The sequence below is a fragment of the Oncorhynchus mykiss genome, chromosome 4, assembly GCF_057628025.1.
Source record: "Oncorhynchus mykiss isolate SJ-2025 chromosome 4, ASM5762802v1, whole genome shotgun sequence".
Classification (NCBI taxonomy): Eukaryota; Metazoa; Chordata; class Actinopteri; order Salmoniformes; family Salmonidae; genus Oncorhynchus; species Oncorhynchus mykiss.
Window position 1 is genome coordinate 89,777,630 of NC_143025.1, and position 72,089 is coordinate 89,849,718.

A 72,089-nucleotide genomic window follows, 5' to 3' on the forward strand; every position below is an offset into this window, starting at 1 on the left:
CACCACAATATAATACCTATCAACACCACAATATAATATAATACCTATCAACAACACAATATAATATAATACCTATCAATACCACAATATAATATAATACCTATCAACACCACAATATAATATAATACCTATCAACACCACAATATAATACCTATCAACACCACAATATAATATAATACCTATCAACACCACAATATAATATAATACCTATCAACACCACAATATAATACCTATTAACACCACAATATAATATAATACCTATCAACACCACAATATAATATAATACCTATCAACACCACATATAATACCTATCAACACCACAATATAATATAATACCTATCAACACCACAATATAATATAATACCTATCAACACCACAATATAATATAATACCTATCAACACCACAATATAATATAATACCTATTAACACCACAATATAATACCTATCAACACCACAATATAATATAATACCTATCAACACCACAATATAATATAATACCTATTAACACCACAATATAATACCTATTAACACCACAATATAATATAATACCTATCAACACCACAATATAATATAATACCTATCAACACCACAATATAATATAATACCTATTAACACCACAATATAATACCTATCAACACCACAATATAATATAATACCTATCAACACCACAATATAATATAATACCTATTAACACCACAATATAATACCTATCAACACCACAATATAATATAATACCTATCAACACCACAATATAATATAATAACTATCAACACGACAATATAATATAATACCTATCAACACCACAATATAATACCTATCAACACCACAATATAATACAATACCTATCAACACCACAATATAATATAATACCTATTAACACCACAATATAATATAATACCTATCAACAACACAATATAATATAATACCTATCAACACCACAATATAATATAATACCTATCAACACCACAATATAATATAATACCTATCAACACCACAATATAATACCTATTAACACCATAATATAATACCTATCAACACCACAATATAATATAATACCTATCAACACCACAATATAATATAATACCTATCAACACCACAATATAATACCTATCAACACCACAATATAATACATATCAACACCACAATATAATACCTATCAACACCACAATCTCTCTCTCTCTCACACACACACTCTCTCTGTCACACACACACTCTCTCTCTGTCACACACACACTCTCTCACACACACTCTCTCTCTCTCTCTGTCACACACACACACACTCTCTCTCTCTCACACACACACACTCTCTCTCACACACACTCTCTCTCTCTCTGTCACACACACACACACTCGCTCTCTCTCTCACACACACTCTCTCTCTCCCTCACATACACTCTCTCTCCCTCACATACACTATCTCTCCCGCAAACACTCTCTCTCCCTCACACACACTCTCTCTCTCACACACACTCTCTCTCTCACACACACACTCTCTCTCCCTCACATACACTCTCTCCCTCAAACACTCTCTCTCCCTCACACACACTCTCTCTCTCACACACACACTCTCTCTCTCACACACACACTCTCTCTCCCTCACATACACTCTCTCTCCCTCACATACATTCTCTCTCCCTCAAACACTCTCTCTCACTCACACACACTCTCTCTCTCTGTCACACACTCTCTCTCACACACACAGTCTCTCTCTCTCTCACACACACACACACACACTCTCTCTCTCCCTCACATACTCTCTCTCACACACACACTCTCTCTCCCTCACACACACACTCTCTCTCCCTCACACACACACCTCCCTACTGTATAATTCTGGATGATGCCCCCTGCAGTATACAACCCAAAGGGTTAACAGCCCTTCCCTTCCCTGCTCTCTCACCTGATAGGCTGCTAGGGCTGGATGCTGCCATTCCTCTTAGCCAATAGTAGGGCTCGGTGGTGATGTCATGGGGAAGGAGAGGGGCTGTGGCTGATGCTGCTGCTAGCCTGTATCCAAGGGGCCAGACAGACAGAGAAGGAGACAGACAGCCTGAAAATTGGGACCACACAGGCACCACCATCATCATCTCAACACTGATCTGGAGGAGGGTAAGGCTAAACAACGCTAGATATAGAGAGGGGAGGTTGATATTACAGAGTTATTAAACTAGTTATGGGATGTTACAATGCAATGTTTTGTAGATGTAGTGCAGACATCATCTCAGCATACTGCTCTGGAGGGGGGGGGGGGGGGGGTGGTGGGGGGGTGGGGGGGGTCAGAATGCATCTCTGCTAAACACAACCTAGAAAGAGATGAAGGAGGTGATATTGGCTGTTATTAGTGTCGATGTAGTAGCTGGATCATGTTGTCTACAGTACTCCATTTACCCTCGACTCCACGCTGTGTCCCCCTGTCTGTCTCCATTGCAGCTCTCTCTCTCTCTGTCTGTCTGTGTGTGTGTGTGTGTGTGTGTCTGTGTGTGTGTGTGTGTGTGTCTGTGTGTCTGTGTGTGTGTGTGTGTAAACTTGCAGGGTATGTGTATTTTTTGTTTGTTATCGTGTTTAAGATGTGTATGTAAGTAGTGTACCTATCGGTATATGTGTTATGGACACGTCTGTCTGGGTGGGAGAACAGATATTTGCCAACATCTTCATAACCATGTGTTCGAAAAACAGCATTTGCAGCTGAACAATATCGCTCACAAATTACATGTAGATTAATTTAATTTGGATATCATCTGTGAATGGATGTCATCTGTGAATGGATATCATCTGTGAATAGATATCATCTTTGGTGCACTGGCTTCACTCTGGGTGTATTTGGAGGACATCGGGTAATAGGATAATGAAAGGAGAGAGAGATAGGCAGGCAGGGTAGCCTAGTGGTTAGAGTGTTGGAAAGGTTGCAAGATCGAATCCCTGAGCTGACAAGGTAAAAATCTGTCGTTCTGCCCCTGAACAAGGCAGTTGAACTACTGTTCCTAGGCCGTCATTGAAAATAAGAATTTGTCTAGATAAATAAAGGTTAAAAGAGAGAGGGGTATGTCACATTGTAGTTTTTTTCTGTGTAGAAAGGTATTGGGCAGACTGCCTAAGTAAAAAAAATAGAAATACATACCAGTCATTTTCGGGATGGTAAACCCATTTTAGTGTAAACATAAACAACTACAACCAGATATAAGTAAGAGTCGGCTGTTTTCGACCTGCTCTACCGCACCTGCTGTCTCAACCTCTGAATGCTCAGCTATGAAAAGCCAACTGCCAGTTACTCCTGAGGTTTCATCTGTTTCACCCTCTACAACCACTGTGATTATTATTTGACCCTGTTGGTCATCTATGGATGTTTGAACATCTCGAAGAACAATCTGGCCTTAAATGGCCATGCATTCTTATAATCTCCCCCTGGCACAGACAGAAGAGGACTGGCCACCCCTCAGAACCTGGTTCCTCTCTAGGTTCCTTCCTAGGTTCCTGCCTTTCTAGGGAGTTTTTGCCACCGTGCTTCTACATCTGCATTGTTTGCTGTTTGGGGGTTTTAGGCTGGGTTTCTGTAAAGCACTTTGTGACATCATCTGCATTGTTTGCTGTTTGGGGTTTTAGGCTGGGTTTCTGTAAAGCACTCTGTGACATCATCTGCATTGTTTGTTGTTTGGGGGTTTTAGGCTGGGTTTCTGTAAAGCACTTTGTGACATCATCTGCATTGTTTGCTGTTTGGGGGTTTTAGGCTGGGTTTCTGTAAAGCACTTTGTGACATCATCTGCATTGTTTGCTGTTTGGGGGTTTTAGGCTGGGTTTCTGTAAAGCACTTTGTGACATCATCTGCATTGTTTGCTGTTTGGAGTTTTAGGCTGGGTTTCTGTAAAGCACTTTGTGACATCATCTGCATTGTTTGCTGTTTGGGGGTTTTAGGCTGGGTTTCTGTAAAGCACTTTGTGACATCATCTGCATTGTTTGCTGTTTGGAGTTTTAGGCTGGGTTTCTGTAAAGCACTTTGTGACATCATCTGCATTGTTTGCTGTTTGGGGGTTTTAGGCTGGGTTTCTGTAAAGCACTTTGTGACATCATCTGCTGATGCAAAAAAAGGCTTTATAAAAACATTTGTGTTACGATGCGTGAATGAGGACCCAAAAGCGAATCAACTTAAACAGAGCTTCTTTAATTACCAAACATAGGTAGGCTCAGATGGACCGGCAGATTCTGACAGGACAGGACAAGGTTACAGCAAACATGATGACAGTCTGGTTCAGGCATGAATGACACAAACAAACAAGAATCCGACAAGGACAGGAGCAGAAACAGAGAGAGATATAGGGACCTAATCAGAGGGAAAAAGGGAACAGGTGGGGAACGGGGTGAATGGGTAGTTAGAGGAGACAAGGGACAGCTGGGGGAAAGCGGGGGAGAAAAGGTAACCTAACACGACCAGCAGAGGGAGACAGGGTGAAGGGAAAGGACAGAGACAAGACAACATGACAGTACCCCCCCACTCACCGAGCGCCTCCTGGCGCACTCGAGGAGGAAACCTGGCGGCAACGGAGGAAATCATCAATCAGCGCACGGTCCAGCACGTCCCGAGAGGGAACCCAACTCCTCTCCTCAGGACCGTACCCCTCCCAGTCAACTAGGTACTGATGACCACGGCCCCGAGGACGCATGTCCAAGATCTTACGGACCCTGTAGATAGGTGCGCCCTCGACAAGGATGGGGGGGGGGGGGGGAAGACGAGCGGGGGCGCGAAGAACGGGCTTAACACAGGAGACATGGAAGACCGGGTGGACGCGACGAAGATATCGCGGAAGAAGAAGTCGCACTGCGACAGGATTAATGACCTGAGAGATACGGAATGGACCAATGAACCGCGGGGTCAACTTGCGAGAAGCCGTCTTAAGGGGAAGGTTCTGAGTGGAGAGCCAAACTCTCTGACCGCGACAATATCTAGGGCTCTTCGTTCTACGCTTATTAGCAGCTCTCACAGTCTGCGCCCTATAACGGCAAAGTGCAGACCTGACCCTCTTCCAGGTGCGCTCGCAACGTTGGACAAAAGCCTGAGCGGAGGGGACGCTGGACTCGGCGAACTGAGATGAGAACAACGGAGGCTGGTACCCGAGGCTACTCTGAAAAGGAGATAGCCCGGTCGCAGACGAAGGAAGCGAGTTGTGGGCGTATTCTGCCCAGGGGAGCTGTTCTGACCAAGACGCAGGGTTGCGAAAAGAAAGACTGCGTAAGATGCGACCAATAGTCTGATTGGCCCGTTCTGCTTGACCGTTAGACTGGGGGTGAAAGCCGGAAGAGAGACTGACGGAAGCCCCAATCAAACGGCAAAACTCCCTCCAAAATTGAGACGTGAATTGCGGACCTCTGTCCGAAACGACGTCTGACGGAAGGCCATGAATTCTGAAAACATTCTCGATGATGATTTGTGCCGTCTCTTTAGCAGAAGGAAGCTTAGCAAGGGGAATGAAATGAGCCGCCTTAGAGAACCTATCGACAACCGTAAGAATAACAGTCTTCCCCGCTGACGAAGGCAGTCCGGTGACAAAATCTAAGGCGATGTGAGACCACGGTCGAGAGGGAATAGGAAGCGGCCTGAGACGGCCGGCAGGAGGAGAGTTACCGGACTTAGTCTGCGCGCAGACCGAACAAGCAGCCACGAAACGACGCGTGTCATGCTCCCGGGTGGGCCACCAGAAACGCTGGCGAATGGAAGCAAGCGTACCCCGAACGCCAGGGTGGCCGGCTAACTTGGCAGAGTGAGCCCACTGAAGAACGGCCAGACGAGTAGGAACGGGAACGAAAAGAAGGTTCCTAGGACAAGCGCGCGGCGACGGAGTTTGAGAGAGTGCTTGCTTTACCTGCCTCTCAATTCCCCAGACAGTCAACCCGACAACACGCCCCTCAGGGAGAATCCCCTCGGGGTCAGTGGAGGCTACTGAAGAACTGAAGAGACGAGACAAAGCATCAGGCTTGGTGTTCTTAGAGCCCGGACGATAAGAAATCACGAACTCGAAACGAGCGAAAAACAGCGCCCAACGCGCCTGACGCGCATTAAGTCGTTTGGCAGAACGGATGTACTCAAGGTTCCTATGGTCAGTCCAAACGACAAAAGGAACGGTCGCCCCCTCCAACCACTGTCGCCATTCGCCTAGGGCTAACCGGATGGCGAGCAGTTCGCGGTTACCCACATCATAGTTACGTTCCGACGGCGACAGGCGATGAGAAAAATATGCGCATGGGTGGACCTTGTCGTCAGAGAGGGAGCGCTGAGAAAGGATGGCTCCCACTCCCACCTCTGACGCGTCAACCTCGACAACGAACTGTCTAGAGACGTCAGGTGTAACAAGGATAGGAGCGGATGTAAAACGATTCTTGAGGAGATCAAAAGCTCCCTGGGCGGAAACGGACCACTTAAAGCACGTCTTGACAGAAGTAAGGGCTGTGAGAGGAGCTGCCACCTGACCGAAATTACGGATGAAACGACGATAGAAGTTCGCGAAGCCGAGAAAGCGCTGCAGCTCGACGCGTGACTTAGGGACGGGCCAATCAATGACAGCTTGGACCTTAGCGGGATCCATTTTAATGCCTTCAGCGGAAATAACAGAACCGAGAAATGTGACGGAGGAGGCATGAAACGTGCACTTCTCAGCCTTCACAAAAAGACAATTCTCTAAAAGGCGCTGGAGGACACGTCGAACGTGCTGAACATGAATCTGGAGTGACGGTGAAAAAATCAGGATATCGTCAAGGTAAACGAAAACAAAGATGTTCAGCATGTCTCTCAGGACATCATTGACTAATGCCTGAAAGACAGCTGGAGCGTTAGCGAGGCCGAAAGGAAGAACCCGGTATTCAAAGTGCCCTAACGGAGTGTTAAACGCCGTCTTCCACTCGTCCCCCTCCCTGATGCGCACGAGATGGTAAGCGTTACGAAGGTCCAACTTAGTGAAAAACCTGGCTCCCTGCAGGATCTCGAAGGCTGAAGACATAAGAGGAAGCGGATAACGATTCTTCACTGTTATGTCATTCAGCCCTCGATAATCTATGCAGGGGCGCAGAGACCCGTCCTTCTTCTTGACAAAAAAAAACCCCGCTCCGGCGGGAGAGGAGGAGGGGACTATGGTACCGGCGTCAAGAGCTACAGACAAATAATCTTCGAGAGCCTTACGTTCGGGAGCCGACAGAGAGTATAGTCTACCCCGGGGGGGGGTGGTTCCCGGAAGGAGATCAATACTACAATCATACGACCGGTGTGGAGGAAGAGAGGTGGCCCTGGACCGACTGAACACCGTGCGCAGATCGTGATATTCCTCCGGCACCCCTGTCAAATCACCAGGCTCCTCCTGTGAAGAAGAGACAGAGGAAACAGGAGGGATAGCAGACATTAAACATTTCACATGACAAGAGACGTTCCAGGAGAGGATAGAATTACTAGACCAATTAATGGAAGGATTATGACAAACTAGCCAGGGATGGCCCAAAACAACAGGTGTAAAAGGTGAACGAAAAATTAAAAAAGAAATGGTTTCACTATGATTACCAGAAACAGTGAGGGTTAAAGGTAGCGTCTCACGCTGAATCCTGGGGAGAGGACTACCATCCAGGGCGAACAAGGCCGTGGGCTCCTTTAACTGTCTGAGAGGAATGTCATGTTCCCGAGCCCAGGTCTCGTCCATAAAACAGCCCTCCGCCCCAGAGTCTATTAAGGCACTGCAGGAAGCTGACGAACCGGTCCAGCGTAGATGGACCGACAAGGTAGTGCAGGATCTTGAAGGAGAGACAGGAGTAGTAGCGCTCACCAGTAGCCCTCCGCTTACTGACGAGCTCTGGCCTTTTACTGGACATGAAGTGACAAAATGACCAGCGGAACCGCAATAGAGACAGAGGCGGTTGGTGATTCTCCGTTCCCTCTCCTTAGTCGAGATGCGGATACCTCCCAGCTGCATGGGCTCAGCACCCGAGCCGGCAGAGGAAGATGGTAGTGATGCGGAGAGGGAGGCGACGGAGAGCGCGAGCTCCTTTCCACGAGCTCGGTGACGAAGATCAACCCGTCGCTCAATGCGAATAGCGAGTTCAATCAAGGAATCCACGCTGGAAGGAACCTCCCGGGAGAGAATCTCATCCTTTACCTCTGCGCGGAAACCCTCCAGAAGACGAGCGAGCAAGGCCGGCTCGTTCCAGCCACTGGAGACAGCAAGAGTGCGAAACTCAATAGAGTAGTCTGTTATGGATCGATTGCCTTGACATAGGGAAGACAGGGCCCTGGAAGCCTCCTCCCCAAAAACAGATCGATCAAAAACCCGTATCATCTCCTCCTTAAAGTCTTGATACTGGTTAATACACTCAGCCCTTGCCTCCCAGATTGCCGTGCCCCACTCACGAGCCCGTCCAATAAGGAGAGATATGACGTAGGCGACACGAGCAGTGCTCCTGGAGTAAGTGTTGGGCTGGAGAGAAAACACAATATCACACTGGGTGAGGAACGAGCGGCATTCAGTGGGCTCCCCAGAGTAACACGGCGGGTTATTGATTCTGGGCTCCGGAGATTCGAAAGCCCTGGAAGTGGCCGGTGGATCGAGGCGGAGATGGTGAACCTGTTCTGTGAGGTTGGAGACTTGGGTGGCCAGGGTCTCAACGGCATGTCGAGCAGCAGACAATTCCTGCTTGTGTCTGCCTAGCATCGCTCCCTGGATCTCGACGGCTGAGTGGAGAGGATCCGAAGTCGCTGGGTCCATTCTTGGTCGGATTCTTCTGTTACGATGCGTGAATGAGGACCCAAAAGCGAATCAACTTAAACAGAGCTTCTTTAATTACCAAACATAGGTAGGCTCAGATGGACCGGCAGATTCTGACAGGACAGGACAAGGTTACAGCAAACATGATGACAGTCTGGTTCAGGCATGAATGACACAAACAAACAAGAATCCGACAAGGACAGGAGCAGAAACAGAGAGAGATATAGGGACCTAATCAGAGGGAAAAAGGGAACAGGTGGGGAACGGGGTGAATGGGTAGTTAGAGGAGACAAGGGACAGCTGGGGGAAAGCGGGGGAGAAAAGGTAACCTAACACGACCAGCAGAGGGAGACAGGGTGAAGGGAAAGGACAGAGACAAGACAACATGACAATTTGATTGACATAGAAAAGGTAATGGACCTATATATTTTTAAAAAATTAGGTCATCTTTCAGAACTTAACAATTACCAACAACAAAAAAAATAGACAGTCAAATCAGGAATATTTTTGTCATGGTATATGGCCCCCCTTGATTTTGTTATATTGTTTGAGTTAGTCAGATAACATTAGAATATGGCATAAGCTGTGACAAAATGTGTAGAATTGCAGAAAATTTGCTTCAAAACTGTAAAATGTTCTCTCAAAGTGCATAGAATTGCAATTGTGTGATTAACCACGCCCACTGCCACGCCCAGCCACGCCCACTGCCACGCCCCCAGCCACGCCCACCACCTAAGCCTCATTTTGATCCAGAAAAAAAATCCTGTTTCTTGACAGGCAGAGACAGAACAGCTATGAACCTAAAGGAGACACGTTGTAGTGCAGTGTTTTCTATCACTGTACTAGGGATGATACTGTTCAGGATGGAGGCCCTACTTCAGCTGTAGCAGTATGACAGGGTTTGATTGTGTTTATTTGGCTAGATCTTTGAACCCGGCATTGATCCAAATGAGGAAAAAGGTATTCATTATATTTTCAATCTATAGCCATTTTTAAAAATATATGTGAGGCTTTTGTCGTGGAATATCAATTCAGTGTTGAGATCTGAAGATCTGGGGGTGGAGTCAGACACCTGCTATTCCCTCTGCATGTCTCACAATTTTGATTTATCACTATGCAGGGGTGACAGCCCCCCCTCAATCTGTATATACATTTCACCACCCTGATTATAAACACATTCATGATGATTACCACCATAAACACCCTGATTATAAACACATTCATGATGATTACCACCATAAACACCCTGATTATAAACACATTCATGATGATTACCACCATAAACACCCTGATTATAAACACATTCATGATGATTACCACCATAAACAACCTGATTATAAACACATTCATGATAATTAACACCATAAACACCCTGATTATAAACACATTCATGATGATTACCATCATAAACACCCTGATTATAAACACATTCATGATGATTACCACCATAAACACCCTGATTATAAACACATTCATGATGATTACCACCATGAACACCCTGATTATAAACACATTCATGATGATTACCACCATAAACAACCTGATTATAAACACATTCATGATGATTACCACCATAAACACCCTGATTATAAACACATTCATGATGATTACCACCATAAACAACCTGATTATAAACACATTCATGATGATTACCACCATAAACAACCTGATTATAAACACATTCATGATGATTACCACCATAAACACCCTGATTATAAACACATTCATGATAATTAACACCATAAACACCCTGATTATAAACACATTCATGATGATTACCACCATGAACACCCTGATTATAAACACATTCATGATGATTACCACCATAAACACCCTGATTATAAACACATTCATGATGATTACCACAATAAACACCCTGATTATAAACACATTCATGATGATTACCACCATAAACACCCTGATTATAAACACATTCATGATGATTACCACCATGAACACCCTGATTATAAACACATTCATGATGATTACCACCATAAACACCCTGATTATAAACACATTCATGATAATTAACACCATAAACACCCTGATTATAAACACATTCATGATGATTACCACCATAAACACCCTGATTATAAACACATTCATGATAATTAACACCATAAACACCCTGATTATAAACACATTCATGATGATGATCCAAACCCCACTTTCCAAACAACTCTATGCAGTTTGAGTTTCTCTAACTTTTAATCTCTGTTTTTATTCCTTGAATTTATTTTTCTATTTGAAGCCATTTTTTGTCACTACGACTTCAAGCATCGGTCTCTTGAACATAGTATGGTTAAACCCCAGAATATTTTAATATTCATTCTTAGAAAGTAAATCCTCATTGAAGCCCTTTTTATCTACAGGAGCAGCATTGTGAGGATCTGAGCTAATCTCTGGTGAGGAACACAGACACATTGGAAACATGACCCTAGCAGGTAAGATATAACTTGAAATATACTGTATATTTATTGTTTACTAAGTATCTATTATAATTTCAGACAGTATATACAGAGACACACAATACAGAGATACACAATACCTTATACCTACCATGACCAAAATTATGTGGACACCTGCTCGTCATTTCAAAATCATGGGCATTAATATGGAGTTGGTCCCCCCTTTGCTGCAATAACAGCCTCCACTATTCTGGGAAGGCTTTCCACTAGATGTTGGAACATTGCTTCCATTCAGCCACAATAGCATTAGTGAGGTCGGCCCTGATGTTGGGCGATTAGGCCTGGTTTGCAGACGGCGTTCCAGTTCATCCCAAAGATGTTCAATGGGGTTGAGGTCAGGGCTCTGTGCAGGCCAGTCAAGTTCTTCCACACCAATTACAACAAACTATTTCTGTATGGACCAAGCTTTGTGCACGGGGCATTGTCATGCTGAAACATGAAAGGGCCTTCCACAAACTTTTGCCACAAAGTTGGAAGCACATAACTGTCTAGAATGTCATTGTATTCTGTAGCATTAAGATTTCCCTTCACTGGAACTAATGGGCCTACCTAGAACCATGAAAAACAGCCCCAGATCATTTTTCTTCCTCCACCAAACTTTACAGTTGGCACTATGCATTCGGGCAGGTAGCATTCTCCTGGCATTCGCCAAACCCAGATTGGTCCGTCGGACTGCCAGATGGTGAAGTGTCTGGTGATCTTAGGCTTGTGTGCGGCTGCTCGGCCATGGAAACCCAGTTCATGAAGCTCCTGACCAACAGTTCTTGTGCTGACGTTGATTTCAGAGGCAGTTTGAGCAGTTGTTGCTCATAGATGTTTCCACTTCACAATTACGGCACTTAGAGTTGACCGGGGCACCTCTAGCAGGGCAGAAATTTGATTAACTGACTTGTTGGAAAGGTGTTGAACGATGATCCTGCTTATACAGTAGCTACTGTGTTAAGCCATGTTTGGGAGGTGTTGATTTAAACTGTAAACTAAAAGGGGTGGGGATAATGCTTATCTCTCTCCTCCTAGGAGCAGTAGACGGCTGGTCTTATCTCTCTCTCTCCTCCTAGGAGCAGTAGACGGCTGGTCTTATCTCTCTCTCTCCTCCTAGGAGCAGTAGACGGCTGGTCTTATCTCTCTATCTCCTCCTAGGAGCAGTAGACAGCTGGTCTTATCTCTCTATCTCCTTCTAGGAGCAGTAGACGGCTGGTCTTATCTCTCTCCACATAGGAGCAGTAGACGGCTGGTCTTCTCTCTCTCTCCTCCTAGGAGCAGTAGATGGCTGGTCTTATCTCTCTCCACATAGGAGCAGTAGATGGCTGGTCTTATCTCTCTCTCTCCTAGGAGCAGTAGATGGCTGGTCTTATCTCTCTCCACATAGGAGCAGTAGATGGCTGGTCTTATCTCTCTCTCTCTCCTCCTAGGAGCAGTAGACGACTGGTCTTCTCTCTCTCTCTTCAACAAGCTATTTTCACCCACGGCACTGCCAATAACAGGATGTTTTTTTGTTTGTCCCACAATTCTCAGTAAACCCTAGACATGAGTGAACAGCTGGTCTTATCTCTCTATCTCCTTCTAGGAGCAGTAGACGGCTGGTCTTATCTCTCTCCACATAGGAGCAGTAGACGGCTGGTCTTCTCTCTCTCTCCTCCTAGGAGCAGTAGATGGCTGGTCTTATCTCTCTCCACATAGGAGCAGTAGATGGCTGGTCTTATCTCTCTCTCTCCTAGGAGCAGTAGATGGCTGGTCTTATCTCTCTCCACATAGGAGCAGTAGACGGCTGGTCTTCTCTCTCTCTCCTCCTAGGAGCAGTAGACAGATGATCTTATCTCGCTCCTCCTAGGAGCAGTAGACGGCTGGTCTTCTCTCTCTCTCCTCCTAGGAGCAGTAGACAGATGATCTTATCTCGCTCCTCCTAGGAGCAGTAGACGGCTGGTCTTATCTCTCCCCTCCTAGGAGCAGTAGACGGCTGGTCTTATCTCTCTCCTCCTAGGAGCAGAAGATCAGATGATCTTATATCTCTCTCTCCTCCTAGGAGCAGTAGATGGCTGGTCTTATCTCTCGCTCTCCTCCTAGGAGCAGTAGATGGCTGGTCTTATCTCTCTCTCCTCCCAGGAGCTCTTTTTATTTAAATCCAGGCTTTATCTAAAAATTCTGTAAACAGAAATATCCAAAGGACAAAAACACATTTCAGTTTCTCCTCATAGCTCAGCCACATAATTCCAGGGTATATACAGTGCATTCAGGAAGTGTTCAGACCCCTTCACTTTTCCCACATTTTGTAATGTTACAAAAATGGATTGAAGAAAACACTTCTCATCAATCTACACACAATACTCCATAAGGACAAAGCGAAAACAGGATTTTAGACATTTTTGCAAATTTATTCAAAATAAAATACTGAAATACCTTATTTACATAAGTATTCAGACACTTTGCTATGAGACTCGAAATTGAGCTCAGATACATCCTGTTACCATTGATCATCCTCAAGATGTTTCTAAAACTTGATTGGAGTCCACCTGTAGTAAATTAAATTGATTGGACATGATTTGGAAAGGCACACACCTGTCTATAAAAGGTCCCACAGTTGAAAGTGCATGTCAGAGCAAAAACCAAGCCACGAGGTCGAAGGAATTGTCTGTAGAGCTCTGAGACAGGATTGTGTCAAAGCACAGATCTGGGGAAGGGTACCAAAACATTTCTGCAGCATTGAAGGTCCCCAAGAACACAGTGGCCTCCATCATTCTTAAATGGAAAAAGTTTGGAACCAGCAAAGCTCTTTCTAGATCTGGCCGTCAGACCAAAACTGAGCAATCGGGGAAGAAGGGCCTTGGTCAGGGAGGTGACCTAAAACCTGATGGTCACTCTGACAGAGCTCCAGAGTTCCTCTGTGCAGATGGAAGAACCTTCCAGAAGGACAACCATCTCTGCAGCACTCCACCAATAAGGCCTTAATGGTAGAGTGGCCAGACGGAAGCCACACCTCAGTAAAAGGCCCATGACAGCCCCCTTGGAGTTTGCCAAAGGGCACCTAAAGGACTCTCAGACCATGAGAAACAAGATTCTCTGGTCTGATGAAACCAAGATTGAACTCTTTGGCCTGAATGCCAAGCGTCACGTCTGGAGGAAACCTGTCACCATTACTATGGTGAAGCATGGTGGTGGCAGCATCATGCTGTAGGGATGTTTTTCAGCGGCAGGGACTGGGAGACTAGTCAGGATCGAGGGAAAGATGAACGGAGAAAAGCACAGACTGCTCAGGACCTCAGACTGAGGTGACTGGGGTGAAGGTTCACCTTCCAACAGGACAACAACCCTAAGCACTTAGCCAAGTGGCTTCGGGGGCAAGCCTCTGAATGTCTTTCAGTGGCCCAGCCAGAGCCCGGACTTGAACCCGATCAAACATCTCTGGAGAAACCTGAAAATAGCTGTTCAGCCTTGCTGGTTCCAAACGTTTTCCATTTCTCCATTGCAACCCGACAGAGCTTGAGAGGATCTGCAGAGAAGAATGGGAGAAACTGCCCAAGTACAGGTGTGCCGAGCATGTAGCGTCATACCAAAGAACACTCGAGGCTGTAATCACTGCCAAAGGAGCATCAACAAAAGTACTGATTAAAGGGTCTGAATACTTAAGTAAATGTTATATTTCCGTGGGTTATTTTTATAAATGTGCAAAAAAAAAATGGGGTATTGTGATGTCATTATGGGGTATTGTGATGTCATTATGGGGTATTGTGATGTCATTATGGGGTATTGTATGTAGATTGATGAGGATGTTTTATTTTATTTAATCCATGTTAGAATAAGGCTGTAACTTAACAAAAATGTGGAAAAAGTCAAGAGGTCTGAATCCTTTCCGAATGCACTGTATATTATTGGGAGGTTGGGTTAACATTAGTCTGGCTTATTCTTGTGTTGGCTTGGAATGTGTGGCTAGGTTTACACTGTCAGAGTTAAACTGTACCCTACAGTTGACCTAGGCTAAGCTGAATACCAACGGCAGAGATTGGCTAGATGTGGATTTTGGTCTTGTCCTCTACTGACCTAACGTTTAATCTATCTCCCTGTGTAGCGAAACAGAGCTGGGTCACACGAGGCAAAAAAAAAATCACTGTTGTTTTTTATTAAAGTACATGAATTTAAATATATAAATCTATATCCTGACTGATCTTTTGATAATGATAGTAATTAGTGACGATGGGCTCTTGTCACCCAGAACCAAATATCTGTTCAACTATTCAATTTGCCATTGAGTTTAACATTTAAATGTGAACCGTCTCAAGAGATGATAACGATGATGATGATGATGATGATGATGATGATGATGATGACAAACTACTATTTGTCTGTGTGTGTGTGTGTGTTTGCATGCGTGCGTGTCTGTGCGTGTGTGCGTGCGTGTGTCCTGCAGCGTACAAAGAGAAGTTGAAAGAGCTCCCCCTGGTGTCTCTGTTCTGCTCCTGCATCAACCCTCAGACCATCGACTGTAAGCCCATATACAAAGCAGAAGGTAAGACGGCACGTTTAGACTCTCTGTACACCTATCTTGCGCCGTGGATTCTCCAAAGTGTGGCGTTCAAACATTGCTCAACTGCTATCAAGGTTCTAACTTGTGCCAGGAAAACATTCCCCACACCATTACAACACCAGCCCGTACCGTTGACACCAGGCAGGATGGGTCCATGGACTGATGCTGCTTACGCCAAATCCTGACTCTGCCATCAGCATTATGCAACAAGAACCAAGATTCGTCGGACCAGGCAATGCTTTTCCACTCCTCAATTGTCCAGTGTTGGTGATGGCACTGCCCACTGGAGCCGCTTCGTCTTGTTTTTAGCTGATAGGAGTGGAACCCAGTGTGGTCGTCTGCTGCAAAAGCCCATCCCTGACAAGGACAGACGAGTTCTGCGTTCCGAGATGCCGTTCTGCACACCACTGTTTTACTTTGCCGTTATTTTGAGGCCTGCCTGTTAGCTTCCATGATTTTTCTATTCACCTTAGACCTCTCTCATCAACAAGCTATTTTCACCCACGGGACTGCCAATAACAGGATGTTTTTTTGTTTGTCCCACAATTCTCAGTAAACCCTAGACATGAGTGAAAAGCCCAGGAGGCTGTCCGGTTATGAGGTATAGGAACCGGTGTGCCTGGCACGAACGGTCATACCACGCTCAGTCACGTAGGTCACTCGTTTGGTCCATTCTAACATTCAGTCGAACAGTAACTGAATGCCTTGATGCCTGTTTTCCTGCTTTATATATCAAGCCACGGCCATGTGACTGTCTGTAGGAGCGATCCATTTTCATGTACGGTGTACCTAATAAACTGTCCACTGACATTTAATTTATATACACTAAATAAATGGGTCCAACATATAAAGTGTTGGTCCCATGTTTCATAAGCTGAAATAAAAGGTCCCAGAAATGTTTCATACACATTAAAAACATATTTTTCTTAAACTGTTTGCAAAAATGTGTTTACATATCTGTTAGTGAGCATTTCTCCTTTGCCAAGATAATCCATCCACCTGACAGGTTTGGCATATCAAGAAGCTGATTCAATAGCACACACATTACACAGGTGCACCTTGTGCCGGGGACAACAAAAGCCACTCTAAAATGTGCAGTTTTGTCACACAGCACAATGCCACAGTTGTCTCAAGTTTAGAGGGGCTTGCAATTGGCATGCTGACTGCAGGAATGTCCACCAGAGCTTTTACCAGAAAAGTGAATGTTAATTTATCTACCATAAGCCTCCTCCAACATCGTTTTAGAGAATTTGGCAGTACGTCCAACCGGCCTCACAACCGCAGACCACGTGTATGGCGTCGTGTGGGCGAGCAGTTTGCTGTTCACAACGTTATATCAGAGTGTCCCATGGTGGCGATCGGGTTATGGTATGGGTAGCCGTAAGCTATGGACAACAAACACAATTGCATTTTATCGATGGCAATTTGAATGCACAGAGATACCGTGACGAGATCCTGAGGCCCATTGTCGTGCCAGTCACCCGCCCCCATCACCTCATGTTTCAGGATGATAATGCACAGCCCCATGTCGAAATGATCTGTTTACATTTCCTTGAAGCTGAAAATGTCCCAGTTCTTCCATGACCTGCATACTCCCCAGACATATCACCCATTGAGCATGTTTGGGATGCTCTGGATCTACGTGTACGAGAGCGTGTTCCAGTTCCCGCCAATATCCAGCAACTTTGCACAGCTATTGAAGAGGAGTAGGACAACGTTCCACATGCCACAATCAACAGCCTGATCAACTCTATGCGAAGGAGATGTGTCGCGCTACATGAGTCAAATGGTCACACCAGATACTGACTGGTTTTCTGATCCACGCCCCCTACCTTTTTTAAAGGTATCAGTGACCAACAGATGCATATCTGTATTCCCAGTCATGTGAAAGATTAGGGCCTAATTCATTTATTTCAATTGACTGATTATCTTATATGAACTGTACGTCTATAAAATCTTTTAAATGTTTGCATGTTGTGTTTATATTTTGGTTGTTGTATTTATATAAAATATATGTGACTGGGGTGAATATATATACACATATATAACTAGTATAACTAGTTATATAACTAGTTATATAACTAGTTATCTAAAGGATTGTGTTTTTAAAGTGCTTACCTCCAGTCTCTCCTGTACCATCCCCAGATGCGGTGGATCTGGGCTGGTGTGTGATAAAGGACGTAGAGGTGATAGAGTTGAACAAACGTGCGTCGGGCCAGGCCTTCGAGGTCATCCTGAAGCCCCCGTCGTTCGATGGCGTCCCAGAGCTCAACGTTACCATGCCCCAACGCAGGGAACTCTCCATGGAGGAGATCCAGAATAAACTAGAGGCTGCAGAGGAGAGGAGGAAGGTGAGGAGACGTGAATTGAGGAAATATTCGTGTACACACACACACACACACACACACCATAGAGATAGATAAAGGCCTAGTACCCAAAGGCCTGTTTTAGGAAATCACCATTGAGGACTTTCACAATTTTTAAGTAGTCAAATGGGTGGGACTTATCGGTTAAGGAAGGATCGGTTAAGGAAGGATCGGTTAAGGAAGGATTGGTTAAGGAAGGATCGGTTAAGGAAGGATCACAGAATTCCATCCAGGTCAACAGGAGAGATCAGCCAGTGAATTAAACTTGTGAACAAATATTCCATTACTCCAGGTGGCAGTAAATCGCCAACTTTGACTTTCTACCTTTTCAAACAAAACACTAGGTGGCAGTATGCACCCTTTCAGTTTACCAACTCATAGAAGTACTAGATGAAAATTGACTTCAAAATGGAGATGGCCTCAACGGCGCTACCCATGCTCTCAAAGATGCTACAATGGGACAGATATAATGTCCTCTAACTATCTCTATGGCACAAACACACCTGTCTGTATCCTGCTCCTGATACTCTCACACCGCCCTTTAGTGCCAGGAGGCTGAGCTGCTGAAGCACCTGGCAGAGAAGAGAGAGCACGAGAGAGAGGTGATCCAGAAGGCCTTTGAGGAGAACAACAACTTCATCAAGAACTCCAAGGAGAAGCTGGAGCAGAAGATGGAGGCCAACAAGGAGAACAGAGAGGCTCTGCTGGCGGCCATGTTGGAACGGCTGCAGGAGAAGGTAATGTTTAACTGTCTTCTCTTTCTTTCTCTTGAGTTTCTCTCTCTTTCTCTCTAGTCAGTCTTTCTGTTTCTGTCTATGTCTGTCTGTATCTCTCTCTCTCTTTGTCTCTTTCTTTAGTTTCTCTCTTTAGCGTCTCACTTCAGTTTGTCTAATGAAACTCACTCTTTCGTCTCCCTCTCTCTTCCTCTCACCAGTCTCTCACAATTATTCTATAAAGGAAGGTAGATAATATGAGACGATGGTGCTGACAGACATGGTCTCCCTGTTTTTAGCTCTTTTGCCGACTTTGCAGTATTTTTGCTTTTATTAGTGTCATACCTTACATTATTTGCCCTGAACAGTTCTAGTATTATTTCCTACAGTCCCCCCCCCCCCCCCCAAAAAAAAAAATGTTTTGGACATTACATCAGCTGTCAATCACCAGACATTTTACCAGAACATTGGACTTCCTTGACCTGGATCCTTTGTTTGGACTTCCCGAGGCAGACCCTTTCATCCCGGGTGCTACAACAAAACGTTGATGCCGGAGGATAGGGAGAAGAGATGGGGTTTCTAGTCAGGCGGCGAGCAAACCGTCCACCGCTTCTGAGTATATTACTCGCTAACTGTCAGTCCTTGGACAATAATGTAGACAAGATCAGGCCGAGGATCTCCCCCTGTTTTACGGAATCGCGGCTCTCCCCCCGATATATTGTCCCCATCTATACAACCAGCGGGGTTCTCCGTACATCACATGAACAGGAAGAAAGAACTCTCTGGGAAAAACAAAGGTGGAGGGGTATGTCTCATGGTTAACAACTCATGGTGTGATCGTGCTAACGTACAGAAACTCAAGTCCTTTTGGTCTCCCAATCTGGAAATCCTCAGCATCAAATATTGACCGCATTACCTCCCAAGATAATTTTCTTTGGTTATTGTCACTGCGGTGTATATCCCCCCCAAACCGACACGGCTCTCAAGAAACGACACTGCACTTTGTGCAAACTGCATATCCTGAGGCCACATTTATTGTAGCTGGAGACTTTAATAAAGTAAATCTGAGGAGAATGCTCCCAAAATTCTACCAACACATCTCCTGTGCTACACGCGGATAGAACACGCTTGACCATTGCTACTCTCCCTTCCGGGATGGCTACAAGGCCATCCCCAACCCCCACTTAGGCAAATCAGATCATGCCTCCATCCTGCTCCTCCACGCCTTTAGGCAGAAACTTAAACAGGAAGCACCCGTGGTAAGGACTGTTCAACGTTTGTCTGACCAATCGGAATCCATGCTTCAGGATTGCTTTGATCAAGCGGACTGGAAAATGATCCGGGTCACCTCTAGGTATAGTATCGACGTATACACTGACTGGGTGACTGGGTTCATCAGGTGACTGGGTTCATCAGGAAGTGCATAGAGGAAGTTGTTCCCATGGTGACTGGGTTCATCAGGAAGTGCATAGAGGATGTTGTTCCCATGGTGACTGGGTTTATCAGGAAGTGCATAGAGGATGTTGTTTCTACTGTGACGATTAGAACTTATCCAAACACTGGATAGATGGCAGCATATGTGCAAACAACAAGCAATTAACCACGGCAAGGTGACTGGGAACATGGACAAACAGGCCAGCTATGACCTCTGTAAGGCAATCAAAGAGGCAAAATGACACTACAAGATGCAATTCAATGGCAGGGACTCCAGAAAATCATGGATTATAAAAAGAAAGCCACGTCACGGACACCGACGCCTCACTCCCGGACAAGATCAACACCTTATTCGCCCGCACCGAGGAAAACAACAGAGCCACTTACGTGGGTCCCGCCACTCACGAGGACTGTGTGCTCCCGATCTCCTTGTCCAGTGTAAGACATTCAAGCTTGTTAACCCCTTGCTAACCCCTTACACAAGGCTACTGGTCCAGACAGCATCCCAAGCCGCACCCTCAGAGCAGTGCAGAACAGCTGGCTGGAGTGTCTACAGACATTTTTTTGTTGAAAACTCTGTTTATTCAGTTTTACACACATAAGACAACACAAAACAATATACTCAATTAGAATAAAAAAATAATAGCTATAAAGATACCGTACTTTAGACAAGTTAAACACACCGGGCAGAAGGCTACTGTCTCGGTGGTCATAAAGAGGAGAGCAAGGCGCAGCGTGGTAAGCGAACATAACTCTTTAATTAAAGAGAGAACAATAGAGAGAACAATGAACAAAACAACACAAACCGTGAAGCAATGTGACTAGTGCAGAACAGGCAACTAAACATAGAATAACAACCCACAAAATAACCAAGGAATATGGCTACCTAAATATGGTTCCCAATCAGAGACAACGATAAACAGCTGCCTCTGATTGGGAACCAATCTAGGCAACCATATACATATAAAACACCTAGACTAGAAAAACCCCTAGACATACAAAAACCCTCACCATTGTTCCTGTAAACAGACAAGGGATAGGGGTGGAAAAATGCAACCTCTGTAAGGGATTTCTTCTTCTTCCGAAGAGGAGAGGCGAGAAGGATCGGAGGACCAATATGCGGCGTGGTAAGTGTCCATGGTTCTTTTAATACGTAAATGTGCACATGAACAACTGACTACAAAAACAAGAAACGTGGAATGAACGAAACCCAAAACAGTACCGTGTGGTGAAAAAACACAGACATGGAAACAAACACCCACAAACAAACAGTGAAACCCAGGCTACCTAAGTATGATTCTCAATCAGAGACAACTAATGACACCTGCCTCTGATTGAGAACCATACTAGGCCGAAACATAGAAATACCCAAATCATAGAAAAACAAACATAGACTGCCCACCCCAACTCACGCCCTGACCATACTAAATAAATACAAAACAAAGGAAATAAAGGTCAGAACGTGACAATGCTGACAGACAGTCATGGCCACAGACCGACCATCCACTGGAATAAAAATTAAGTTTACAATACTTTTTTATTTTTTTTTATTTTATGTAAACAAAATAAAACCTGGGCAAAACAAGCTCACATTTTAATCTCTGATAGAAGAAAAAGGCATCCGCAGGTCACAATCAATAAGCACATCATCAACCTTAATGCCCCCCCTCCAAAACAAAAAAAACACAAATAAATGCTCATCCAACCCTTATGTCACAGTGGAGTCAAACACAGACTTATTTTTAGTTTTACTAGGAATGCCATCAGAGGATGGACTGTTTAAAGTAAGACCGGAATGGAGCCTAAGCCTCATAAAACAGTTTGAGGTTCCAACGCGTATTGAATAAAATATTTTCTAGTTTCAGAGAGCACAACACATCTCTCACTTAATATTTATAAGATGGGGGAGCTGCCATCTAGCCGTCTAGCTAAAAGAGTTGTATAAGCTACAGTGTCCGACTGAATTCTTGACAGGGGGGTACCTATGGGCAGTACTCCAAAAGGGTCTGTCAGAGGAGACAGATCTATAACAGTGTCATAAATATCAGAGAAACATTTAGATATTCATTCCCAGAAACCTGACAGTTTGTGCCAGCCCCAAAACATATGATACAGTGTGGCTGGTTCTGTTTTACATCAGACACAGGTAGGATCAAAATCAGAGAATATTCTTTCGAGTTTGGCCCCAGACCAGTGGATAGTGCTAAAAGAGGACGAATGCACCCTGTGCAGCACAGATTCCCCGCTGCAAGTTCCTCCCACAAATCCTTTTCCCAGCGAGTCTTTAAAGGAAACAAAGAAGAGTTCTGTACGTGATTAATGATTGCATATACATCTGAAATTGCACCCATCGGAAGCTTGTTTAACTCAAAGATGCTCTCAAAGATGCTGTATTCGAAGGCCTATGGGGAAATGCAGGTGTGTTAGCTCTGACAAAGTTCATAGTCTGGAGATAGCGGAAAAAGTGGAATTTTGGGGAGGTTGAACTTTTCATGTAGTTGAGCAAAAGATGCAAATGTATCGTCAAAGAATAATAGGGCTAATGAGGTGAGTGCCACTTGACAAAAGCCAAATCATTTAAAGATGGAGGAAATAAAACGGAACTGATTCCAAATTTTAAGAGACTGCTTTACGATTGGGTTGACACACCTTTTACCTAGGGACACTGTGAGAGACAAGCACAACACAGAAGAAAGAGCAGCAGGTGATTCATCATGATTCAGACTCCATCTGGACCCAGAGTGGTTTAAGGGCCAGTAGGTTCAGTCTGCAACCAGTACAAAAGGGCTCTGAAATTTGCAGCCCAATGGTATGTATGAACATTTGGAAGAGCTAAACCCCCCAATGCCTTAGGCTCCTGTAAATGTTTTATACGAATCTGTGGTACCTTGCCATCCCAAATAAAATACATGAATGTTTGATCCAGTTAATTAAAAAAAAGATTTTGGAATAAAAATGGGTAAACATTGAAATAAATATAAACATTTGGGCAACACATTCATTTGAATGACATTAATGCTTCCAATAAGACAAGCCCCTGTAATAGGGTTAGAGGCAGAGAATCCCAGTGGAAAGAGGGGAACCGGCCAGGCAGAGACAGCAAGGGCGGTTCGTTGCTCCAGAGCCTTTCCGTTCACCTTCCCACTCCTGGGCCAGACTACACTCAATCATATGACCCACTGAAGAGATGAGTCTTCAGTAAAGACTTAAAGGTTGAGACCGAGTTTGTGTCTCTCACATGGATAGGTTGACCGTTCCATAAAAATGGAGCTCTATAGGAGAAAGCCCTGCCTCCAGCTGTTTGCTTAGAAATTCTAAGGACAATTAGGAGGCCTGCGTCTTGTGACTGTAGCGCACGTGTAGGTATGCACGGCAGGACCAAATCAGAGAGATAGGTAGGAGCAAGCCCATGTAATGCTTTGTAGGTTAGTAAAACCTTGAAATCAGCCCTTGCTTTGACAGGAAGCCAGTGTAGGGAGGCTAGCACTGGAGTAATATGACATAGCTCATCCTATATAACTACTGCTGGGCATACTGTATTCTGGACATAGCTCATCCTATATAACTACTGCTGGGCATACTGTACTCTGGACATAGCTCATCCTTTATAACTACTGCTGGGCATACTGTATTCTGGACATAGCTCATCCTATATAACTACTGCTGGGCATACTGTATTCTGGACATAGCTCATCCTATATAACTACTTCTGGGCATACTGTATTCTGGACATAGCTCATCCTATATAACTACTGCTGGGCATACTGTATTCTGGACATAGCTCATCCTATATAACTACTGCTGGGAATACTGTATTCTGGACATAGCTCATCCCATCTAACTACTGCTGGGCATACTGTATTCTGGACATAGCTCATCCTATATAACTACTGCTGGGCATACTGTATTCTGGACATAGCTCATCCCATCTAACTACTGCTGGGCATACTGTATTCTGGGCATAGCTCATCCTATATAACTACTGCTGGGCATACTGCATTCTGGACATAGCTCATCTTATATAACTATTGCTGGGCATACTGCATTCTGGACATAGCTCATCGTATATAACTACTGCTGGGCATACTGTATTCTGGACATAGCTCATCTTATATAACTATTGCTGGGCACACTGTATTCTGGACATAGCTCATCTTATATAACTATTGCTGGGCATACTGTATTCTGGACATAGCTCATCTTATATAACTATTGCTGGGCACACTGTATTCTGGACATAGCTCATCTTATATAACTATTGCTGGGCATACTGCATTCTGGACATAGCTCATCCTATATAACTACTGCTGGGCATACTGTATTCTGGACATAGCTCATCTTATATAACTACTGCTGGGCATACTGCATTCTGGACATAGCTCATCTTATATAACTATTGCTGGGCATACTGCATTCTGGACATAGCTCATCCTATATAACTACTGCTGGGCATACTGTATTCTGGACATAGCTCATCTTATATAACTATTGCTGGGCACACTGTATTCTGGACATAGCTCATCCTATATAACATACCTTTTCCTACGTATCTACTGTCCGTTCTGCCTTTACACATCAGGTATTTACATCCTGGACCCTTATATTTCTTAATCTCTTGTTTATTCTCATTTTATTTTTCTTATTCTACTGTGCTCTCAGTGTATTTCACTGCTGGAAACAAAAGCTGCACTTGCTTTATCATCTGCTCATCTGTGTACGTGACAAATACACATATTTTTTTTGTGTATTATATTATTCTAGAATGTCTCATTTTTACATTTTTAATTTTATTTTCATCATAACATATCATATCATAACAACATCGAATCTATAATCCTCTCCACTAAGATCTCAAATCTAATTTTTTTACAAATGTTTTATAGACACTGAATGACTTATATAACACTACATGACCAAAAGTATGTGGACACCTGCTTGTCGAACATCTCATTCCAAAATCATGGGCATTAATATGGAGTTGCTCCCCCCTTTGCTGCTATAACAGCCTCCATTCTTCTGGGAAAGGCTTTCCACTAGATGGTGGAACATTCCTCTGGGGACTTGTTTCCATTCAGTCCCAGGAGCATTAGTGCGGTTGGGCTCTCAGTCGGTGTTCCAATTCATCCCAAAGGTGTTCGATGGGGTTGAGGTCAGGGCTTTAATCAGGCCAATCAAGCTCTTTCACACCAATCTTGACAAACCATTTCTGGTTAGACCTCGCTTTGTGCACGGGGGCATTGTCATGCTGAAACAGAAAAGGGCCTCCCCCAAACGGTTGCCACAACCCGGGGTGGCAGGTAGCCTAGTGGTTAGAGTGGAGGGGTGGCAGGTAGCCTAGTGGTTAGAGTGGAGGGGTGGCAGGTAGCCTAGTGGTTAGAGTGGAGGGGTGGCAGGTAGCTTAGTGGTTAGAGTGGAGGGGTGGCAGGTAGCCTAGTGATTAGAGTGGAGGGGTGGCAGGTAGCCTAGTGGTTAGAGTGTAGAGGAGGCAGGTAGCCTAGTGGTTAGAGTGGAGGGGCGGCAGGTAGCCTAGTGGTTAGAGTGGAGGGGTGGCAGGTAGCCTAGTGGTTAGAGTGGAGGGGTGGCAGGTAGCCTAGTGATTAGAGAGTTGGACTAGTAACCGAAAGGTTGCAAGATTGAATCCTCAAGCTGACAAGGTAAAAAAAAATATGTCATTCTGCCCCTGAACAAGGCTGTTAACTGTTAACTGGCCATCATTGAAAATAAGAATTTGTTCTTAACTGACTTGCCTAGTTAAATAAAGGCATAAAAATGTTGGAAGCACAGAACTGTCTAGAATATCATTGTATGCTGTAGTGTTAAGATTTCCCTTCACTGGAACTAAGGGGCTTAGCCTGAACCATGAAAAACAGCCCCAGACCATTATTCCTCCTCCACCAAACTTTACAGTTGGCACTATGCATACGGGCAGGTAGTGTTCTCCTGGCATCCGCCAAACCCAGATTTGTCAGTTGGACTGCCAGATGATGAAGCGTGATTCATCACTCCAGCTAACGCGTGTCATTGCGCATGGTGATCTTAGGCTTCGCCATGGGGAAACCCATTTCATGAAGCTCCCGACGAACAGTTATTGTGCTGACGTTGCTTCCAGAGGCAGTTTGGAACTCGGTCGTAAGTGTTGCAACGGAGGACAGATGATTTTTACTCGCAGCGTCCCGTTCTGTGAGCTTGTGTGGTCTACCACATCGCGGCTGAGCCGTTGTTGCTCCTAGACGTTTCCAATTCCCAATAACAGCACTACAGTCGACCGGGGGCAGCTCTATTAGGGCAAAAACTTGATTAACTGACTTGTTGGAAAGGTGGCATGTGACTATGACGGTGCCACGTTGAAAGTCACTGAGCTCTTCAAGGCCATTTTACTGCCAATGTTTGTCTATGGAGATTGCACGGCTGGGTGCTCGATTTTAAGCACCTGTTACCAACTGTTACCACCTGTTACCCGAATCCACTCATTTGAAGGGGTGTCTAGATACTTTTGTTTATATTGGGGCTCTTTTTTGGTTTCATGCAGTTTTTACGTCTGGATATTATTCATGCCAGTAGATTCCTGAATGTAAATATTGCTGTTGTTGTTTCTCCTGTGTGGCAGGACAAACATGCAGAAGAGGTGAGGAAAAAGGTACTAGCTTTGGCAGATGTGGTGGATCTGGGCTGGTGTGTGATAAAGGATGTAGAGGTGATAGAGTTGAACAAGCGTGCGTCGGGCCAGGCCTTCGAGGTCATCCTGAAGCCTCCGTCGTTCGATGGCGTCCCAGAGCTCAACGTTACCATGCCCCAACGCAGGGAACTCTCCATGGAGGAGATCCAGAAGAAACTAGAGGGTGCAGAGGAGAGGAGGAAGGTGAGGAGGACAGGGAGGAGAGGAGAAACAAACACACACATATAAACGCATACACACACACACACATTCACAAGCATACCAGTATACACACACACGCTCACTTTCACAAAAATATGGAATGCACACACATACACCAACACACACACACACACACACACACACACACACACACACACACACACACACACAAGCATGCATATACAGTACGTGTGCACAAACATACTCGCCATAATCCATGTCTGTCTGTATCCTGCTCCTGATACCCTCACACCGCCCTTTAGTGCCAGGAGGCTGAGCTGCTGAAGCACCTGGCAGAGAAGAGAGAGCACGAGAGAGAGGTGATCCAGAAGGCCTTTGAGGACAACAACAACTTCATCAACAACGTCAAGGAGAAGCTGGAGCACAAAATGGAGGCCAACAAGAAGAACAGAGAGGCTCTGCTGGCGGCCATGTTGGAACGACTGCAGGAGAAGGTAATGTTTAGCTGTGATCTCTCTCTATTCTCTCTATTCTATCTTCAGTCTGTGAGTCTGTCTCTCTCTCTCTCTCAGGAGAAGGTAATGTTTAGCTGTGATCTCTCTCTTTCTCTCTATTCTCTCTTCAGTCTGTGAGTCTGTCTCTCTCTCTCTCTCTCTCTCTCTCTCTCTCTCTCTCTCTCTCTCTCTCTCTCTCTCTCTCTCTCTCTCTCTCTCTCTCTCTCAGGAGAAGGTAATGTTTAGCGGTGATCTCTCTCTATTCTCTCTATTCTCTCTTCAGTCTGTGAGTCTGTCTCTCTCTCTCAGGAGAAGGTAATGTTTAGCTGTGATCTCTCTCTTTCTCTCTATTCTCTCTTCAGTCTGTGGGTCTGTCTCTCTCTCTCTCTCTCTCTCTCTCTCTCTCTCTCTCTCTCTCTCAGGAGAGGTAATGTTTAGTTGTGATCTCTCTCTTTTTCTCTATTCTCTCTTCAGTCTGTGAGTCTGTCTCTCTCTCTCTCTCTCTCTCTCTCTCTCTCTCTCTCTCTCTCAGGAGAAGGTAATGTTTACCTGTGATCTCTCTCTTTCTCTATATTCTCTCTTCAGTCTGTGAGTCTCTCTCAGGAGAAGCAATGTTTTGCTACTATCTGGCTCTCCTTTCGTTCTCTTGATTGTCTCTCTGTCTTTCTCGAGTCCCTCATTGTCTCTGTGTCGGTCTGTCTGGCTTTCTCGCTCTCTCACACACTCTCTCGCTCTCTCCCCTTTCTCTCTCTCTCTCTCTCTCTCTCTCTCTCTCTCTCTCTCTCTCTCTCTCTCTCTCTCTCTCTCTCTCTCTCTCTCTCTCTCTCTCTCTCACACACTGTCCCACTCTTTCTAGTCTTTCACTCTAGTCCCCCATTCTCTCTGTGTCTGTCTGTCTCTCTTTCTCGCTCTCTCACACACTCTCTCGCTCTCTCCCCTTTCTCTCTCTCTCTCTCTCACACACACACACTGTCCCGCTCTCTCTAGTCTTTTTCTCTAGTCACTCATTCTCTCTGTGTCTGTCTGTCTGTCTGTCTGTCTGTCTCTCTCTCTCTCTCTCTCTCTCTCTCACACACTCTGTCCCTCTCTCTCCCTCTCTCTCACACACACTCTCTCTCTCACACACTGTCCCTCTCTTTCCCTCTCTCTCACACACTCTGTCCCTCTCTCTCCCTCTCTCTCACACACACACTGTCCCTCTCTCTCCCACACACACTGTCCCACTCTCTCTCTCCCTCTCTCTCCCTCTCTCTCACACACACTGTCCATCTCTCTCCCTCTCTCTCACACACACTCTGTCCCTCTCTCTCCCTCTCTCTCTCAACTACAAACTTCTACAGTCTTGATGAATAATACATGAAGTATTATATATTTGTATTTCTCCCTTGTCTTAGGTTTTTTGTCTTATAATTCCCTTGTTGAGTACCTCCCTTGAGCAATATGAATGTTTTCAAGTTGAATCTGTTTACATCTGGATCATTAATGCTAATAGATTCCTGAATGTAAATATTGTTGTTGTTTTTGTTGTTTTTCAGGAAGAACACGCATTAGAGGTGAGGAAGAAAAAAGAACTGAAGGAGGAGGCCTGCCATTAGACGAGCGGAAAGATAGAGGGAGAGAGAACGGAGGAGTGGTTTTGTGTCATTAAAAAAAACCAAGAGATCAAGACAATGAGGGGAAAAAAAAGAAAACCAAAAACTGCCCCATCAGAGCGATGAAGACAGGAGTTGATGTACAGTACCAGTCAAAAGTTTGGACACAACTACTCATTCAAGTTTTTTCAAAGTTTAAATAAACAACTATTTTCTACACTGTAGAATAATAGTGAAGACATCAACACTATAAAATAACACATATGGAATCATGTAGTAACCAAAAAAGTGTTAAACAAATCAAAACATATTTTATATTTGAGATTCTTCAAAGTATCCACCCTTTGCCTTGATTACAGCTTTGCACACTCTTGGCATTCTCTCAACCAGCTTCACTTGGAATGCTTTTCCAACAGTCTTAAAGGAGTTCCCACATATATGCTGAGCACTTGTTGGCTGCTTTTCTTTCACTCTGCGTTCCAACTCATTCCAAACCATCTCAATTGGGTTGAAATCGGGTGACTGTGGAGGCCAGGTCATCTGATGGAGCATTCCATTACTCTTTGGTCAAATAGCCCTGACATAGTCTGGAGGTGTGTTGGGTCATTGTCCTGTTGAAAAACAAATGATTGTCCCTGTAAGCGCAAACCAGATGGGATGGCGTATTTCTGCAGAATGCTGTGGTAGCCATGCTGGTTAAGTGTGCCTTGAATTAAAAATTATTCACAGTGTCATCAGCAAAGCACCCCCACACCATCACACCTCCATGCTTCATGGTGGGAACCACACATGCGGAGATCATCCGTTCATCTACTCTGCATCTCACAAAGACACAGCAGTTGGAACCAAAAATCTCACATTTGGACTCATCAGACCAAAGGACAGATTTCCACTGGTCTAATGTCCATTGCTTGTGTTTCTTGGCCCAACCAAGTCTCTTCTTATTATTGGTGTCCTTTAGTAGTGGTTCTTTAGTAGTGGCAATCTGAGGTGCAGTTAACTCTAAAGAACTTATCCTCTCCAGCAAAAGTAACTCTGGGTCTTCCTTTCCTGTCGCGGTCCTCATGAGAGACAGTTTCATCATAGCGCTTGATGGTTTTTGCGACTGCACTGGAAATGCATTCCAGGTGATTACGTCATGAAGCTGGTTGAGAGAATGCCAAGAGTGTGCAAAGCTGTCATCAAGGCAAAGGGTGGATACTTTGAAGAATCTCAAATAGATTTTGATTTGTTTAACACTTTTTTTGGTTACTACATGATTCCATATGTGTTATTTCATAGTGTTGATGTCTTCACTATTATTCTACAATGTAGAAAATAGTAAAAATAAAGAAAAACACTTGAATGAGTAGGTGTTTCCAAACTTTCGACGGGTACTGTATGTGTCAACGATTTGGAACAAGCACACAAACTAAACAGTTTCTACTGGGGGGATTTGACTACATACAACAAAAACATTGCGATGAAACGATGAAATACAAGAGAAAATAAGAAGCGAATGCAGTGCTGGCTGGCAGATCAAGGTGCGCACGAATGAGGAAGTGGTCTGGTAGTGTGAGGGGGGGTGATGTAAATGATTATGTTAGAATGGGTATGGTGCCTTAGTCAACTGCAGAACCGTTACTGTAAATCAAGTTTTCGCAGGCTACAACGCAACACCCTTAGAGAGCCCACTTTCCCATAGTTTACACGCCTCACATCTACGCTCATACACAATCTCTCTGTATCTCACATGCAAGCTCTTACACATAAGAGTTATTTATACCGTGAAACATTTTCCCTGTAGCTTTAACAGAATGCTGTAAACAGTTTATGCACGTGTTCCATTCTACGTGTTCTATTTTGAATTTACCAGGAAACACTATAAATGATGAATGATTTGTGAATGACAGATAAAAGATTGAGTTGTGTCATTGGAAAAAGCTCTCCAGTAAACTTTACCAACTTGAGTTAGTGATAGTAAATTGACTTCATCCACATAGCTACAGACTTAGAGTACAAAATGGACTCTGTTTTAATGGACATATGATCATCACTTTCTTTTTTTAACCACGACTCAATAAAAAATCACTCCAATACAAAAGAACATGGAGCAGAACACACCTTGGACGTTAGGGAGGGTGAGGACCTGGTTCCGATTGGTTCATTGATTGATTTACAGGATGGTAAACTGCGCTGTCAGACCAGACCATCCAATGGGTACGCTTTGCTTTGGCATGTCACTGTACTTACTTGTTAACTGTGATTGTCTGTTGTGTTTTTTGATGATAGAAGAAGAGAGAGAACGAAAGAATGAGAGAAGAGATTGATGTTAGCTGGAGCCACTCTGGGTACATCCTAAATGAGAGGAAAAGATTGGGGTTGATGTTAGCTGGAGCCACTCTGGGTACATCCTAAATGAGAGGAAAAGATTGGGGTTGATAGCTGGACCACTCTGGGTATGTCCTAAATGAGAGGAAAAGATTGGGGTTGATGTTAGCTGGACCACTCTGGGTACATCCTAAATGATTGGGGTTGATGTTAGCTGGACCACTCTGGGTATATCCTAAATGATTGGGGTTGATGTTAGCTGGACCACTCTGGGTACATCCTAAATTATTGGGGTTGATGTTAGCTGGACCACTCTGGGTATATCCTAAATGATTGGGGTTGATGTTAGCTGAAGCCACTCTGGGTACATCCTAAATGATTGGGGTTGATGTTAGCTGAAGCCATTCTGGGGACATCCTAAATGATTGGGGTTGATGTTAGCTGAAGCCACTCTGGGTACATCCTAAATGATTGGGGTTGATGTTAGCTGAAGCCACTCTGGGTACATCCTAAATGATTGGGGTTGATGTTAGCTGAAGCCATTCTGGGTACATTCTAAATGAGAGGAAAAGATTGGGGTTGATGTTAGCTGAAGCCACTCTGGGTACATCCTAAATGATTGGGGTTGATGTTAGCTGAAGCCACTCTGGGGACATCCTAAATATCTCCGTATTCCCTAAATAGGCTTCATTTACACAGGCAGCCCAATTCTAATATTTTTTTTCTCTCACTTATTTGTCTTTTGACTAATCACATCAGATCTTTTCACATCAGATCTATTTCAGATCGGATTGGTCAAACGCAGCCAGGAATAGGGTATAGGGAATAGGGTATAGAGTGCTATTTAGGACATAAGTCTCTGTCTTCATTGTGGCGTTGTGTGAAATGTTTGTTGGGGGAATGTGGGGTTTTGCGATGTGTGTATTTGTTATGTTCTAATCTACTCTTTGGCATGGTCAGTAAACGCTTCTCTTGACTGAACTCGTTTTCGTCTTTTTTAAATCTTTTTAATAGAAATATTGAAATCTTTCATTTTGGTCTTTTAGCAGATGCTCTTATCCAGAGCGACTGAGTCAGAAAAAAAATATATATAATGACAATCGTCTAACAAAATAATAACAGACGTGAAAATCTGTCATTATTTTTTATTTTTTTACAGAATAAGTGGTAAGATGTTTTACAATTATTTAAAAGGTACACATTCTACTGTAAACTAGGGTTGACACAATCTACTGTAAACTAAGGTGAAGACATACTACTGTAAACTAGGGTAGACACATTCTACTGTAAACTATGGTAAACACATTCTACTGCAAAACTAGGGTGGGCACATTCTACTGTAAACTAGGGTGGACACATACTACTGTAAATTAGGGTAGACACATTCTACTGTAAACTAGGGTTGACACATTCTACTGTAAACTATGGTAAACACATTCTACTGCAAACTAGGGTGGGCACATTCTACTGTAAACTAGGGTGGACACATACTACTGTAAATTAGGGTAGACACATTCTACTGTAAACTAGGGTTGACACATTCTACTGTAAACTAAGGTGAAGACATTCTACTGTAAACTAGGGTTGACACAATCTAATGTAAACTAGGGTAGACACATTCTACTGTAAACTAGGGTAAACACATTCTACTGTAAACTAGGGTAAACACATTCTACTGTAAACTAGGGTAGACACATTCTACTGTAAACTATGGTAAACACATTCTACTGCAAACTAGGGTGGGCACATTCTACTGTAAACTAGGGTGGACACATACTGCTGTAAATTAGGGTAGACACATTCTACTGTAAACTAGGGTTGACACATTCTACTGTAAACTAGAGTGGACACATTCTACTGTAAACTAGGGTAGACACATTCTACTGTAAACTAGGGTGGGAACATTCTACTGTAAACTAGGGTGGACACATTCTACTGTAAACTAGGGTGGACACATTCTACTGTAAACTAGGGTGGGAACATTCTACTGTAAACTAGGGTGGACACATTCTACTGTAAACTAGGGTGGGAACATTCTACTGTAAACTAGGGTGGACACATTCTACTGTAAACTAGGGTGGACACATTCTACTGTAAACTAGGGTGGGAACATTCTACTGTAAACTAGGGTGGACACATTCTACTGTAAACTAGGGTGGGAACATTCTAGTCATTTCAATTAAAAAAGCAGTAGGAAAACTCTCTCTTTTCTATGCTTGTCTGTTTCTTCAGAATGGAACGTTGCTGTGATAGAATGTTTTATGTTGCCTTTGTTCTAGAAGCAGTTATGTCGTCAGTGTTCCAATGCATTTCCACCAGATTGTCATTGATCAAGAGCACTTAAAGCACAGCTCTAAAAGATACACACTGAGTGTGAAACATTAAGAACACCTGCTCTTTCCATGACATAGACTGACCAGGATAATCCAGGTGAAAGCTATGATCCCTTATCGATGTCACTTGTTAAATCCACTTCAATCAGTGGATTTTATGAAGGGGAGGAGACAAAAAAGTTAAAAAGGTTAAAGAAGGATTTTAAGGCTTTGAGGCAATTGAGACATGGATTGTGTATGCGTGCCATTCAAAGGGTGAACGGGCCAGACAAAAGATTTAAGTGCCTTTGAACAGGGTATGGTAGTTTTGTGTTTGAGTGTGTCAAGAACTGCAATGCTGCTGAATTTTTCACACTTTCCTGTGTGTATGAAAAATGGTCCACTACGCAAAGGATACCCAGTCAACTGGACACAACTGTGGAAAGCATTGGAGTCAACATGAGCCAGCATCCCTGTGGAACACAGGGACTAGGCAAGTCAATTTTAACAAATGCTTATTTACAATGAAGGCCTACCACGGCCAAACCCTAACCTGGACAACGCTGGGCCAATTGTGCGCCGTCCTTGTAGAGTCCATGCCCCGAAGAATTGAGGCTGTTCTGAGGGCAAAAGAGACACCTGCACCATTGTGGCCGGACTACTTATGATCTATACCATTAGCCTTTGCAAATATACGAGGCAGGCGAAATCAACGCGCTCTCTGATTTTAAGACAATGGGGACTATTTAAGACTACTCCGCTCCTCAAACTAGGCTCTGTATGTTTGTTCCACTAAATTATGCAAATTAACCTTTAGACAATAAGCATGGCTGACTGGTCAAATGTTTTTTCAGCAGCTAACCAGGTGAGTACTGGAAGGTATTCACAGGACTTGTTTTTTCAGCAGCTAACCAGGTGAGTACTGGAAGGTATTCACATGACTTATTTTTCAGCAGCTAACCAGGTGAGTACTGGAAGGTATTCACAGGACTTGTTTTTCAGCAGCTAACCAGGTGAATACTGGAAGGTATTCACAGGACTTGTTTTTCAGCAGCTAACCAGGTGAGTACTTTAAGGTATTCACATGACTTGTTTTTCAGCAGCTAACCAGGTGAGTACTGGAAGGTATTCACAGGACTTGTTTTTCAGCAGCTAACCAGGTGAGTACTGGAAGGTATTCACAGGACTTGTTTTTCAGCAGCTAACCAGGTGAGTACTGGAAGGTATTCACAGGACTTGTTTTTTCAGCAGCTAACCAGGTGAGTACTGGAAGGTATTCACAGGACTTGTTTTTTCAGCAGCTAACCAGGTGAGTACTGGAAGGTATTCACAGGACTTGTTTTTTCAGCAGCTAACCAGGTGAGTACTGTGAATACTGGAAGGTATTCACAGAACTTATTTCTCAATGGACATTGCGAAAACTCACTTCTTAATCGCCACTATGCGTATCAAGCACAGGAGGTTGGTGGCACCTTAATTGGGGAGGACGGGCTCTTGGTAATGGCAGGAGCGTGATTTGTGGAATGCTATCAAACACATTAAACACAAGGTTTCCATTCCATTTCCCCCCCCCGTTCCAGCCATTATTACGAGGCGTCCTCCCCTCAGCAGCCTCCACTGGTATCAAAGTAGTGTAGTGGAGGTATATGCTGTATCAATTCACAAGGCTGATGGAGCCAATCAGAATGTTTCACTTAAAATGTTGTTATATACACTTATCCGGAACATGTATTCCTTTGTCCCCCTTTTCCCAGCTCTGTGCCCCAACAACAATTACACACCCTCATGTGGGCCAACTTCTCCATTACCTTCCCAATGCTTCCAGTCGGTGGTGTGAATTCAATATTCGTTTTTGTAATGAGTTCTGCTATTTTCTCCCATGACCCCATGCCTGTGGGTCACTTCTTTACCCTTTAGCACCCTCGTAACCATTTTCCTCCCAAATCCCCAGATCCTCCTTGTGTCCTTGGACAGTAATCACTATCAATTATCAAGTAACTGCTTTATCTATCCGCTTTTCAGTCTCCAGCAGGCCCTCCAGTATCGCTCCTACCTCTGGCCTGTTTGGGTTGAACCAATGGTGGTACCTCTGGCCTGTTTGGGTTGATCCAACGGTGGTACCTCTGGCCTGTTTGGGTTGAGCCAACGGTGGTACCTCTCGCCTGTTTGGGTTGATCCAACGGTGGTACCTCTGGCCTGTTTGGGTTGAGCCAACGGTGGTACCTCTGGCCTGTTTGGGTTGAGCCAACGGTGGTACCTCTCGCCTGTTTGGGTTGAGCCAACGGTGGTACCTGGCCTGTTTGGGTTGAGCCAACGGTGGTAACTCTGGCCTGTTTGGGTTGAGCCAACAGTGGTACTTCTGGCCTGTTTGGGTTGAGACAACGGTGGTACCTTTGGCCTGTTTGTGTTGAGCCAACGGTGGTACCTCTGGCCTGTTTGGATTGAGCCAACGGGGGTACCTGGCCTGTTTGGGTTGAGCCAACAGTGGTACCTGGCCTGTTTGGGTTGAACCAACGGTGGTACCTCTCGCCTGTTTGGGTTGAGCCAACGGTGGTACCTGGCCTGTTTGGTTTGAACCAACGGTGGTACCTCTCGCCTGTTTGGGTTGAGCCAACGGTGGTACCTCTGGCCTGTTTGGGTTGATCCAACGGTGGTACCTGGCCTGTTTGGGTTTATCCAACGGTGGTACCTCTGGCCTGTTTGGGTTGAGTCAACGGTGGTACCTCTGGCCTGTTTGGGTTGAGCCAACGGTGGTACCTCTCCTTTGCGTCACCGTTTTCCCCTGCTGTTTTAATACGTAACAGTCCCCTTACGGGAGACATCGGTATACAGTTCCTACTACTATCTCAGGCTCATTCACCTCCTTAGCTTCTCCGGTTCATCACCATACACAAACTATAACTGTGGGTCCAACAGGATATTCTCCCATGCACCCTGCTCCGAGTGTGTTCTATGATCGGCATACCAGCTTCATTATCCTCTTCCAGTAATGAGCTAGTACTGCCTATTCCTGCTTTGGTTGAACATATTTCTGCTCCACCGACCGTAGACTCCCAAGACCAAGGTGCTATTAGCCCTTCTCCTTTATTTACCAAACTAGTTTCTGAACCCATTCCTTCCACACGGATCCTTACTTCTAGATCTTTGTCTTGGTCCCTATGTTCTAGTTCCGTGTATCTACGTACACTACCGTTCAAAAGTTTGGGGCCACTTAGACATTTCCATGTTTTTGAAAGAAAACCCTTTTTTTTTTGTCCATTAAAATAACATTAAATTGATCAGAAATACAGTGTAGACATGGTTAATGTTGTAATTGACTATAGTAGCTGGAAACGGCTGATTTTTAATGGAATATCTCCATAGGTGTACAGAGGCCCATTATCAGCAACCATCACTCCTGTGTTCCAATGGCATGTTGTGTTAGCTAATCCAAGTTTATCTTTTTTTTTTAAATGGATCATTAGAAAACCCTTTTTGCAATTCATGTTAGCACAGCTGAAAACTGTTGTTCTGATTAAAGAAGCAATTTGTGGGTTAAATTGAGAGGCAGAGGTCAAAGGGTTACTGACCATGAATCCGTTTGATAGGTCAATACAGCTGCCGTGCAAAGGGTTACTGACCATGAATCCGTTTGATAGGTCAATACAGCTGCTTCCTTATTGCCAGTGCCCTCAAACGTGGCCTGTGGGTTGATATCAGGTTAGCCTGGTGCGCCTTTCGCCCATCGATTCATGGCCTTGTAATTAAATCACAGCCCTCCATTCTTCCAGCTTGTCCACAATGAGATTCATCTCTTCCCGGGCCATTATCCCTATCGTCTCTCTGTGGTGGACGGGCGCCTCCATGAATTTCATGCTCATCTTCTATCCCCAATCAACCTTCCGCAGTCGTTTTTGAACTTAGCCACCCTTTGGCTTTGCGAAGAATGACTTCCAATTGCCTTTTCCCCCTCTGTGCTGAGAGGTCACCCTTTTCCCCTCTGTGCTGAGAGTTCACCCTTTCCCCCTCTGTGTTGAGAGTTCACCCTTTTCCCCTCTGTGTTGAGAGTTCACCCTTTCCCCCTCTGTGTTGAGAGTTCACCCTTTTCCACCTCTGTGTTGAGAGTTCACCCTTTCCCCCTCTGTGCTGAGAGGTCACCCTTTTCCCCCTCTGTGTTGAGAGTTCACCCTTTTCCCCCTCTGTGTTGAGAGTTCACCCTTTTCCCCCTCTGTGCTGAGAGTTCCCCCTTTTCCCCTCTGTGCTGAGAGTTCACCCTTTTCCCCTCTGTGCTGAGAGTTCACCCTTTTCCCCTCTGTGTTGAGAGTTCACCCTTTTCCCCTCTGTGTTGAGAGTTCACCCTTTCCCCCTCTGTGCTGAGAGTTCACCCTTTTCCACCTTCTTTAGATTTTTTTGTCTTCTAGATCCGGTTCCTTGTAATCACCTCACTTCGGTGCCTGTTCACTTGAATTAAAGGGTAACTACACCAACAAAAAAATCTCAATTTGTTAAGATTTTTCTCAGACCTCAAAAGTGTTTTCCTGATGTGGTTTAGGCCTTTTTATGGATTTACAACATCCAATGTTGTTGTTTTTCTAATAATAAAGATTGGCTTTGAGAAAGAAAAAAAAATTGAACTCATTTGGGGAAATCAGAAACCGGTGAATTTCTGCCTCAGTTGACAGGCTAATTTATCGATTTCAATAGTAGACCTACTATTAGCCGACCTGCACAGTACAGCTTGGGTTGGTCTGACTGTTTATAGACCAATATGGGATTGATCATTAGCCGACCTGCACAGTACAGCTTGGGTTGGTCTGACTGTTTATAGACCAATATGGGATTGATCATTAGCTGACCTGCACAGTACAGCTTGGGTTGGTCTGACTGTTTATAGACCAATATGGGATTGATCATTAGCCGACCTGCACAGTACAGCTTGGGTTGGTCTGACTGTTTATAGACCAATATGGGATTGATCATTAGCCGACCTGCACAGTACAGCTTGGGTTGGCCTGACTGTTTATAGACCAATATGGGATTGATCATTAGCCGACCTGCACAGTACAGCTTGGGTTGGTCTGACTGTTTATAGACCAATATGGGATTGATCATTTTAGGTCCTTCAGAGTACAGCTTGGGTTGGCCTGACTGTTTATAGACCAATATGGGATTGATCATTTTAGGTCCTTCAGAGTGTCACTGTTTCTCGTAGAATTATTCACACAGGGCACCTTTCCTTCAGCGGGAGGGCTGTTTGGGATTGTTTTGTTTTTTTTGCAAGATTTGAGGATACTCACTTCTCCTCGCACCACTGCAGCTAACCGGTTAACATCTCAAGAAGAGGCACAATCTTCACAGACACACTTTCATTGTCCCAAATGGCACCCTATTCCCTACATAGTGCACTACATTTGACCAGAGCCTTATGGGCCCTGGCCAAAAGTAGTGTACTATAAAGGGAATAGGGTGCCATTTGGGATGTATAGGCTGTCCACCCACTTCTCTCTAGCCCGACCTATTCAGGTCACAGATATGCTGTTCAGTTTCTCAGGTCAAATCAGCATTACTCAGGTCAAGAGACTGAAAACGGAACAGAGATTACATTTTGAGATTTGGGCCAATTGTTTTTTTTTTTTTACATTCTCATTCTATACATTCAGTTCCACAGCATAAACAACAACAACAACAAGATTCCCCGTGTATTGTTAACGGGGCGCTAACATGACTGCCTTATAATGCCCCAGTGTCATGTAAATCACAATACAGATTCCTCAATGTCCCAACACTAATACAAGGTACAAATCTGCCGTTCTGCCCCTGAGCAAGGCAGTTAACCCACTGTTCCCCCGGGCGCCGAAGACGTGGATGTCGATTAAGGCAGACCCCCCCCCCCCCCCCCTTCCCCGCACCTCTCTGATTCAGAGGGGTTGGGTTAAATGAGGAAGACACACCTCTCTGATTCAGAGGGGTTGGGTTAAATGAGGAAGACACACCTCTCTGATTCAGAAGGGTTGGGTTAAATGAGGAAGACACACCTCTCTGATTCAGAAGGGTTGGGTTAAATGAGGAAGACACACCTCTCTGATTCAGAAGGGTTGGGTTAAATGAGGGAAGACACACCTCTCTGATTCAGAGGGGTGGGGTTAAATGGGGAAGACACACCTCTCTGATTCAGAAGGGTTGGGTTAAATGAGGAAGACACACCTCTCTGATTCAGAGGGGTTGGGTTAAATGGGGAAGACACACCTCTCTGATTCAGAGGGGTTGGGTTAAATGGGGAAGACACACCTCTCTGATTCAGAGGGGTTGGGTTAAATGAGGAAGACACACCTCTCTGATTCAGAGGGGTTGGGTTAAATGAGGAAGACACACCTCTCTGATTCAGAAGGGTTGGGTTAAATGAGGAAGACACACCTCTCTGATTCAGAGGGGTTGGGTTAAATGAGGAAGACACACCTCTCTGATTCAGAGGGGTTGGGTTAAATGAGGAAGACACACCTCTCTGATTCAGAGGGGTTGGGTTAAATGAGGAAGACACACCTCTCTGATTCAGAGGGGTTGGGTTAAATGAGGAAGACACACCTCTCTGATTCAGAAGGGTTGGGTTAAATGTGGGAAGACACATTTCAGTTGAAGGCATTCAGTTGTACAACTGACTAGGTATCCCCCTTTCCTTACTATATTGCTCTGGGTCTAACTAACCGCTAGACATTGAAAATAATCACCGCTCACTTTGATTATGGTTTGGGGCCCCGAGTTGAGTATTGTGTTAAATAGAAACTGCCAGGGATGGGGAGTAACTGATTACAAGTAATCTATTACAGTACATGTAATCTGATTAGAAGTGATCTGTTACAGTACATGTAATCTGATTAGAAGTAATCTATTACAGTACATGTAATCTGATTAGAAGTGATCTGTTACAGTACATGTAATCTGATTAGAAGTAATCTATTACAGTACATGTAATCTGATTAGAAGTAATATGTTACAGTACATGTAATCTGATTACAAACTGCAGTCAGGTGTCGGGGGGGCCTGATTACTTATAAAAAAAACGAACTAATTAGTTATGTTACCAGCAATAATATTGTAATCAGATTAGATACTTTGGAAAAACTAGATGATTACTTCTTGGATTACTTTTAAATTCAGAAAGGATGTTGGTTAAAAAATACATGATGAAATCTGTCTGTTTTCTCAATGACATTCAATTCAGCATTGAAAGAAAAAAAGGCGCAAGTTGAAGTTTGTTTTATCTGAGTGAGTCTGACCACCAATCAGAGACCACTATGATGACACACCAATCAGAGACCACTATGATGACCACCAATCAGAGACCACCATGATGACCACCAATCAGAGACCACCATGATGACCACCAATCAGAGACCACCATGATGACCACCAATCAGAGACCACCATGATGACACACCAGATGATGACCACCAATCAGAGACCACTATGATGACACACCAGATGATGACCACCAATCAGAGACCACTATGATGACACACCAAATGATGACCACCAATCAGAGACCACTATGATGACACACTAAATGACGACCACCAATCAGAGACCACTATGATGACACACCAGATGATGACCACCAATCAGAGACCACTATGATGATCACCAATCAGAGACTATAAGGATAGAGGAGGAGAGGCAGGGTGTGGGTTGGGGCTGTAAGGATAGAGGAGAGGCAGGGTGTGGGTTGGGGCTATAAGGATAGATGAGGAGAGGCAGGGTGTGGGTTGGGGCTGTAAGGATAGATGAGGAGAGGCAGGGTGTGGGTTGAGGCTATAAGGATAGAGGAGGAGAGGCAGGGTAGATGAGGAGAGGCAGGGTGTGGGTTGGGGCTATAAGGATAGAGGAGAGGCAGGGTGTGGGTTGGGACTATAAGGATAGAGGAGAGGCAGGGTGTGGGTTGGGGCTATAAGGGTAGATGAGGAGAGGCAGGGTGTGGGTTGGGGCTATAAGGGTAGATGAGGAGAGGCAGGGTGTGGGTTGGGGCTATAAGGATAGATGGGGAGAGGCAGGGTGTGGGTTGGGGCCCCGTACCCCCAGTAGATGATTCAGACGTGGGTGTAGAGAGCAGAGAGACTAGCCTGGGTGGAGGTTGGGCTAGGGAGGCCCAATCAAAACCACAGTTTATGATTTCCCCATTGTACAACACAGTGAACCCCCATTTCACAGGCAGCTGCACCTCACTGCATTCTTCATCAGTTGTTTAAAAGGGATGCGTTATACCCCGATGTGTGTGTGTGTGTGTGTATGCAAATGAGGGCACAGCTGTTAGTGTACCTTCAATGAGCCACATAATGTCTGACATCAAACAATTTAATGTTCAATCTCGATGCACTATTACAGTTGACAAAACTTTACAATGAAGACCTTTATTTTTTTTTAACAAAACAATATATACAAGAAAGGTCATTCTAAAAAATAAATGTTTTTTTTTTTAAACAGAATAAAAAAGAAGGCAAAGAAAGCTTTTCTCTAGAGACAACAGTCCTTTTAACCCACAGCTCATGATTGTAACCAGACCGTGTACATACCGTAACATGTAGCTAAAACATGAGTAAAGCAAATAAACTAAATGTTGAAACTGATCCAAGAATAAACCTAAGACATTAAACAACATAAAACCAAAATCTTTCAACTCCTATCGAGTCCATATGTGGTTGCTGCCCAAAAAAAGGCTAACTGGAGGAAGCAAGAGGCCCAAAAACCAGAAGAACCAGTCAAAATCTACTTAAATTCTTCTTCTGAATTCCTTCTCATCCTTTTTGGTCTCAAACGGGAAACAACATCTTTCCATTCAGACTTGATTCTCCTTCTGTCCTTCTCCCTCTCCTCCCTCCATCTCCTCCCACCTCTTCCCTCTCCTCCCTCCACCTCTGCCAGATGAGGATGATAATGTCGTTGTCCCAGGTCTTCAGATGAGGAAGATGATGTCGTCAGCCAACGTGATCTGGTTGTCGTCCTGCATGCGAGCGAGGCCCACCTGTCTACAGACACCTCAGTCTGTCCGTCAGTCTGTCCATCCTTGCTAGGTGGGACAGGGGCATCCATAGGCTCCTCTTCTGCCTCAGCCGGTTTGGGCGTGCCAGCCTGGACTGTGGGAGGGAGGGTCAAACAAAGTATGGTAACAATTCCCGAAACTGAGAATCAATTAGAATCATAAACGGCTCTATTCCGACTTGAGATGAGTTGACGTAACATGGACATCAGTCAAGAAAAATGTTGACTGAAGCCCATGTTAAGTGAACTCATCTTAAGTCAGAATCGAGCCCACAGTGCTTTGCACATATTGTATAGAGTGAAAGAAGCATTCTGGTTCCTACTCTCAGGGATGTCCTTCTCTCCAGCGAAGTCATACAGTGCTTTGGGAACTACGGCGAGGGGGGGGGGGGGGGGTCAAGTGTGAGTGTTAGTTCACCAACGTTTTTGTTACAAAGTGGACGCCCCGTCTCTGTTTTGGTAAAAAGCTGAGGGATGGGGCCTGGATAAATGTAACCACTCTCAAACTCATAGGCAGAGCTATGGATACAAGGACCAACCATCCATAGTGATAGTTGTAACCATGTTTTGAGGCTATACAGTGTTTGTTTACATCTATAGTCTAACGCCGTACCTCTTCTTGTCTGAGCGAGGGGTACGTTGTGTTGTCTCCTCCTCTTCCTCCTCAGAGTCAGACTCCTTCGTCCCTCGTTTCTTCTCCGTACCTCTTCTTGTCTGAGCGAGGGGTACGTTGTGTTGTCTCCTCCTCTGAGTCAGACTCCTTCATCCCTCGTTTCTTCTCCGTACCTCTTCTTGTCTGAGCGAGGGGTACGTTGTGTTGTCTCCTCCTCTGAGTCAGACTCCTTCCTCCCTCGTTTCTTCTCCAGAACCTACAGGACCATGGATACACTCTGTATTAACTGCAGACATCAAACAGGCTTTACTAAAACTTCAGCAGAGTTTATTTAAATGAAGATGTATATTTGCTTAAAGGCAGTATTGTGTTATAACCCTATATGGGCTGGCCACCATGTGGAAGACAAAAAAAAACAGTCAATCAATCAATCAATCAACCAATCATAGACCTTTTTGAAGTAAGCGAACTGGACCAGCTCCACAGCGACCTCAGAGTCCTCCAGCTCCACAGCGACCTCAGAGTCCTCCAGCTCCACAGTGACCTCAGAGTCCTCCAGCTCCACAGTGACCTCAGAGTCCTCCAGCTCCACAGTGACCTCAGAGTCCTCAGTCCTCCAGCTCCACAGTGACCTCAGAGTCCTCCAGCTCCACAGCGACCTCAGAGTCCTCCAGCTCCACAGCGACCTCAGAGTCCTCCAGCTCCACAGTGACCTCAGAGTCCTCAGAGTCCTCCAGCTCCACAGCCTTACTCATGCGGGCTTTAGCGTGGGCCGTAGACAGACGGATGAGGGTCTCCAGAGTACGAGCAGTTACTGGGGACGTCTGGAGGGAGCGAGGGGGGGCAGGGGGTTAGGCGGGGGTGAAGGTTATATGGGGGGGGGGGGGGGGGGGATTTGGTATTTTATTAGGATCCTCATTAGCTGTTGCAAAAGCAGCAGCTACTCTTCCTGGGGTCCACACAGAACATGAACCATAACGCAGTATGACATAATACAGAACATCATTAGACAAGAACAGCTCAAGGACAGAAACAACATACATTTTTTATAAAGGCACACGTAACCTACATGTCAACGCATACACACAAACTATCTAGGTCAAATAGGGGAGAGCGAGGTGTTGCTTTATCTGTTTTTTTAAAAACCAGTGACAAACAAACAAACATCCAGTCAGGCGAAGTCCTGTGGGTGAAAACAGCTTGTTGATGAGAGAGGTCCAAGGAGAATGGCAAGAATCGTGGAAGCTAACAGGCGGGACACAAACAGACAAATAACAGCGCGGTACAACAGTGGTGTACAGAACGGCATCTCGGAACGCACACAACTCGTCTGTCCTTGTCAGGGATGGGTTATTACAGCAGACGACCACACCGGGTTCCACTCCTATCAGCTAAAAACAAGAAGCAGCTCCAGTGGGCAACGCCATCACCAACACTGGACAACTGATGAAAGGAAAAACACTGCCTGGTCCAACGTATCCTGGTTCCTGTTGCGTCATGCTGATGGCAGAGTCAGGATTTGGCGTAAACAGCATGAGTCCATGGCCCCATCCTGCCCGGTGTCAACGGTACGGGCTGGTGACGGTGGTGTAGCGTCAGAGAAGAACCTATTGGTCTTCAGTGTGTGACAGGTTAGTATAGTGGAGAACCTATTGGCTTTCGGTGAGTGACAGGTTAGTATAGTGGAGAACCTATTGGTTTTCGGTGAGTGACAGGTTAGTATAGTGGAGAACCTATTGGTTTTCGGTGAGTGACAGGTTAGTATAGTGGAGAACCTATTGGTTTTCGGTGAGTGACAGGTTAGTATAGTGGAGAACCTATTGGTCTTCAGTGTGTGACAGGTTAGTATAGTGGAGAACCTATTGGTCTTCAGTGTGTGACAGGTTAGTATAGTGGAGAACCTATTGGCTTTCGGTGAGTGACAGGTTAGTATAGTGGAGAACCTATTGGTTTTCGGTGAGTGACAGGTTAGTATAGTGGAGAACCTATTGGTTTTCGGTGAGTGACAGGTTAGTATAGTGGAGAACCTATTGGTTTTCGGTGAGTGACAGGTTAGTATAGTGGAGAACCTATTGGTTTTCGGTGAGTGACAGGTTAGTATAGTGGAGAACCTATTGGTTTTCGGTGAATGACAGGTTAGTATAGTGGAGAACCTATTGGTTTTCGGTGAGTGACAGGTTAGTTCAGTGGAGAACATATTGGTTTTCGGTGAGTGACAGGTTAGTATAGTGGAGAACCTATTGGTTTTCGGTGAGTGACAGGTTAGTTCAGTGGAGAACATGTTGGTTTTCAGTGTGTGACAGGTTAGTATAGTGGAGAACCTATTGGCTTTCGGTGAGTGACAGGTTAGTATAGTGGAGAACCTATTGGTTTTCGGTGAGTGACAGGTTAGTATAGTGGAGAACCTATTGGTTTTCGGTGAGTGACAGGTTAGTATAGTGGAGAACCTATTGGTTTTCGGTGAGTGACAGGTTAGTATAGTGGAGAACCTATTGGTTTTCGGTGAGTGACAGGTTAGTATAGTGGAGAACCTATTGGTTTTCGGTGAGTGACAGGTTAGTATAGTGGAGAACCTATTGGTTTTCGGTGAGTGACAGGTTAGTTCAGTGGAGAACATATTGGTTTTCGGTGAGTGACAGGTTAGTATAGTGGAGAACCTATTGGTTTTCGGTGAGTGACAGGTTAGTATAGTGGAGAGCCTATTGGTTTTCGGTGAGTGACAGGTTAGTATAGTGGAGAACCTATTGGTTTTCGGTGAGTGACAGGTTAGTATAGTGGAGAGCCTATTGGTTTTCAGTGAGTGACAGGTTAGTATAGTGGAGAACCTATTGGTTTTCGATGAGTGACAGGTTAGTATAGTGGAGAACCTATTGGTCTTCATTGTGTGACAGGTTAGTATAGTGGAGAACCTATTGGTTTTCGGTGAGTGACAGGTTAGTATAGTGGAGAGCCTATTGGTTTTCGGTGAGTGACAGGTGTGTGATGATGAAAGAACAGAAACCATAATACCAGCCATGTAGCAGAGTGTACTTTTATAAAACACAAAGGGTCAGTGGTGTAGTGGAGGCTATACGCAGGTATAAACTGTACACTTAGCCTAGTTTCAGCTGAATATTATCTGTAGGCAGCAAGAGTGTACTGCTCTCAAAATCACAGAAGAATGACATCGGTAGCCGGTAGGGTAGGGAGGAACCGGTAGGGTAGCCAGTAGGGTAGCCAGTAGGGTAGCCAGTAGGGTAGTGAGGAACCTGTAGAGTAGCCAGTAGGGTAGCCAGTAGGATAGGGAGGAACCGGTAGGGTAGCCAGTAGGGTATCCAGTAGGGTAGCCAGTAATAGGGAGGAACCGGTAGGGTAGCCAGTAGGGTAGGGAGGAACCGGTAGGGTAGCCAGCATGGGTAGGGAGGAACCGGTAGGGTGGAACCGGTAGGGTAGCCAGTAGGGTAGCCAGTAGGATAGGGAGGAACCGGTAGGGTAGACAGTAGGGCAGCCAGTAGGGTAGGGAGGAACCGGTAGAGTAGCCAGTAGGGTAGCCTGTAGTATAGGGAGGAACCGGTAGGGTAGCCAGTAGGGTAGGGAGGAACCGGTAGGGTAGCCAGTGGGGTAGGGAGGAACCGGTAGGGTAGCCAGTGGGGTAGCCAGTAGGGTAGGGAGGAACCGGTAGGGTAGCCAGTAGGGTAGTCAGTAGGATAGGGAGGAACCGGTAGGGTAGTCAGTAGGATAGGGAAGAACCGGTAGGGTAGCCAGTAGGGCAGCCAGTAGGGTAGGGAGGAACCGGTAGGGAGGAACCGGTAGGGTAGCCAGTAGGGTAGACAGTAGGGTAGGGAGGAACCGGTAGGGTAGCCAGTACGGCAGCCAGTAGGGTAGGGAGGAACCGGTAGGGTAGCCAGTAGGATAGCCAGTAGGGTAGGGAGGAACCGGTAGGGTAGCCAGTAGTGTAGCCAGTAGGGCAGCCAGTAGGGTAGGGAGGAACCGGTAGGGTAGCCAGTAGGATAGCCAGTAGGGTAGGGAGGAACCGGTAGGGTAGCCAGTAGGGTAGGGAGGAACCGGTAGGGTAGCCAGTAGGGTAGGGAGGAACCGGTAGGGTAGCCAGTAGTGTAGCCAGTAGGGCAGCCAGTAGGGTAGGGAGGAACCGGTAGGGTAGCCAGTAGGATAGCCAGTAGGGTAGAGAGGAACCGGTAGGGTAGCCAGTAGGGTAGGGAGGAACCGGTAGGGTAGCCAGTGGGGTAGCCAGTAGGGCAGCCAGTAGGGTAGGGAGGAACCGGTAGGGTAGCCAGTAGGGTAGGGAGGAACCGGTAGGGTTTCACTGATAGAATAAACATTTTGTTTTCGAAATGATAATTTCCGGATTTGACCATATTAATGACCTAAGGCTAATATTTCTGTGTGTTTATTATAATTAAGTCTATGATTTGATAGAGCAGTCTGACTGAGCGGTGGTAGGCAGCAGCAGGCTCGTAAGCATTCATTCAAACAGCACTTTTCTGCTCGCAATGCTTGAAGCACAGCGCTGTTTATGACTTCAAGCCTATAAACTCCAGAGATTAGGCTGGCAATAGTTTAGTACCTATAAGAACTTCAAATAGTCAAAAAATATATAGTAAAAAAGTATAGAGAGAAATAGTCCCATAATTCCTATAATAACTACAACCTAAAACTTCTTACCTTGGAATATTGAAGACTCGTGTTAAAAGGAACTACCAGCTTTCATATGTTCTCATGTCCTGAGCAAGGAACTGAAACGTTAGCTTCCTTACATGGCACATATTGCACTTTTACTTTCTTCTCCAACACTGTGTTTTGGCACTATTTAAACCAAATTGAACATGTTTCATTATTTATTTTGAGACTAAATAGATTTGTATTTATTTATTATATTAAGTTAAAATAAAAGTGTTAATTCAGTATTGTTTTAATTGTCATTATTACAAATATATATATATTTTTTTAAATCAGCCGATTAATCTGTATCGTTTTTGTTTGGTCCTCATAATCGGTTGACCTCTCTTACATGGGTATTCCTCTTGTCCAGATGGGATAGGGCAGTGTGCAGTGTGATGGCGATTGCGTCATCTGTGGACCTGTTGGGGCGGTAAGCTAATTGTAGTGGGTCTAGGGTGTGAGGTAAGGTGGAGGTGATATGATCCTTAACTAGCCTCTCAAAGGACTTAAAAGAAGATAATGCAACGGTCATTTATACAGAACAAAATAGAAACCCAACATGTTAAAGTGTTGGTCCAATGTAATGAACTGAAATAAGATCCCAGAAATGTTCCATACGCACAAAAAAGCTTATTTCTCTTAAATGTTGTGCCCAAATTTGTTTACATCCGTTAGTGAGCATTTCTCTTTTGCCAAGATAATCCATCCACCTGACAGATATGGCATATCAACAAACTGATTAAACAACATGATCATTACACAGGTGCACCTTGTGCTGGGGATTTTTAAAAAGGACACTTTTTGTCACACAACACAATGCCGCAGACGTCTCAAGTTTTGAGAGAGCGAGCAATTGACATGCACACTGTAGGAATGAATGTCCACCAGACATGTTGCCAGAGAATGTAATGTTATTTTCTCTACCATAAGTAGTTGTTTTAGAGAATTTGGCAGTACTTTCAACCGGCCTCACAACTGCAGACCAGGCCTCACAACTGCAGACCACGTGTATGGCGTCGTGTGGGTGAGCGGTTTGCTGATGTCAACATTGTGAACAGAGTGCCCTATGGTATGGTATGGGCTGGCATAAGCTACAGACAACAAACACAATTGCATTTTAAATGCACAGAGATACCGTGACGCGATCCTGAGGCCCATTGTTGTGCCATCCCCCCCGCAGCCATCACTTTGTTTCAGCATTAATGCACGACCCTATGTCACAAGGATCTGTACACAATTCCTGGACTCTGAAAATTGTCCCAGTTCTTCCATGGCCTGCGTACTCACCAGACATGTTGCGTTTAATATTTTTGTTCAGTATAGTTCAGTTAGCATCCCTCGAACGACGCTGCCAACTCATTTCGTGTATCATTTTCATGTTAGTGTAGCACGTGACGATGTGTAAAACTTACTCAGCCTTAAGTGTCCCGCTTGTGTAAAATCATTAGCAAGCATTAGATCAGCTAATATGCCTGAGGGAGGATGGTTCGAGCCAGGTACGGACCGAAGCGGGAGGAAGTGATACTCGCTAAGCAGGCAGCGTGACATCCTTTACATTGGTAAGAGCACAAACAGAACTGGAGCCATGGGAAGTATAGGTGCTGAGGGGTGCTTCAGACCCACTACGGTTGTCATTCCGTAGTGTGGTGATAAGTAACATTTAAAAAGGAATTAATATTATTTAAAATATATATATATATATATATATATTTTCACATCTTTATTGCTCCTCTATGAGAGGAGAAAAATACTCAACAGCAGAGCAGGAAGAAAAATACTTTTCCTCAGCACCATCCCCCCCAAAACATCTTTCCCCTGCCATAGCAAGAAGAGAGACACTATAGAACATGCACCAGCTGCCTATGGCGCATGTTCAATATCTTCTAAGCACCCCTTGCATTGCCTGGTCCCACAAACGACGCTCTTCCACCGATAGTACACCAGATGGCGCTATTTAACTAAAACGAGCTGTGGCCATTGCATTATTTGCAAAGTATCTCATTTTGTTGTGCATTGTAGTGTATGTATTGTAACGCATAGGCACTGATTGGTTTTTAAACGTATAATGAGGCTCTGCATATTCACATGTAAAAATGCAAAAAATATATATTAGAATGCTATTCGAAATCATTTATCAACATATCATGCAATTTGATATTATGCTTCAATAATAAATCATGTTTTCTGTTTCTCGTGTGCATTAAAAAATGGTTGTTTTGATAAGCTATTGTGATTGTATTATGAGACACAAAATATCCTAGGCTATATATTTGATTGTGATGCGTAACCCTATGTGCGTAGCTTTAGGATTAGATCATTTTTTTCATAGCGCCACTGCCTCGGAAAATGTAGGTCAGTCCTTGAGTTTTGGGCGTTCTCTGTTTAGCCCAATGGTTTAGCATACCTTTTTAGGCACGCCCAGTCTCCCAAATCACTTCTTTGCAGTAGGGTTGCTAGGCTGTCACTTGTAGATTGCTAGAGTTCACCTGTCGTGCTGCTGCCACTCACTGTCTGCTTGAGAATAGGCTTCACCATCAGCATCACGAAATCGATGTAGAAATGAAAAACGATGTGGAGGGGGGTCTAGCGCTGTAGTGGTATTTGATAACTGCGACGGCTCCCAGCAACAGGTGTGTTCTGTCTAGACATTCAGGAACATACAGAAAGACAGGTGAGATTTCTATATTTTCAAACAATAATTTGAATATGAGAGGATAATAACTTGTCTAGCATTTTTTTTAAATATATTATTTCCCCTTTTGCATTCATCTAGAACTCTCTCTCTCATTGCTTCTTGTGGTTATCCCATTCTTGGTCATTTTCTTCTAGATTCTAGAGGTTTAGTTGAATGCTGATAATGGGCCACTGACATGGATAGAGACAGACAGACACTCCATTCAGCCAGTGCAGAATGCTGTTGCCTCATCTGTTTCTGTAGTTGTATTGGCTAGAATGCTGTTTGCCTCATCTGTTTTTGTAGTTGTATTGTCTAGAATCCTGTTGCCTCATCTGTTTTTGTAGTTGTATTGTCTAGAATGCTGTTTGCCTCATCTGTTTTTGTAGTTGTATTGGCTAGAATGCTGTTTGCCTCATCTGTTTTTGTAGTTGTATTGGCTAGAATGCTGTTGCCTCATCTGTTTTTGTAGTTGTATTGTCTAGAATCCTGTTGCCTCATCTGTTTTTGTAGTTGTATTGTCTAGAATGCTGTTTGCCTCATCTGTTTTTGTAGTTGTATTGGCTAGAATGCTGTTGCCTCATCTGTTTTTGTAGTTGTATTGTCTAGAATGCTGTTTGCCTCATCTGTTTCTGTAGTTGTATTGGCTAGAATGCTGTTTACCTCATCTGTTTCTGTAGTTGTATTGTCTAGAATGCTGTTGCCTCATCTGTTTTTGTAGTTGTATTGTCTAGAATGCTGTTTGCCTCATCTGTTTCTGTAGTTGTATTGGCTAGAATGCTGTTTACCTCATCTGTTTCTGTAGTTGTATTGTCTAGAATGCTGTTTGCCTCATCCCTGTCTTTGTAGTCTTTTTCTCCCCTTGTACAAGTAACCTGATCCTAGATCTGGGGCCAGGCTATTGTAGAACGCATGATAACAAGGAGTGGAATGATAACTCAAACAGACTGGCTACCCAGGCTAATTGTAGAAGCATGTCACCCATAAATGACAACCCCGGTTGTAAAGTTTTTCAAATAAGGGAAATGTCACCACCAATATCTGACACAATCACGCTTAATGTGAGGAAGGTAAGGCGGCTGTTAGGAGTTTCAGAAGTGTCCCCTTTCCAGTTGGCACTGTATCAGTCACAATCATGGCTTGGTTTGTATTCTCTGGGTGTATATGTTTGTCTTTGGTCTCCGTAGGTGCTTATTAGTATCGCTGCTGACGCCATAGATAGGGTGGCTGTTGTCATTCCGTAGTGTGTGGGTGGGGTGTCAAGGGAGGCAGTGAGACTAGGGTACTGGGTCAGGTAGCAGGCTAGAGGTAACAATTTACAGGTATGATTGCATGCCTGCTCTCTGGTGCATGCTAGCTTACCTACCTGCTTCCCAGTGTAAGCTGACAGACCGGTGAACCAATTCCCAGATGGCCAGCTATGTGAGAAATGTGTGTCTGTCAGCCTGCCTCATTTTAAACAGCATCGGTTTTGACCTAGTTGCTACTGTTGGTATAATACAGAATACAATACAACCTAAGCTATACTTTGATTCTTAAATCATCTTAACTGCATTTTGTTTCTCTCTGTTTACACAGCAAAACCCAAGTCAATCAACTTTCCACCCTACTCCTCTTCTATACCCATTCCCACCTCTTTCCCTCCCTCCTTCCTTCCCTCGCCCCACCTCTCCATCATCATGACCAGCGGAGCCCTGGGGCGTCTCAGTACCTTGACTCTGAGTGTGAAGCAGCTCAGCCGGCTGCCTCACCTCTCCGACGTCCTCCCCTCTTCACTCCCCTCCCTCCCCTCCCCCAGCCCCACCGTCCCTGTCTCCTGCGTCCCCACTCTGTTCCAGGAGCCTTACATCCTCTCTGGCTACCGCCCGGTTGGGCAAGACTGGCGCTGTTACATCCTCAGCCTCTTCCAGAGACACAATGAATCCCTCAATGTCTGGACACACCTTCTGGCAGGTCCCCTGGTGCTACTACGCGTCTGGGCTTATGGATTGTCCCTAGACTCGGCGTCCCTGCCTCTCTGCCTGTACATACTGTCTGCCCTCACCTACTTGTGTTGTAGCGTAGCAGCTCACCTGCTTCAGTCCCACTCTGAGCTGGCCCACTATACTCTGTTCTTCCTGGACTACGTGGGTGTGTCTGTGTATCAGTATGGCTGTTCGCTGGCTCACTATTTCTACTGCTCTGAGCCAGCCTGGAGGGAGAGCCCCGTAGGTAGTTTGTGTTTTTATTATTGCTATGGCAACACGCTTTCTCTCCACACTCTAGTGCACTTTATTCAACTTGTCTGCATCCCAAGTGATACCCGATGTAGTGCACTACTTTTCACCTGGGCCCAAAAGGGAAAAGAATGCCATTTTGGATGCCCTTAGGCACATTGTGTTTCGTTTTAGCATACCTGAATCTGATGTTGTGTTATAATTGCCTACGGAGGACTACAGTCTCTTAACTCTAAGTGGTCCCACATGGTGGCTTTTAAATCTGTAATATGTATTGTCGATTGTTGTAATATTGTGCTCCGGGGTGAAATTTCCCCGAGACACTGTACCTGGATCAGTTTCTCCTCCCCCAATCCTAACTTTAACCATTAGTGGGGGAAATGTAAAAGTGACCCAGGATCAGCATCTAAGGGCAATATCACCTTATTCTTAATACTGTGGAATGACAAACTGTTCTACCTCTACCTCTAGGGTTCTGGTTCCTCCCTGGCGCTGCCTTACTTGGCTGGCTGTCCTGTGCTAGCTGCTGCTTTGCCAAGTCACGCTACCGCCGGCCTTACCCGCTCCGGAGGAAGATCTGCCAGCTGATCCCCACCAGCATGGCCTACTTCCTGGACATCAGCCCTGTAGCCCACCGCCTGGCTACCGTACCCTGGGGTCAGGACCCCGCTCTACCGCTCCACGCCCTGCAGGTGGGTGGATGACTGGATGAATGAATGGAGGGAATTATCATGGTGTGGCAACTCTATGGGCCGGTTTCCCAGACACAGATAACGAAAGCCAAGTCCTAGTCTACAAAGCATGGTCAATGGAGAAGCTCCCATCTGTGTCTGGTAAACTGGCCCATAGAGTTGCCTGAGCCGTGAGAATACAACACACACAAAAATGATTGAGGATTTAAAAAAAAACACAATTCACAGAGTCAACTGACTTGTTTCCATTGTGGTCCTCCATATTTAGATGGCCGCCTTCCTGCTTGCAGCCTTCTTCTTCTCCTGCCCTGTTCCTGAGAGGTTCTTCCCGGGGCATTGTGACATCATGGGTCAGGGTCACCAGATCTTCCACCTCTTCCTGTCTCTGTGTACGCTGTGTCAGCTGGAGGCCCTTTTCCTAGACTATGGCAGTCGGAGGGATACAGTGCTGCAATTGTATGGGGAGAGGCAGCTGTGGTTCGCCGGTGTATCCTTCCTCGCCCTGGCACTATGTAGCACCCTGACTGCGGTTGTCATGAGGAGGCATGTACAGAGACGACTGGAGAAAAGTGAAACTGTGAAACAGTGAGGAATGGCAGGGAGAGGAAGAACGAGAGACATGTTCAGTGTTTTGAGAATAATCATGTCCTGTAAATGTATAGAGAGACAGTATTTATCTAAGATGATGAGCATCTTTGTAGCAGATAAAGGTTTCTTGCCTTAAAAGATCATTTGATTCCTGTACAATCTAACCATGTCCTTCTTTGTTTACTTCCTGGACACGGGGGTAAATATTTCTTCATTGCCTATTTCTGACTAGTTATTGGTCAATAAGCTTAGATTCAGACGCCTGGTCCCAGATCTGTTTGTGCTGTATAGTCAACGCCTATGGACATTGTCATGCCAAATGTACAAACAGATCTGGGACCAGGCTATTGATTCAGTTTATATCTGAGGAACCCATGAAGGGTGTTTTTGTGTTAAGCTTAATGGAAGTTCACCCTGAAGTCTGTCTGATTAAAGAGTCAGTGACATTTTTAAAGCTGGATTTTTTGGATTTCTCTTTCAGCTGTCGGAGTGAAACTGGGCAGGCCACGGGATTGAGCAAACAAAGAAGTCCGTTTTATTGAGCAGTGAACAGAACAGGCTGTGATTTGGGCCATAGTGACAGGCAGACTATAGGCCATTGCAGAGCAGGATATGACAACTAGAGCGATTGGGTTGAGGATCAGGAGGAGAGCTGTGGGTGACGAGGAGTCATGCTTTTATACATGCCGAACCTGGGTCATAGTGGATACACTAATTGGCATTTTTACAAAACTAGCCAAAAAAAAAGCATTGATGCAAGACACATCTACACAAAGAAATGTGTTGTGTGATTAAACCTAGACATTTGTATGACGTCCATATGAAAAAAGCCCATCAACATCCATGTGTAACTCTGTGTTGTTGTCTGTTCACACTGCTTTGCTTTATCTTGGCCAGGTCGCAGTTGTAAATGAGAACTTGTTCTCAACTAGCCTACCTGGTTAAATAAAAGGTGAAATAAAATTAAATAAATAAATAAATAGGATGACTCGCTTGGTAATGGGAATTTTCCGAACATGAATGTAGAATTCTATAGCGAGCTTGTTGTTTGTATGGCCGGTAATTGAATACCAGTGTTCTGATTTTAGTTGACATTGTGATCCATGAAAACCATGACTGTACCAGGCAGGCAGAGAAAGCCGTTCAAACTCTTCCACTAATTCTGCTATTGGTACACAGCACACTTGATCAGGTTTCTGTGCACACTATTGACTCTGGTTGCATCTGAAATGCTGCCCGATTCCTCACAGGGCTCTGCATGGTCAAGAGTTGTGCCTTCAGGAAAGTATTCAGACCCCTTTGACTTTTTACACATTTTGTTACATTACAGCCTTGTTCTAAAATGGATTAAGGTGTTGTTGTTCCACATCAATCTACACACAATACCCCATAATGACATCACAATGCCCCATAATGACATCACAATGCCCCACAATGATGAAGGAAAAACAGGTTTTTAGAAATGTTTTCAATTTTTTTTTTACTGCCGTTACAAGCTTGGCACACCCGTATTTGAGGAGTGTCTCCCATTCTTCTCTGCAGTTCCTCTCAAGCTCTGTCAGGTTGGATGAGGAGCGTCGCTGCACAGCTATTTTCAGGATTCTCCAGAGATGTTCCATTGGGTTCAAGTCCGGGCTCTGGGTGGGCCACTTAAGGACATTCAGAGACTTTCAGAGTCCCAAAGCCACTCTGTTCATCTTTCCCTCGATCCTGACTAGTCTCCCAGTCCCTGCTGCTGAAAAACATCCCCACAGCATGATGCTGCCGCCACCATGCTTCACCGTAGGGATGGTATTGGCCAGGTGATGAGTGGTGCCGGGTTTCCTCAGGACGTGACACTTAGCATCCAGGCCAAAGAGTTCAATCAATGTTTCTTATGTTCTGAGAGTCCTTAAGGTGCCCTTTGGTAAACTCCAAGTGGACTGTCATGTGCCTTTTACTGAGGAGTGGCTTCTGTCTGGCCACTCTACCAAAAAGGCCTGATTGGTGGTGTGCTGCAGAGACGGTTGTCCTTCTGGAAGGTTCTCCCATCTCCACAGACGAACTCTGGAGCTCTGTCAGAGTAACCATCGGGTTCTTGGTTACCTCCCTGACCAAGGTCATTCTCCCCTGATTGGTCAGTTTGGCCAGGCGGCCAGCTCTAGGAAGAGTCTTGGTGGTTCCAAACTTCTTCCATTTAAGAATGATGGAGGCCACTGTGTGTTCTTGGGGACCTTCAATGCTGCAGAAATGTTTTGGTACCCTTCCCCAGATCTGTGCCTCGACACAATCCTTTCTCGGACCTCTACAGACAATTCCTTCAACCTTATGGCTTGGTTTGTGCTCTGACATGCACTGTCAAATGTGGGACCTAATATAGACAGGTGTCTGCCTTTCCAAATCATGTCCAATCAATTTAATTTACCACAGGTGGAATCCAATCAAGTTGTAGAAACATCACAAGGATGATCAATGGAAACAGGATGCACCTGTCCCCAATTTAGAGTCTCATAGCGAAGAGTCTGAATACTTATGTAAATAAAGTATTTTAGTTTTCTATACATTTGCAAACATTTCAAAAAACATGTTTTTGCTTTGTCATTATGGGGTATTGTGTGTAGATTGATGAGAAAAATAATGTAATCCATTTTAGAATAAGGCTGTAACGTAAAACAAAATGTAGAATTAGTCAAGGGGTCTGAATATTTTTTGAAATCACTGTAGATAGGGAATAGGGTGCTATTTGGGCCGTGTCCCCTGATTCCGTTTCTCTGCCCTGGTTGGCCCATCTGTTCTAGTGCTGCAGTACAGAACAACAGTATTTCTGTGGACTGAAGACTTTCCTTGTGAAAATGGTCTCACTATGGGGTTTTAGCCAGCCAGCTCTTAGGAAGAAGAATTTAAAACAGAGAATTTTGCCTATTGAAAAAATATATATATTTTTGTTGCACCCAATATTGCTCATTCTGTGATCGAACCAGATATAGAGACCAAACCTGACATAGTGGACAATGGCAATATATAATGGCATTTTCAACCAAATGTGATAGACCAGAGGATTTCAATTGATCCACAGCAGTGACATATTATTTTCAGGCCTATGTTATTACTCCTGACTCAAGTACTCAAGGGCTTAATGATTAGTTGAATCAAGTGTGATAGTGTTATCCTAGCTGGAATATAAATGAGTTGGCTGTGGAGCCTCTGTACTAGAACTGCCAAATGCTTTGATCGCCCCGTAGCATTCACTTCTTTCATCGTGAAGTGCTTTGAGAGGCTAGTTAAGGATCATATCACCTCCATCTTACCTGATACCCTAGACCCACTTCAATTTGCTTACCCGCCCCAATAGATCTATCGATGACGCCATCGCACTGAACACTGCTCTATCCCAACGGGACAAGAAGAATACTAAAATTCTTACTACATGTAAGAATGCTGTTCATCGACTACAGCTCAGCCTTTCAACACCATGGTGCCCTCCAAGCGCATCACTGATCTCGGGGCCCTGGGTCTGAACCTCGCCCTGTGCAACTGGGTCCTGGACTTGCTGACGGGCCGACCCCAGGTGTTGAAGGTAGACAACAACACCTCCAAAAACGCTGATCCTCAACATGGGGGCCCAAACTAGCACAGCTGTAGGAGGTAGAACGGCTGAGGGTGCTGCAGTACCCCCTGAAAATCTGAAGGAAAAAATATATATTATTTCACAAAATTAGTGCAGTTTTTTTTTTTCAGCATCTCCACTTTGGCAAAAAAGGTAGTTGTATAATTAAGAACAGAATCTTGTAGGATTCAATAGTTGGAATTATAAGAGTTGTTGCCCCTGCCCCTTCTCTGTGATGTCATTCTAATAGAATCCAGAAAGAACAAAACCCTGCCCCTTTCTCTGTGATGTCATTCTAATAGAATCCAGAAAGAACAAAACCCTGGCCCTTTCTCTGTGATGTAATTCTAATAGAATCCAGAAAGAACAAAACCCTGGCCCTTTCTCTGTGATGTCATTCTAATGGAATCCAGAAAGAACAAAACCCTGGCCCTTTCTCTGTGATGTCATTCTAATAGAATCCAGAAAGAACAAAACCCTGGCCCTTTCTCTGTGATGTCATTCTAATAGAATCCAGAAAGAACAAAACCCTGGCCCCTTCTCTGTGATGTCATTCTAATAGAATCCAGAAAGAACAAAACCCTGGTCCTTTCTCTGTGATGTCATTCTAATAGAATCCAGAAAGAACAAAACCCTGGCCCCTTCTCTGTGATGTCATTCTAATAGAATCCAGAAAGAACAAAACCCTGGCCCCTTCTCTGTGATGTCATTCTAATAGAATCCAGAAAGAACAAAACCCTGGTCCTTTCTCTGTGATGTCATTCTAATAGAATCCAGAAAGAACAAAACCCTGGCTCCTTCTCTGTGATGTCATTCTAATAGGATCCAGAAAGAACTAAACCCTGGTCCTTTCTCTGTGATGTCATTCTAATGGAATCCAGAAAGAACAAAACCCTGTCCTCAAACAGTTACATGAAAAGGTGCAAAGTTACAGGCAAAGACACAAAGACACAAAGACATAAAACATCCACATCAAATTAAATATTTTTCTTGATCAAATAACACGGAAAACAACCACTTTTTTGTGCATCATTAATTGACCATCCTTACAAACCACTTCATGTAAATGTACTGTCATTTAGGGTTATACCTGTAGACTTTCTATGTGGCTCAGTTGATAAGAGTATGGCGTTTGCAATGGTAAGGGTTGTGGGTTCAAGATGAAGTATAAACATGTAGACACTACTGGAAGATGCTCCGGATAGGAGCGTCTACTAAAATGGAAAAGTATGAATAAACCATTTCAGTTTTCACGTAGAAATAAGTTGCATTTGCAAAGTGTCACTGGAACACAGGAGTGATGGTTGCTGATAATGGGCCTCTGTACGCCTATGTAGATATTCCATTAAAAATCAGCCGTTTCCAGCTACTATAGTCAATTGACAACATTAACCATGTCTACACTGTATTTCTGATCAATTTGATGTTATTTTAATGGACAAAAAAAATGTGCTTTTCTTTCAAAAACAAGGACCATTTCTAAGTGACCCCAAACTTTTAAACGGTAGTGTATATTTTTCTGTATAAAACAAAAAACGCATAAAACAATGTACATTTTCTCACCAGAGATGTATTTCATTCAAATTGACTTGTTGTGGATAAAAAGCTGTGCAAATAAAACAAATACAGTTTACTGTTAAAATTACCGTGTACCGAATAAAAAAAGACAAGTTAAATGTGTTTCCATCGCATTTTCAACTATACTGATGGTTTTCTCACAATAATTTTTTGCATTATATAGCGAGTGTAGCCACTCCGGCTTCTTCACCTGTGGGGTGGTCTAAGATGAGCCAGCCGGACAGCTGATGAAACTGAGGGTTTGCACATACAAATCATTTCTGCACAAACTGTCACAAACCGTCTCAGGGAAGGTAATATCAGTGCTCGTCGTCCTCACACGGGTCTTAACTTGACTGGAGTTCGGCGTCGTAACCCGACTTCAGTGGGCAAATGCTCACCTTCGATGGCCACTGGCACGCTGGAGAAGCTCTTTAGGGATGAATCCCGGTTTCAAATGTATCTGGAAGATGGCAGATGGCATCTTGTGAAGGTGAGAAAGGATTAATACATTTGCACACAAAAAAAGAAAAATCTGTTTTCGCTTTGTCATTATGGGGTATTGTGATGTCATTATGGGGTATTGTGATGTCATTATGGGGTATTGTGATGTCATTATGGGGCATTGTGATGTCATTATGGGGTATTGTGATGTCATTATGGGGTATTGTGTGTAGATTGATGAGAAAAACAAAATATTGAATACATTTTAGAATAAGGCTGTAACGTAACAAAATGTGGAAAAAGTCCAGGAGTCTAAAACTTTCCCAAGGCGCTGTGTGTGTATGTATGTATATATATATATATATATATATATATTTGTGTGTATACAGTGTATATATATATATGTGTATATACATACATACATACATGCATACAGTACATACACATATATATACACTGCCTTTTGAAAGTTTGGCGTCACTTAGAAATGTCCTTGTTTTTGAACGAAAAGCAAAAAAAAATGTCCATTAAAATAACATTAAATTGATCATAAATACAGTGTAGACATTGTTAATGTTGTAAATTACTATTGCAGCTGGAAACGGCTGATATTTTTTATGGACTATCTACATAGGCGTACAGAGGCCCATTTATCAGCAACCATCACTCCTGTGGTCCAATGGCACGTTGTGTGAGCTAATCCAAGTTTATCATTTTAAAATGGATCATTAGAAAACCCTTTTGCAATTGTGCTAGCACAGCTGAAAACTGCTGTCATGAATTGAAGAAGCAATAAAACTGGCCTTCTTTAGACTAGTTGAGTATCTGGAGCATCAGCATTTGTGGGTTCAATTACAGGCTAAAAATGGCCAGAAACTAATAACTTTCTTCTGAAACTCGTCAGTCTATTCTTGTTCTGAGACATGAAGGCTATTCCATGCGAGAAATTGCCAAGAAACTGAAGATCTCGTACAACGCTGTGTACTACTCCCTTCACAGAATAGCGCAAACTGGCTCTAACCAGAATAGAAAGAGGAGTGGGAGGCCCCGATGCATGACTGAGCAAGAAGACAAGTACATTAGAGTGTCTAGTTTGAGAAACAGAGGCCTCACAAGTCCTTAACTGGCAGCTTCATTACTAATTAGTACCCGCAAAACACCAGTCTCAACGTCAACCGTGAAGAGGTGACTCCGGGATCCTGGCTTTCTGTGCAGAATTGCAAAGAAAAAGCCATATCTCAGACTGGCCAATAAAAAGAAAAGATTCATTAAACACAGACACTGGACAGAGAAACTCTGCCTAGAAGGTCAGCATTTGCCTTCTGGGTGGCGCAGTGGTAACTGTGTCACCAAAGACTCTGGGTTCGAGCCCAGGCTCTGTCACAGCCGGCCGCGGCCGGGAGGCCCATGGGGCGACGCACAATTGGCCTAGCGTCGCCCGGGTTAGGGAGGGTTTGGTTGGTAGGGATGTCCTACTAACAGTTGGATACTATGAAAAAGGGGGTAAAATTATATATTTTTTAAATACTTTTTTTTTTTAAGCGTTTACATTAACAATGTCTACACTGTATTTCTGATCAATCAATGTTATGTTAATGGACAAAATATTTGCTTTTCTTTCAAAAACAAGGACACTTCTAAGTGAACCCAAACTTTTGAACGGTAGTGTATGTGTGTGTGTGTGTGTGTGTGTGTGTGTGTGTGTGTGTGTGTGTGTGTGTGTGTATATATATATATATATATATATATATATATATATACATTGCTCGTTCTGATGTCTTCATTTGTTTCTTTAAATTTTGGGGGGAATTGTGTGTATTTTTTATGTTAGATATTATGGCAATGATGGAGCTAGAAATATAAGCATTTTTGATGCACCTGCGATAACATCTAAAAAATATGTGTAAGCGACCAATAACCTTTAATTTAATTTAGATATATTTTTATTCCGGTCTGGTGATTTTCTGTAATCCTATAAATCACCAGTAGGGGTCAGTGTTGTCCTTAAAAGTGATGTCACAACATGACTGACAAACAAACATTGTGTGTCACCACAGCCCACAGCCCATCAATGCTCAATTACCTCAACTGAGTATCCTTCACAGTAAATTCTGTAAAGTGTGTTCATATCTGGTTGTTGTTGGAATGTGAGAAATATCATGGCACTAGTAAAAGCTTCCTTTATGCATTTCCATAAACCTCATTCATTGAATTCATGTGTTGTATCCGGACCAAAAAAAATGAGTGCCAAATTTTTAATAGACAGACAGGAACTATGGATTAGATAATAACCTCTAGAATCTAGACGGAGACACAGAACAACAACAGTACAGAGACTAGATCATGCAATCAGTCTGGTGAATGACAGACACCAGACAGACTGACTACTGCTTTTGACCAGTTGATTTAATGACTGACTTTGATAGTTTAGGCTACGAGTTGCCTCAGCAGACAAAGTGTCACTCAGCAAAGAAAAATACATATACCTATTTACTGTGAGTGTGTAACCTACTTCCGGCGCCGACAGAGATGGCCGCCTCGCTTCGCGTGTTCCTAGGAAACTATGCAGTTTTTTGTTTTTTTACGTGTTATTTCTTACATTAGTACCCCAGGTCATCTTTGGTTTCATTACATACAGTCGAGAAGAACTACTGAATATAAGATCAGCGTCAACTCACAAGCATTTCGCTACACTCGCATTAACATCTGCTAACCATGTGTATGTGACAAATAAAATTTGATTTGATTTGTACTGTCACATTCTGACCCTAGTTCTTGTGTTATTTCTTTGTTTTAGTTGGTCAGGACGTGAGTTGGGTGGGCATTCTATGTTTTGTGTTTCTAGGTTGGTTTTCTGTGTTTCGGCCTAGTATGGTTCTCAATCAGAGGCAGGTGTCGTTAGTTGTCTCTGATTGAGAATCATACTTAGGTAGCCTGGGTTTCACTGTTTGTTTTGTGGGTGATTGTTTCCGTGTCTGTGTTTATCGCCACACGGTACTGTTTCGGTTTTGTTCACGTTTATTGTTTTTGGATTCATAGTGTTCAATATATGTTTTCTAAATAAACAACCATGGACACTTACCACGCTGCGCATTGGTCCCTCGATCCTTCTCACTTCTCCTCCTCAGACGAAGAGGAGAAGGAAAACCCTTACATGTACCCTGCTTCGATTCTACTGTTTGGGTATGTTATTGACTTTGTCTACTTGTGTAGCATTAATGGTCATAATGTAATATATACTGTATAATCTATCATCTGAATCTGTGGTGTGTAAGATAAGGTATAATGTGTTGAGATGAGTATTGAGAGGCATCAGGAAACAGACAACACAGGGAAAGTTTGTTTGCATCCCAAATGGCACCCTTTTCCCTATATAGTGCTGGTGCACTACTTTTGACCAGGACCCATAGGGGAATAGGGTGCCATTAAGAGCCCATAGGGGATAGGGGAATATGGTGCCATTAAGGGCCCATAGGGGAATAGGGTGCCATTAAGGGCCCATAGGGGAATAGGGTGCCATTAGGGGCCCATAGGGGAATAGGGGAATAGGGTGCCATTAGGGGCCCATAGGGGAATAGGGGAGTAGGGTGCCATTAAGGGCCCATAGGGGAATAGGGTGCTATTAAGGGCCCATAGGGGAATAGGGTGCTATTAAGGGCCCATAGGGGAATAGGGTGCCATTTAAGGCCCATAGGGGAATAGGGGAATAGGGTGCTATTAAGGGCCCATAGGGGATAGGGGAATAGGGTGCCATTAAGGGCCCATAGGGGAATAGGGTGCCATTAAGGGCCCATAGGGGAATAGGGTGCTATTAAGGGCCCATAGGGGAATAGGGGAATAGGGTGTTATTAAGGGCCCATAGGGGATAGGGGAATAGGGTGCCATTTAGGGCCCATAGGGGAATAGGGGAATAGGGTGCCATTTAGGGCCCATAGGGGAATAGGGTGCCATTAAGGGCCCATAGGGGATAGGGGAATAGGGTGCCATTTAGGGCCCATGGGGGAATAGGGTGCCATTTAGGGCCCATAGGGGAATAGGGTGCCATTTAAGGCCCATAGGGGCACCCGAGGACATGTCCCATATGGCAGGGAGAGGAACTACCTTCGGTAGAAGTCGTGACAGCACCCCCCACCCTGACGCTCGGCTCCTGCAGCGCGCCAACGTCGGCCTCGAGGGCGACCCGGAGGACGAGGCGCAGGGCGATCCGGATGGAGGCGGTGAAACTCTCTCAGCATAGGTAGGTCCAATACGTCCTCCACCGGCACCCAGCATCTCTCCTCCTGACCGTACCCCTCCCAATCCACGAGGCACTGAAGGCCCCTCACCTGACGCCTCGAGTCCAGTAAGGACCAAATTGCATACGCCGGGGCCCCCTTGATGTCCAGGGGGGGCGAAGGGACCTCCCGCACCTCAGCTTCTTGAAGCGGACCAGCCACCACCGGCCTGAGGAGAGACACATGAAACGAGGGGTTAATACGGTAATAAGGGGGAGCTGTAACCTATAACACACCTCGTTTATTCTTCTCAGGACTTTAAATGGCCCCATAAACCGCGGACCCAGCTTCCGGCAGGGCAGGCAGAGGGGCAGGTTTCAGGTCGAGAGCCAGACCCGGTCCCCCGGTGCGAACACCGGGGCCTCGCTGCGGTTGCGGTCCAGCACTTGCCTTCTGCCGCCCTTCTGACCTTTTAAGGTACCCGTGAGCGGCCTCCCAGGTCTCCCTTGAGCGCCTTACCCAATTGTACACCACAGGAGCCTCGGTCTGGCTCTGATGCCATGGTACCAGAACCGGCTGATAGCCCAAAACACACTGGAAGGGCGAAAGGTTCGTAGAGGAGTGGCGGAGTGAGTTCTGGGCCATCTCTGCCCATGGGATATACTTTGCCCGCTCCCCTGGAGAACGCCTTCCACACCCTGGATGAGAACTGGGGACCCCGATCAGAAACAACGTCCTCAGGCACCCCGTAGTGCCGGAAGACATGAGTAAACAGGGCCTCCGCAGTCTATAGGGCCGTAGGGAGACCGGACAAAGGGAGGAGACGACAGGACAAAAAAACGATCCACAACTAACAGGATCGTGGTGTTGCCCTGTGACGGAGGTAGATCGGTCAGGAAGTCAACCGACAGGTGTGACCAAGGCCGCAGTGGAACGGGAAGTGGTTGTAACTTCCCTCTGGGCAGGTGCCTAGGAGCCTTGCACTGAGCGCACACCGAGCAGGAGGACACATAAACCCTCACGTCCTTGGCTAAAGTGGACCACCAGTACTTCCCACTAAGACATCGCATCGTCCTACCGATCCCCAGATGACCAGAGGAGGGTGTGAGCCCACCAAATCAGCCTGTCCCTAACCTCCAGCGGAACGTACACCCGTCCAGCTGGACACTGTGGTGGAGTAGGCTCAACCCGCGATGCTCGCTCGATGTCTGAGTCCACCTCCCACCTCACCGGTGCCACCAGACAAGAGGCTGGGAGGATGGGAGCAGGATAGATGGCCCGCTCCTTCGTATCATACAGTCGGGACAGTGCATCTGCCTAAGTGTTCTGGGAGCCTGGTCTATAGGAGATGGTGAACCTAAATCGGGTGAAAAACATGGCCCACCTTGCCTGACGAGGGTTCAATCTCCTCGCTGACCGAATGTACTCTAGATTACAGGGGTAAGTCCAGATGAGAAAAGGGTGTTGAGCCCCCCAAACCAATGTCTCCACACCTTCAAGGCCCTGACAACAGCCAGCAACTCCCAATCCCCCACGTCATAGTTTCGCTCCGCCAGGCTGAGGAGCTTCGGTGGCGTACCCGAGCGCTGTGAGAGCATGGCTCCAATCCCAGACTCAGGCTCATCCACCTCCACTATGAATGCCAAAGAGGGATTCGGATGCACCAGCACAGGAGCCGAGGTGAAAAGAGCCTTCAGGCGACCAAAATCCCTGTCCGCCTCAGCCAACCACCCCAGACGCACCGGCCCCCTCTTCGGCAGTGACGTAAAACCCCGGATAAACCTCCGGTAGTAATTGGCAAACCCTAAGAACCGCTGCACCTCGTTTACCATGGTTGGAGTCGGCCAATTACGCACGGCTGCAATGCGGTCACAATCCATCACCAACCCTGATGTAGAAATGTGATACCCAAGAATGGAGACAGCCTGTTTGAAGAACGAGCATTTCTCAGCCTTGACGTACAGGTCATACTCCAACAATCGCCCAAGTACCTTGCACACCAGAGACACATGCGCAGAGCGTGTAGCGGAATAGACCAGAATGTCATCGATATAAACCACCACACCCTGCACGTGCAGGTCCCTGAGAATCTCGTCTGCAAAATATTAGGAGACTGCTGGAGCATTCTTCAACCCGTACGGCATGACGAGGTACTCATAATGGCCGGATGTGGTACTAAACACTGTCTTCCACTCATCTCCCTCCCGGATACGCTCCTGAGATCCAGTTTTGTGAAAAAGCGTGCTCCTTGAAATTACTCAATCGCTGTGGCAATGAGAGGTAGAGAGTAACTGTACCCCACCATGATGGAATTTAGACATCTATAGTCAATGCACGGAAGCAGCCCTCCCTCCTTTTTTTTCACAAAAAATGAACAAAAAAGAAACTCGAGGAGGCAGGTGATATGGAGGGCCGAATGAACCCCAGAGATTCAGAGATTCCAGAGATTCAGATACTGTATATATGTCTCCATAGCCACCGTCTCCTCCTGTGACAGGGGATACACATGACTCCTGGGAAGTGCAGATCACCTCGTCGATGAGGTGGTAATTGGGTCGCCTTCTTTTTACAGAAGGCGATTGCCAAATCGGCATATTCTGAGGGAATGCGCACGGTGAAGATTTGGTCTGGACTCTCCACCGTCGTAGCACCGATGGAAACTCCTACACACCTTCCTGAGCACTCCGCTGACCACCCCTTTAGAGCCCTCTGTTATCACGAAATCCACGAAATCCTGGGGTTGTGACGGGCCAACCAGGGGATCCCCAGCACCACCGGAAACGCAAGAGAATCAATGAGGAAGAGACTCATTCTCTCCTCATGACCCTCCTGCGTAACCATACCCAGTGGAGCCGTGACCTCCCTGACTAGCCCTGACTCTAATGGTCGGCTATCTAAGGCGTGCACTGGGAAGGGTTTGTCAAGCTGAACAAGGGGGATCCCTAACCTATGCGCTAAACCGCGGTCAATAAAATTCCCTGCTGCGCCTGAATCTACTAGCGCCTTATGACGGAAATGAGGGGAAAATTCAGGGGAAAAAATCTGCCGTCTGGACTCCGTGAAGGACCCATCCAGCACCGGTCAGCAGCAGCAGTGTGCCCTCTACGACCACAGCTGGTACAGGAAAGGCCCCCTCCTCCGGTCGCCCTCGCTGCAGCACCTCCTAGCAAGTTGTTCAACCGAATGTACATGTCTATCAGCTGGTCCAAGGAGAGGGTGGTGTCTCTACAGGCTAGCTCCCTACGGATGTCCTCGCGCAAATTGCACCTATAGTGATCGATCAGGGCCCTGTCGTTCCATCCTGCGCCAGGCCTTGCGTTACAGGTTTTTATCAGGGGACGTTGCTGTCACGCAAGGCCTTGCCTTACAGGTTTTTATCAGGGGACGTTGCTGTCACGCAAGGCCTTGCCTTACAGGTTTTTATCGGGGGACGTTGCTGTCACGCAAGGCCTTGCGTTACAGGTTTTTATCGGGGGACGTTGCTGTCACCCAAGGCCTTGGCTTTCACTATACATGTCATTCGGAAGCACAACTTTCACTCGCTATGCAGATGACACACAACTGTACATTTCAAAATTGCCTACATTGGAAGCCTGTGTTTCAGACATTAGGAAGTGGATGGCAGCAAATGTTTTACTTTTAAACTCGGACAAAACAGAGATGCTCGTTCTAGGTCCCAAGAAACAAAGAGATCTGCTGTTTGATCTGACAATTAATCTTGATGTTTGTACAGTCAAATAAAACTGTGAAGGACCTCGGCGTTACTCTAAACAATGCTCTTTTCACAAACATATCAAAAATATTTAAAGGACAGCTTTCCCCCCCCCCCCCCCCCCCATCTTCGTAACATTGCGAAAAAATCGGAAACTTTTTGTCCAAAAATGATGCAGAAAAGCTAAACCATACTTTTGTCCTTTTTAGATTTGACGACTGCAATGCTCTACTCTCCGGCTAATAGACTTCAGTTAATGGTAAATACAGCTGCTAGAATCTTCGATAATATTACTCCAGTGCTAGCCTCTCTACACTGGCTTCCTGTTACGGCTAGGACTGATTTCAATGTTTTACTGCTAACCTACAAAGCATTACATGGGCTTGCTCCTACCTATCTCTCTGATTTGGTCCTGCCTTACATACCCAAACATGCCCTATGACAAGACACAGGCCTCCTTATTGTTCCTCGTCACTCGTGCTCTTCCATGCCGTCCCTAGGAGGGGTGCGTCACATCGTGCCAGGCTTTTTTCGCTATACTCGACTTGAGTGGGTTGAGTCACTGACGTGTCACTGATCTTCCTCTCCGTGCCCCCCCCCCCTCCCCCCACCTCAGCCTCCAGTATCTATGCTGCAATAGTCTATGTCCCGAGGGGCTAGTGTCAGTCTGTCTTATCTGGTGTAATTCTCCAGTCTTATCTGGTGTAATTCTCCTGTCTTATCTGGCGTATTCTCCTGTCTTATCTGGTAAAATTCTCCTGTCTTATCTGGTGTTCTGGGTGATCTTAAGTATGCTCCCTCTAATTCTCCCATCTCTCACTCTCTCTTCTCTCAGAGGATCTAAGCCCTAGAACCATACCTCAGGACTATCTGGCCTGATGACTCCTGGCTGTCCCCAGTCCTCCTGGTCATGTTGCTGATCCAGTTTCTGCTGTTTTGCCTGTGGCTATGGAACCCTGACCTGTTCAACAGATGTGTTACTTTGTTGTGCTGTTGCTCTAGTTTCAACTGTTCTGCCTGCGGCTATGTAATCCTGACCTGTTCACCGACGTGCTCGACATTGTCCCAGGCCTGCTGTTTTCGACCTTCTTACTATCGCTCGCACCTGCTGTTTCGACCTCTGACTGCTCGGCTATGAAACGCCAACTGACATGAACTCCTGAGGTGCTGACCTGTTGCACCCTCTATAACCACTGTGATTATTATTTGACCCTGCTGGTCATCTATGAATGTTTGAACATCTGAAGAACAATCCGGCCTTAAAACTTCTTCAGGATCAGTGTCCCTTCCACGGGACGGTTGAGCTAACGTAGGCTAATGCGGTTAGCATGAGGTTGTAAGTAACAAGAAAATTTCCCAGGACATAGACATAGCTGATATTGGCAGAAAATTCTTGTTAATCTAACTGCACTGTCCAACAGTCGCTATTACAGTGAAAGAATACCATGCTATTGTTTCAGGAGAGTGCACAATTTTGAACATGAAAAGTTATTAATAAACAAATTAGGCACATTTGGGCAGTCTTGGTACAACATTTTGAACAGAAATGCAATGGTTCATTGGATCAGTCTAAAACTTTGCACATACACTGCTGCCATCTAGTGGTCAAAATCTAAACTCTACCTAGGCTGGAATAATACATTATGGCCTTTCTCTTGCATTTTCAAAGATAATGGTCCAAAAGAAATACAAAAGAACGTTTTTTTCTTTCTTTGTATTATCTATCACCAGATCTATTGTGTTATATTCTCCTACATTCTTTTCACATTTCCACAAATTACAAAGTGTTTCCTTTCAAATTATACCAAGAATATGCATATCCTTGCTTCGGGGCTTAAGCTCCAGGCAGTTAGATTTGGGTATGTCATTTTTGGCAAAAATTGAAAAAAAGGGGTGGATCCTTTTAATGGCCATGTACTCTTATAATCTCCACCCGGCACAGCCAGAAGAGGACTGGGCACCCGTCAGAGCCTGGTTCCTCTCTACCCAGTACAGCCAGAAGAGGACTGGTCACCCCTCAGAGCCTGGTTCCTCTCTAGGGTTCTTCCTAGGTTCCTGCCTTTCTAGTGAGTTTTTCCTAGCCACTGTGTTTGCTTGCTGTTTGGGTTTCTGTATAAACACTTTGTAACATCTGCTGATGTAAATAGGGCTTTATAAATACATTTGGTTTGATCTTCTATCTAAAGCAAACAAGGAGCAGCTCAGAACATAGCACCAACAAGCTTTCATCTGGGTTGTTATAAATCTGACATGGTCACATGATTTAATTAATAGACAGGATTCCGTCTAGATTGGGTTTGAGATTGGCAGTGGGATTGGGTCCTCTGTCTGTAACTCAGGGACTGAGTAGTGCTGTGTAGCTCAGACTAACTAAAATCCCTGTCTGTGCAGCGTCTGTCTGTCTGGTCTGCTGAAGTAACTGCACATTCATTCCAAAAACACAGACAGGGTTTGGGCTGTAATCCACTCACAAATATGCAGGGCTGTAGATACATATGAGGACACAGAAGTCCAGACCTCAATTATATTTTCTAGGAACTCAGTCAGGGTGTAAAATGTACTTTTGAGAGTTAGAATGGTAGAATACACACCAAAGTACAATTTTGAAATTTCGTTGTACATCATCAGTTTTCCTCTTGTTATATGTCACTCACTAACCAGGTTTCCAGCCAACATTTTTATGTGAGTAAAGTACAAAAATGTCACAACAGGCCTGATGGAAACCACACATTTTTCGTTAAACTTTCCAAATGTCGACATCATAAAAGGTGAGATCTTTTTGTGTTGTAAAATGAATTGTGTGACAAATGTCGGTAGGGGAAACGTTTTTTTTAACGCGTAAATGTTGATTTATAATAACCATCATATTGAACTAAACTTGGAGTCATCCGATGACATGTTGTGTGGTCCTCCCACTACGACTAATCGGGAAACCAGGTCATTAGGATACAGATTAAATACATGATGATGAACTTCCCAGGGTGGTGAATGGTCCTGTATGGCGTAGTTGGTAGAGCAAGGCACCAGCAATGCCAGGATAGTGTGTTTAATTCCCGGGGGCCACCCATAAGGGACTGTAAATTGCTTTGAATAAAAGTGTCTGCTAAATGGAATTATTATTCTACAAATTGCAAGGCGATAATTGAGATGTTCCTTTTCAAATAAATATTGTGGGTTTTATTCTGGTGATATGATGATTGATGCTTTGCTACGGTTTGACAAATAATAATTTAGTCATGTAGGCTATAAGCTACCCGCACCATATCTGCTAGCTGTTGGCTAGAGCGCAAGTGTCCATACCAGAGTGGGCACACGTGTCCATACCAGAGTGGGCACACGTGTCCATACCAGAGTGGGCACACGTGTCCATACCAGAGTGGGCACACGTGTCCATACCAGAGTGGGCACACGTGTCCATACCAGAGTGGGCACACGTGTCCATACCAGAGTGGGCACACGTGTCCATACCAGAGTGGGGACACACTCACTATATAGTGCCCTTTTTTTTTTGTGAGAATATCATCAGTAGAGTTGAAAATGCGATGGAAACACGTTTAACTTGGATTTTTTATTCGGTATGTGGGAATTGAACAGTAAACTGTGGTTTTATGAGTACTCCATCATCACGCACAGCCTTTATCTGCAACAGGACAATTTGAGGAAAATCTGGTGGGAAAATGCACATATTGTTTTATGCATATTTTTTCCTGAACAAAAATATAAAGGCAACATGCAATAATTTCTAAGATTTTGCTGAGTTACAGTTCATATACAGTTAAAGCAGGGGGACACTGCAGGATTTGAGTCCCTGGCGGCGTAGTGTGTTACTGATGGTAGGCTTTGTTACTTTGGTCCCAGCTCTCTGCAGGTCATTCACTAGGTCCCCTCGTGTGGTTCTGGGATTTTTGCTCACCGTTCTTGTGATCATTTTGACCCCACGGGGTGAGATCTTGTGTGGGGCCCCAGATCGAGGGAGGTTATCAGTGGTCTTGTATGTCTTCCATTTCCTAATAATTGCTCCCACAGTTGATTTCTTCAAACCAAGCTGCTTACCTATTGCAGATTCAGTCTTCCCAGCCTGGAGCAGGTCTACAATTCTGTTTCTGGTGTCCTTTGTCAGCTCTTTGGTCTTGGCCGTAGTGGAGTTTGGAGTGTGACTGTTTGAGGTTGTGGACAGGTGTCTTTTATATTGATAACAAGTTCAAACAGGTGCCATTAATACAGGTAACGAGTGGAGGACAGAGGAGCCTCTTAAAGAAGAAGTTACAGGTCTGTGAGTGTCAGAAATCCTTCTTGTTTGTAGGTGACCAAATACTTATTTTCCACCATAATTTGCAAATAAATTCATT

General features: G+C 44.8%; 2 protein-coding genes and 1 long non-coding RNA gene across 3 annotated transcripts; 2 read left to right on the forward strand and 1 right to left on the reverse strand.

Annotated features, from left to right (window-relative positions):
- The first annotated feature begins 1,971 nt into the window (after window positions 1-1,971).
- On the forward strand, window positions 1,972-29,157 carry stmn4 (stathmin-like 4). The gene is made up of 8 exons (XM_036976311.2): window positions 1,972-2,110; window positions 11,103-11,174; window positions 15,601-15,699; window positions 17,863-18,068; window positions 18,629-18,820; window positions 26,838-27,089; window positions 27,371-27,562; window positions 29,098-29,157. The coding sequence occupies exons 2-8, from the start codon at window positions 11,162-11,164 to the stop codon at window positions 29,155-29,157; spliced, it is 1,014 nt and encodes a 337-aa protein (XP_036832206.2). The 5' UTR covers window positions 1,972-2,110; window positions 11,103-11,161.
- A 12,984-nt stretch (window positions 29,158-42,141) lies between these two features.
- Window positions 42,142-44,222, reverse strand: LOC149984181 (uncharacterized). Its single transcript, XR_016495646.1, has 3 exons — window positions 43,850-44,222; window positions 43,399-43,654; window positions 42,142-42,880 (listed from the first exon to the last, which is right to left on the reverse strand). It is a non-coding gene; the product is annotated as an uncharacterized LOC149984181 (long non-coding RNA).
- A 6,377-nt stretch (window positions 44,223-50,599) lies between these two features.
- paqr8 (progestin and adipoQ receptor family member VIII) lies at window positions 50,600-54,429 on the forward strand. Its single transcript, NM_001124651.1, is given in 9 exon segments — window positions 50,600-50,728; window positions 52,310-52,942; window positions 53,419-53,639; window positions 53,908-54,054; window positions 54,057-54,058; window positions 54,061-54,079; window positions 54,081-54,087; window positions 54,090-54,093; window positions 54,096-54,429. Coding segments are annotated over 8 exon segments (1,065 nt in total). The 5' UTR covers window positions 50,600-50,728; window positions 52,310-52,410; the 3' UTR covers window positions 54,229-54,429.
- Window positions 54,430-72,089: the final 17,660 nt, after the last annotated feature.

What these genes read in the sequence shown, in the direction of transcription:
- stmn4 (XM_036976311.2), top strand. An exon ending in CTGCAGAGGAGAGGAGGAAG is followed by an intron (nt 18,069 to 18,628) that starts GTGAGGAGACGT and finishes ACCGCCCTTTAG; the next exon opens with TGCCAGGAGGCTGAGCTGCT. An exon ending in GTGCAGAGGAGAGGAGGAAG is followed by an intron (nt 27,090 to 27,370) that starts GTGAGGAGGACA and finishes ACCGCCCTTTAG; the next exon opens with TGCCAGGAGGCTGAGCTGCT.